A 72089-nucleotide genomic window follows, 5' to 3' on the forward strand; every position below is an offset into this window, starting at 1 on the left:
CACTAATCAAATATACATAAGAAAGTAGACAGGTATGAGGCATGACAAATAGCAACGAAACAAATAAATATGTACAAACTTCTCAATAGAAGGATAAATACAAAATCATCAAATACCAATTACTATCTTAATTGCAATATATGTGACCAAAATTAGGTGCAAAGGCCAAATCTGAGTCAAGACGCTCACATATGCACTGACTCCCTATCAAAATATTATGCACGATTCTGCCAAGGCAACCGGCCGGATCCCATAAAAGTGGTTTTACAATATCCTGCCGAGGCGGATGACACAATCCCATAAGAGTAGTTTACATAATCCTACTGAGGTGAAGGGCCTGATACCGTAAGAGTAGTGTTACATAATCCTGCAGAGGCGAACGACCCGATCCCATAAGAGAAGTGTTATATAATACTGCCAAGGCGAACAACCTGATCCCATAAAAGTAGTGTTTAAGCGATCAGCCAGAGCACATAAAGTACTGAAACTTTTGATAGGTCACAATCCCAAGTCGCGAATACACTTACGAGTTAAATAATCATGAAACTTTCAAACAAATTAGTACGACCAGTGATTAAATCTATAAGAGAAGGTATAATTTCCGCATCTAATCAAATAGCACGCAAAGTCTCTAGAATAGCAAAGCTCGATAATCCATGCAAATCTACTCACGGTCTAAAACATAAATTAAAGCATTTAAATAGGAAAAATTAATTCAAGTAGTACAATTAAAGCATGGTATAAGTCTAATTCTACCCGATCGTATAAACAATCTGCCATACGCACGGACGCTCGTCACCTCGTACGTACGTAGCTCCCATAAAACATAGCAAGTAGCAAACAGAATACCTACGGGAATAAGTTCCTCATGCAACATTAGGCAAGAAACTTACCACGCTCTGAAATCTGACGACGACTCATATGCCGCTCTAACACCTCAAACCAACGCCAAACAACCCGAAACTAGCCAAAGAACATGAACACCAATCAAAAGATACTCAAGACTCCATAATTTATCATTTAGAAATAATTCTCAACCCCGCACAAAAAGACAACAAAAGTTACCCGGGGCCCATGCCCCCGAATTCCGAAATTCTCAAAAATAAATGTTAACCATAGCACCACAAACTCAAATATATAATTTGTTCTCTAATCCATGTTCAATTTTATTGTCAAAACACAAAAATATCATTTCTAGATCATCTTCCATAAACCCATATTTTTTACTTCTAATTATAAATTTACAAGCCTAAATTCATACATATTCATGAAATATAATAAAAGGAATGGGTTATAAACACTTACCCTCAATAGGTGGGTGAAAATGCCCTTCAAAATTGCCCCAAAATTGGCTCCAAATGTTCCCAAATGAAAAGTGAGAAGAAATCCCAAAATTCCAACTTTTAGAGTAGACCCAAGTACTACTCTTTGTGATCGCAGAAGAACCAATCTAATCCTCGCCTTAAAAACGCGTAGACAGCGCGAGGTCCACGCTGTTATACCTCCTTTTTACCTACACCCCGGAAAGGGTGTATAAGGGAGTTTTTTCCAACTTGAAGTGACAATCGAAACGGAATTATTTTATTCAAAATTCAAAGTCGCCACTTGGGATAATTTACGGTGTCCCAAGTCACCGGTTTCAAATCCCGAATCGAGGAAAAGATTGACTCTGTATTATAGTCCGCGAACACAGAAATCCGGGTAAGGAGTTCTGTTAACCCGAGAGAAGGTGTTAGGCATTCCCGGATTCCGTGGTTCTAGCACGGTCGCTCAACTGTTACAATTGGCATATTATTTGATTTTAGTACATGTTTTAGCCAATGATGCAATTTTAACTTATTAGCCGCCTTTAATCATTTTTAAGGAAGATTGCAGTGTCATTTAAAATACATCTTGAACCACGTCACATAAATGCACCCGCGGCCCTCGACATATTTTATCTAACATTGTTGAGATTTGGATTTGGGTCACATAAACGCGCACCCGAGTTTAGGAAGGTAATTTTAAGTATCGCGCCTAAAGCAACTACGCACTTTAAAGTTTGCGAGGGCCATGAAAATCCCACTAGGTGGCACGCCTCGATTTCTAAGGACAAAGCAAAATTAATTAAACGAGGGCCATGCAATTGAAATTTTGTTTGGCACGACGCACCTCAATTTATTCTTTTTAAACTAATCTAACTTTTCAGAACATATTACAATACCCCACAACACTCCCCGAATTCCGAAGTTCTTTAACCAAATCACTGGAAAGATCACAATAAATTACAACACAATTCTATGCAAAGCGACCAACGATCAAATTTCCATTCTACAGCAACTTGACACATTAAAGGCATCATAAAGCCTACCAAAATAGATTAAGAGATGATGCCTACAGAGAATACCTCAAAATACAATCAATAATTGCTCAAAGCATAAGATGATTTCACAAAGATCTGCTTCTTTTATCACTTGATCATATGAAGCTTAAGACAAACTAATTGGCTTAACAATACCAATAACTGGGAGACAATTAAGGCAAACAAAAGCATGGATCGTGAATCTCAACTTAGAGCACATGAAAGTTGAACAGCCTGAAAATTCAAATACATGCTAAAATCCAAGGGAAACCGAGCAAGAACAATACCAAACAGACCATTAAACCAAAACATCAAAGTTTATGTGTCAACCCACCATTTTCACAATCAAAACCTTCAAACACAAAACAAACAGAACACATCCATATCGAGGCCCATTCATCCAAAATCCATAACATTTAAAATCCACAAAACCCGCCTTTACTAGCGCTATAACTTAATGATTTTATTCCTAAACTTTCAATACACTTTGATCAACATCTTTAGACAGAAGTATAAAAGAGAAAGAGATGTGAACCTGAATTATAGCTCTTCGATTTAACAAAATTTCAATAATTACTATCTTGAATTAAGCGAATCCTCAAGATGTGATGCCCTTCTAATTACAGCAAAAGTGAGCCGAATGAAACCGGGACCGGAAAAACTCTAGCATTGGAACGAATTCAAACAAACTCCATCGACTCCAGACCAAAATCGGACGAGAATGGACTAAATCTTTGCGTATTTTGTTAATCTTTTCCTAATCTTTATGTCCCGAAATCCCGTAATAGTGGGGGCACATATTTAGCCTGTCATCTCCACTACATCTTTTGTTATCTCTAAGGTTAGGACGCTTCTAACTAGTTTTGTAATAGAGCTATTATAGAATATGGTCGTTGTACTATCTCTCTTGTACTCTTGCTATTAAGTGTGATTTTGTAATGTTCTAAGTCATGATCACTATAATCATTTGGGTCAAATAATCGGATACTACTTAATTGATGTAACTCTCGAGCATCCTCTTCTCTCTCAGCCTTTAATAGGCTTAAGTTGTCTTCCAATCTGCGGCTAAGGTTATTACTTATTACATTAAACTTTCATGGATACTATGGAACATCCATGTTATAATCTTCTAACAATGCAAGCCTTTTTCATGACGTGGACTCAATTCTTTACATTAGATATATAGAGTCTCCTATAGCTATAAGAATGTCACCACATATGTTGCATGGATAATACTCCAAAATATTAAGTGTGTTCCAAACGTAACTAACTCTGGGTCATAGATCGAATAATTCCTTTCGTGCCTTCTCAACTGTCTTTAAATGTAAGTAATTACTTTTCCTGGTCGTTCTACCACTTGTTGCATGAACACTTGGCTTATCTTAGTGCCTGCAAATATTGGAATTTCATGCAACTCATATGATCTCTAATAATACTTTTAATTTTACTTCCCATTCATTAGTCACGATAGGTGTCACTTTCTTATGGAGTGCGTACAATGTTCTAATGAGGCCGTTGTTACAAGATCATTTCTTCTCTAATATCGAATGCAGGTTGCTATGATTAAGTCAAAGTCTTCTTCATTATTTCCTTGACTAATCTTATATTCTAGGACTTAGGGGAGACCCTTTGACTCTTGTAAAGTTGCGAGCTTATTACATTGTGTACCCGACGGAATTTTTGATGTTCTTACTAGCCTATAACTATCCTTAGTTACATAATGTCATGCTCTTGTGCTCTAGGGTTACTTATTAACTCAAAGTTATTGTCACCCTAGTGGCACTCTCTTTTATTTTTGTAACACTTACATGGTACTTTTAACTACCCTAACTCCTATCTGAATATTTTTCAAGGATTACGATCTCGTATTGGCGAGACTAAATTCCCTATGCATGGGTTCACTAAGTTTATCTTGCATGATATGTTGATTTATCTATGACTTCTTGTCTAGTCATAACTAGGCTCTTCCTGATTCAACTACTAACTACTGGTTGGTCCATTCTCATATTTATATTCCGCGTACCCTCTCTTAGGTTATGTATTTATATTAATTTACCTCTCGCATTGGCTCCTTATGTATCAAATGTCCATCCGCACTTATTTATCAATTAACATTCTTGTTGGGAAGCCTTACTGCATCTTCCTGGCATCGTGCTTGCATAATGTTCTGGAGTCATGATATATTTATAGGATCTGAATAAATCAATATCATTCCTTTTGTCTTTTTACCGTATTCGTCCTTTACCATTCTATACTTACTTGGACCACTTATGCGGTAAAAAGAATGATATCATACCATCTTCCCCTTTTTAGGGGAGTACTAATATTTAATGCTCTAAAGTTTACCTCTAGATGTTTTACCTCTTATCTTCGGCATCTTTTCACATCTTCAATGACTCTTACTTGCCTTATGGTAACCCTTATATACCGGGGATAACTGAATTTCTCACATACAAGGGTGACACCTAGTCTAACTGGCACACTTAGTCCCTTAAGCTTAACTCTACTCATGGCGCTTGCTAAAGGGAAGTATCTTCCTCAATGACCTTCAAAGGTTATGCTTCTGTTTTCCATACAATTATTTGCTGGAATGCGATTTATGAAATTCTTACAATGTCGACTATTATAAAATCCGTTGGTCCCTAATTCATGTTTAATTTATCTTGTTTACTAACCCATACTGATTTTTATTACTCCGGGGGGGGTCTAACTTATCCTTCTGGTAATCACGTCGGAGTCACCAACTCATTTCTCGAAATGAGCATATAATTTTATGGCTTATACTATTTTATAGTCTAAAGGTATGTCTCCTCTTGTCCTTTACTTCACTTTACTATAGACTCTGTCATCCTATCATATTTTGATTTACCGTTATCATCCACTTATCACATCTTACTCATAATGCTTCTTTTATCTTTTCTTATTCTCCTGCTAAAGTTTCTATAGTTACCTTATTTTGAAAACTTCAGCAAAATATTCTTTCGCCTTTAGCTCCCTTTGCTCCATCTCAATGCCTCTTCAGATCACCTAACATTCTCTTTTTACTAGGGACATTAATCATACTAAGGTAAATATTTATCCCTTCTAGGATTCCAATGCCTACCTTCTAAATTTTCTTAACATTCTAGTATTCATATCTAATTGTACTATTCTAGAGTGCGCCACCTAGGTGTCTCACAGGGAGAACCATTATAACATTTGCAATATCCTTCAGAAATATCAGCAAATTCTAACAATCCATCCACCATTTTGGGTTACTCTAATCCTAGCTGGATCTTGATGTCACATCCTTCTCTTAAACTATATCTGTTAGCTCCTATAGGATATAACTGATATGGGTGTGGCCAATTGTACATACCTCGATTACTATTGAAAGTAACTTAGAATGCTTATATTTCTATGCCTAAATTGTAAACACTGATAATTTTCAATAACTGGGTACCTCATATCCTTTTTTCCCTTTGCTCCTTTTACCTATTGAAACTTATATTTTTGCCTCCTGATACTACCATGGCCTGTTATCCGGGGGGTGTTACATACTCCCATCTTAGGGTATTAAGAAGCAAATTTTTATATCTAGTATGCATGATCTGATAGGTCCTCAAACTGGGCCACGTCGTCAATAACTCTCTCTCTCTCTCTCTCCACTAACAACTTTACCTGCTATTGTATTAGCCCTCTAACTAATTGTAATCTTTCTAATTGCAAGCATCTATGTATTATTGGCAAACATAAGTCCTGACTGAGCTTTATAGCATGATTTGGATTTGAAAGAAGGGTAACAGACTCCTTAATGCCTTGTAGCTTCCTATTTATATAATATGGTGCACAACACATCTATAAACAAGGCTCTATTAGACACGGCTTGTAGACTCCCAAGGATAGACTTGCTCTAATACCAAGTTTGCCACGCCCCAACTTGGGGAGGCGTGGCCAGCACCCGGTGCAGTACTCTTCCCCAACGTACCACTCTGTAATTGTAAACTCTGGAGGGGTAACCCTCAATTTAGGCTGCCGAAACCTACCTGCAAGCTAACAATACCAATCAAGGCCGACAAGAACATATTCTAAATAATCTGAAAATAATGTTTATCTCATCTAAGGGGTAAACATACCCAGAAGCTCATATACATAAATGTACAGGCCAACGAGGCTGCCACAAACGACTACAACTGGCAATACAAAAATGAACATGTACATAGGGTTGGCAAGGCCACAATACTAACATACAAAATATACAGTACTCGTACTAATAACATAATTGTATCATGGTCAGGACAGAGTCCCGACCTACCCATCAAGTCTGTATACCAAAATAGACTCCAAAGTCTAGACCTGGTAACTCCGAGGGAGTGGAGCTTACCAATCAAGCTGATGTCTGGATCTATCTACTGGATTGTCTATCTAGTTGTCTAGCAGAACCTACAGGTATGAAATGTAGTGTCCCTGGAAAAAGGGACGTCAATACGATATAATGTACCAAGTATGTAAGGCAATAAAATAACTGAAAGCTGAAACAGTACTGATATTATAATAACTAAAAGTAATTAGGAATCAAAGATGATCTGAAGATATGCTTACATGCTGATACTAACTCTATTCTCTCAATATAGTAAGTAAAGTCATTATCAAACCTTATAAGGCTCGGCCGTAGTAGGCTCGCTCATAGGCGCTCGGCCATACTAGGCTCGGTATCTCAATCACTACTCGTTCATTGGCTCTAGACCATAGTATCCTCGGTATATAACTTACCATCTGATCAGAGGTTGCCCAATAGAGGCTTTCTCATCGAGTATAGCTCGGTGGTGAAGAAAATACTATATATATATATATGGACCCCCTGCTCTCTTGACTGAAAAAAGACAATACTTAGCTGAATATAAAGTCCGGATAAGGGAGAATACTATAACTTATGAGATTAGGATAATGTACATAAATTCAGGATTACGAACTTCTCATTATGTCTCGCTACCAAACGTAATTAGTTACGAGATCGTGCCAAAATGAAAGAAAGGTTTAACCTTAACATACCTTGCATTCCTGCTTCAACAATTCCAATCCATACAGCCTATAATACGCCGTATTATACACAATAAAGCAAGTACACAAATGTTAGCTACGAAACTACTAATCATCACAACCAGCAGCAAGCTCGGATTGACCAATTCAAGCCTTTTCACCCCTTTCTTTGCCTCAACTTCAACTTGACAACATACCCAGCAAGTTAACAAACATATCCATACAAATTTTGCACCTTATATTCATCTCTAATAACAACAATATTCACCCTACAAAAGCTACCATATCACAAAAAACTTTTAAGCATTCTTGTAGCTATTCTTTCTTTTATTTCGTAACGTCATATACACAACCAATACATAGACAATCATAATAACAACAATATCATTATAACAAAGTTATTGCCTTAAGCTTCCATCCATATGAAGCCTCATACATAGTCTAGAAATAGTCCAACAAAAGGACAAAAACAAGAATCTCCATATCAAGTTTAATTCTAAGGCAACTAGTAACATATCAAGCAACAAGCTCCTTTTAGGAAAACATCGACAGCATCTCCCCTACTTCTCTTACTTTCCCAAGTTCATACCAACAACCAAAAACAATTATAATCGTTAACCATACATTTACAGCATCACAACCACCTTCAACAACCCAACAATACAATACAAAAGTACAACCAATTTCCGAGTATCTTCCACAATTTTCTGACCTGACGAACACTACCAAGACCAAACAAGCTTAAGCACAAGCTGAAATATAAAATCTTACCTTACACAGTGAAAATAACTTGTCCACCAAATCTTTATTCAACCAAACAAACCCTTAATGAGACAACAACACAATATAAGTGCCTTCTGCTACTTTTATAGGGTTCATGATGTTAGATTTAGGTAGTTTACCTTAGAAATCACCCATGAACCTTTGAGAGCTCTTAGAGAGCTTTTTCAGCATATGGGGTGTGTTGTGGTCAAAAAATTAAAGAGATAAGGGCTTCCCCCAATTTTATAACAAAAACGATAGGCTTCCACCGCCTAGGTGGGTCCCATAGGGGATGTCTGCGGAGTCTCATGAAAATACAAATATCTCTTTACTCTGTTGTCGTGTAAACGAATGATTTAATGAGTTAGAAACTAGAATATGGATCACCCGGTAGCTCCAAGTATATTGGAAGAAAAGCTTGGTAACATTAGACCTAAATTTCAGTAAGATTATGAACGTATCTTGCGACAACTTTTGTCGACTTTTGTTTTACAACTTGTTTGACTTCAAAACTTAACATAGGAATATTATATGATTCAAGTACCTTCAAGAACGATCTTATTAACATATTAAGCACTTCTAGTTTTACCTTAAATGTGCGAGTTATAACATCTTTGATTCGTTTAGCCTTCAACCCTCATGATACTTCTGTAACACCTGTGTTAACTCATCATTATCTTTGTAAAGGTCCTTAATCTCTCTGTCTTATACTGGTTCACTTAGGATGCATTCCAACATGAACATGCGGGGTGTAACAGGCATAGCCAACATCATGGTCTTCAAGTAACAATCAAGAATATCATGGTACGAAGATAGACAATCCATACCCGAAACCTCGGAATCAACCATGTTAAGCGGCACAAGATCGGCCCTAGTCTTATAACCCCCAATAATAACCATACAAGAACTATACACATGGTCTACCATAAAAAAATCTCTAACAGGTGTATACATATAAACATGAATATCCAAAGAATCACGAGGCATATCCAAATATGATGAAAAGTAGGATGACACGTACGAATAAGTAGAACCTGGATCAAATAATACGGAAGCATCTCTATGACAAACCGAAACAATACCTTAATACTGCATCTGAGGTGATAGCCTCAAGCATACAAGGGAAACCATAAAAACAGGCCTGGCTCCCCCTCTAGGATGACCTCTACTCGCCTGTCCGGCACCTCTAGTATGATGTCCCTCCTTATATGCCTCGAATAACCACGCTCAAAATAAGCTCTCTGCTGACATGGCTTCTAGGACTGAGCTTGTCCTAGATGACTAGAATAAGCATTGTAAGAATCACGTGCAGAAGGTGCACTAAATGATGATTGCCCTGGACGAGTGCTTTCAAATCCATGGCTAGCTGGAGCACCACGTGAAATCTAAAGTGTTGACAGAACTAATCTAATGGAATAGCCACTACCATGATGAACCTTGCACCCAGAGTAGGCACAACCAAATCCTCCAACACCACAAGGCTTGTTGTCCTCCCTATCCTCTCTTTCTTGGCTACAGATATGCTCCAGTCTTCTCTCGTGCTATCTCAAACCTAAGATTGTATCTGAGTCCCTCAACAAATCTACAAACCCTCTTCTTCTTAGTAGGAACCTGAAAAGATGTATAACTTAACAACTTTGTGAACCTCATTGCATAACGGGTCACAGTCATATCACCCTAGGGTAGATGCTCAAACTCATTATTCAGCTCATCCCTATGAGTATATGGAATAAACTCCTCCAAGAAGAGAAATGAGAACTGAGACAATATGAGTGGTGTTGCGCCAACTGGTGTAATCGACTCACAAGTCAGCCATCATTTGTATGCTAGCCCTGATAACTGGAAGGTAGTAAAGTCAACCCCATTCGAGTCCACCAAACCCAAAGTGCACAAAATTTGATGACCCTGTTTAAAAACATCATGTGCATCCTCAATAGGCTCTCCACTGAAATGGGGAGGACGAAGTTTCTAAAATCTACCCTTCATCTTCTACTACTTAGTAGTCAAAGTTGGCCTAATATCGAGCTAATTTATAATGACTGGCTGCACCAGCAGAACGCCTAGTGTCTAATAATCATGAGTAAGTTGCTCTAGTGTATGTGTGGCTTGCATTTGAGGTCCTCGCCCTTCTTGTGAAGTAGTAGGTGCAACCGAGATCATACACGCTTGAGTCAAACTCTCAAACACGCTTGAAATATGAGCCAGAGTCTCTTGGACTCCAGGTGTAGCAATGGGTCCCTCCGGTGCCTGAGCTGGTCCTACCGGCTCAACATAATCAGGAATCTGCTCCTTACTTGGAGCTATGGGTGGCTCCATAGTGGCTGCTCAAGCAGGGCTCTTAACTGCAACATGTGCACCACCTCAGCCTCCGCCTCGGTCACGACCTCTCGTGACTCTTACATAAGGTACTGGCACTTTCTCAGCTGCTCCAGAAGAATGTGTCTTCACAATCTATGAGAGAGTAGAAGAGAAATGACTCAAACTTCGGGATAAATAAATCCGCAAAATAGAGAATGAAAGGAAGAGAAGTTTTCTACACAGTCATGTAGCCTCTTGAAGATAAGTACAAATGTCTCTGAACGGGTCCTGAAGACTCCACTAGACTTGCTCATGACCCATAGAACCTTTGAATCTAGTGCTCTGATACCAAATTGTCACGACCTAAAATTTATCAAAGGTCGTGATAGCACCTAACCTCCAAGATTAGGTAAGACAACATGAAACATAGATTTAAACCAACGAAATAAGATATAATATATCTATAATAACATGGATAGTGGAAGTGGAATAAATTCTCAAAAATAATTGATACATGGATACCATAACATCAAATTTTCAAAATCAGGTAGTACGGAGATATGAGCTCTAAAACTAAATATAAGGAGATGTCTCAATAGAACAATACTGCTTGAATGTATAAGTAATAGTATGAAAGATGGTGGGAGGGGACTCCAAGGGTCTACAGGTGCTCATACAGCACTACCTTGAATCCACTATGTTAGCAACAAATCTCACTCATAAGATGTTACTACCAACGCTTGGATTTACACAAAATATGTAGAAGTATAGTATGAGTATGGGATAACATGTACTTAGTAAGTATCAAAACTAACCTCGATGAAGTAGTGACGAGGTTCAACTCATGTGATACTAACTAATCAAAGAACTTGTGCAGTTCATATTAAATTACAACAAGAATATAAAAAAAGATGAAATATCATCAAATATTAGATCAAGATATCAACTTAACATGGGTAATTCAATCTTGACTAACAAGTCATCAATAAATAATATAGGCATAGGGTAGCATGTTAGAGTTTACTAGAGAAGCATTTAGAATGCATAACAAGGCATAAAGGATTCACTTTCAGGGTCAAAGCTTCCACCCTTATACTCAAACTTACCATCATCGAATTCCATATAATAATCAACCAACATTAGTAAATTTTACCATAATCCGCGTGTAAACTATAAAGAGAGAAACATAAGAGGGCAACCTTAGGGGGATGGATCTTAATCCAGCTGCATAGCATAAAGTCATGCAAACAGTAACAATATCATCATAACAGCATGGTAAAGACCTCGTGTCACAACATGATCATTACCACAATAACCGCACGGAAGAGACCTCGTGGAAATGCCAAATCGATCCGCTCAATATGTTCATATGTTCCGTATTCATAACAATTTGAGATGCCAATTTATCATAAAAGAGACATGCATTGACAATTAACCAATAAGGTGCACAAGGAAAAAATAATAATAAAGTACGGATGTGTGCTCAAAATGATAAACATGACTACTACAAAATTAATTATAGCAACAATTCCACAATTAACCTATCTGGCCATTTCAGAGATAATAATAATCCTAAATATGATCTCTAGCATGAAACGATAAGCTCAATAGTCAGATAAATAATTAAATATGAATCATAGAAAGCACACAATCCAAACAAGGGATAATAGAAGCCTAAAGTCTAATGCAGTCATAAATCATATATAACAACTCGCATATACACTCGTCACCTCGCACATACATCGCTTCCCACACTTTCCAAGATAAATAAGGTCAAATCCTAAATGATATTTTCTCACACAATATTAGACAATATATTTACCTTAACAAGCCCAAATCAATCTTCCAAAATGGCCTTACCCTTAGAAATCAACTCCAACCGGCTCGAATCTAGTCAAATACAACTCAATAGAATCAAACAAAGCTATAGGTATTAATTCCAAATAATAAACCTTCAATCATTATTCAATTTTTAAAAAAGTCAACAAAAGTCAATCAGGGGCCCACAAATATCAAAGCCCCAGTCAAGGGGTAGATCCCGACTACTCATAACTCCATGATTTCAAATATATGTTTTGTTTTCAAATCCAAGTCCAAATCATAGTTAAAAACCTCAAAATTTACTTTCTTAAATTGTAGGCAAAAATCCCAAATTTCATCCCAAAATTTTATGTTATAGGGGTTAATAATTCATGTAGATTCTTGAAATGATACAAAAAATAAGTATAAGTCTCTTACTGTAAAGTCTTGTATGAATATCTCCAAGCAAAATTGTCTTTTTCTAAGTCTAGGGTTCAAAATACAAGAGAATGAGCTAAAATCCCGAAATTCCAAATTCCAGCGGCAGATGTGGCATTTGAAACCTGAGGCTCGTAAATGCTACGCTGGGATTGCAAATGCAAACTAACCCCTTGCACAATAGACGTTGCAAACACAATATCAACCCTCGCAAATGCGACACTCTAATCGTAAATGCGACAGCAGCTTCGCAATTGTGAAGCTGGCCTTCCCAGTCCTCTATTGCAAATGTGAGTGCAAGTTCGCAAATGTGAACCTTGCATTTGCGAGTAGATCATCGCAAATGCAATGACTACAACACCAACAAATCTCAATCTTACCAAATCAGTCTGAAATCAATCCAAAACTAATCCGAACCTTTCGGCTCTCATTTACAAATTCACACAAGTATATAAGCCTCAAAAGAACTTGCTTATAAGCTCAAAATATCAAAATAACATCAACAATCAATAATTATGCATTAAACCACAAGTTGTACATCTCTTAAATTCAAGAAGTTCTAAGCTTCCAACCAAGCGTCTGATTCATGTCTAACCAATTTCGGATCACAACCAAACTTTGCACACAAGTTCCAAATAACAGAATGAACTTGTTCCAAGTTTCAAAACAACAATCGAAGTCTAATATCATCTAAGTCAACTATGGTCAAACTTAAGAACTCTCAAATTCTACAAATTGTTAACTTTCGGCAAATAAGCTCAAAATTCTCTAGGGACCTTCAAATTCAAATTCGAACATAGGCCTAAGTCCAAAATTACCACATGAACCTGCTGGAACCATCGAATCACCAATCCATGGTCGTTACATAAAAGTCAAACCTTGGTTAATTCTTCCAGTTTAAGGCTTCACAAATGAAACTAAGCGTTCCAATTCACTTCCGAACCCCGTGAAGACCAAACCACCCAGCCCGCAAGTCACAAATCTTCAAATACACATATAGGGAGCATCAAGTAGGGGAATGGGTCTCAAATACTGCTCGGATCGTTACAACTGATTACTTTTAGTTAAGCGATTTGGAGTACGGATATTTAAGTTAATTTTTCCAAAACATATTTACTAACTCTTTAGAGTGGACCTACACTTCTGTGTTAAAAAAACTGATAAATTTTTTAGTGATCGTTTAGTTGGTGGGATAGGCGATTATAATTCCATGATAAATTGAAGGATTGCATAATTCCATGTTTGATATATTTTTAATTTCGGAATTAATTATACCACAATTGTAGTGTTATTTTTATACCATCCTCAGTGGAATTACTAATCTCGGGAGAAATAAAAAAAATTGAGAAGTATTTCCTTCTCCAAAGACCTTTAAAAATCCAAGGCTAAATTTAAAAATAAAAGATTATCCCCAATTATTTAGTGTAAAATTTCACACATATATTTTGTAATATACCTCGTATATTCAATTTCTATCTAATGGACCAAATAAATATCAATAAAAGTATATCCATTAAATAATCTCATTATTATTTTAAGCACCATATTATATTTCAGGATAATTTGGTCCCCCAACCAAACAATCCTTTAGAGCTGGATTATTTCTCTCTCAATTTTAGATCTTTATAATTTATTGGGAATGAACAAAATTATGATATGAAGTACTTCTCCCTTTAATGAATTTTACGTTAATCTAGACTAGCAAGAGCCCAAAATAAATATCGAAGTGAAAAAAAAAACTAAAAAGAAACAATACATACAATCTAGATTTAGGTGTCAATTTTTTTTTTATGGATTCAGGTGGTTATCTATCAGGTGAAATTAAAAAAAAATGAAAGAAAAATCACTTGTCATCCTTCATAAGATGTATACCACGTTTAGGTGGGTAATACATTCCATGAGTCACCCCTCACCTTGGATAAGTTTGCACAAACAGAGGCGGGAACTTCCAACCCCTTTTGACTTTTTAGTACTGTCTTGTCCTTATCTTCCCACTTTTAATTTCTTCGAGTATGCATGTAGAATAATAATTTATTGTTTGGCTGGTAGATGAAAAAATATTTTCTAAGAAATCAAATACTAGTAATACTAATAATAATAATATCAGTAAATCAGGGAGATTTTGATGTAATCTTAAAAGTACTAAAGGTTAATAATAATATTTGGGTGTAAATCGGAGAAAGTAAAAGAAAAATAACTTCCGACTATAAGTGAGGTAAGTTTTTCTCCTTTTTGATAAAAAATATTTTTGTAAAAATTTTCTGAAATTTGTCGTTTGATCTCTCATCATTTACCAGTCTTCATAAAATATGTTAGCAGCCGCCAGCCAATACCGGGTGTCAGTAAATATTTTTCGTGTATACAATTCATCACTCTAATTGTAGGCATATAATAATAAAATAAAAAGAAATTGTAAACATAGGAGTATATTTTTTTATATGAAGCTCATTAATACACTCTGCGCGCCCACTGTTTTATAATTCTGATCCATTTTTGATTCATATCAATCTCTTTGTCCCACCAAACTCAAAACACATTTTCACTCTGCGCTCTTTGCACTGAAGTTTTCTACATTGTCGGCAGTGTCACTTTCACTTCTCTGTCTTCAAATAATTTGAGGAATGGAAATAACCACCACCTGAATTACGAATTTGTACGTGTCTTTCTTGGTCTTGGAATATTAGGTTCATTTTAGAGTTCAACAACTGAAGCTGCTCACACTTTTAGGGATCTGAGTTTTGTTTTTGGTAAAAGAAAAAAAATGGGAAGTTTTGAGGAGAAAGTTGTTGCCGTGATCATGGTGGGAGGACCCACAAAAGGTATGATCTTTATTGAAGCTGAACATTCCAATCTGAATTCTAATGGTTTTGGTGTAGAAAATCAATGAGAACCCTTCAATCATTTGTTTCTTTGTAGAATTTGAAAAGTCTGAATGGAGAAAGCATTGTTCTTTTCTTACATTTTCTCTCATTTTTCAGTTGATATATTCTGTATGATGTCAACCATAATCTTGAATTAACAGGTACACGATTCCGGCCATTGTCATTGAATATCCCAAAGCCACTCTTTCCATTAGCAGGACACCCTATGGTTCATCATCCAATTTCTGCTTGCAAAAGGGTATGCTTTGTTTAGAAGTTTGAAGTAATGCCTAAAATGGCAATAAACTAGAAAGTTTTTGGTGTTACAAATAGACACACTCAAGGTTCTTGAGTCCATTGATAGATGTGGTATACAAGTTTATATGGTGTAACATGATCAGTTAAGATTCGTATAACCGATCCCTACTTGTTTGGGACTGAGGCCTAGTTGTTGTTGAACTGATAACAAGTTTTTTACCATGGCATTTCAGATTCCGAACCTAGCGCAGATCTACCTCGTTGGCTTCTATGAGGAGCGTGAATTTGCATTATATGTTTCCTCAATCTCGAATGAACTTAAAGTTCCTGTCAGGTTATATAATTTTCCTGATGTTTCTTGCATTGAATATTCAATTAAATTTTGGATTTGAAGCTTATTACAGTCTCTATTGAACTTGTTAAAACTAGATATTTGAAGGAGGACAAGCCACATGGTTCAGCTGGGGGACTCTACAACTTCAGGGATCTACTAATGGAAGACAGCCCGGTTCTAATCTTACACTACTCTTTTTTACATTTTTGTGCCTGATAGTTGGCGTGATATTGCTTAAATTGATTTGAGAGACTGATAGTAGAGGTAGTAAGTGGAAAATAACTGCAATTAATAATTAAGACTACTGCCTCATCACATTTGATAATTATTCTTAACACAGTTATATTGTTTCACATGGCAGTCGCATATTTTTTTGCTGAACTGTGATGTCTGCTGCAGTTTTCCACTGCCTGAGATGCTTGGTACTTTGATTTTCTTTTGCTCTCTGAACTTTTCTTACCTCATACGTAGCTTGATACTTTCACTTGTTAAGATTTCCATTTTCCTTACTTTCCATCTTAATCAATGTTGAACTAAGACAGACCACCGTACTGACTTTGAGTTTGATTCTCAAAATATTACCATCTTTTTTTGCTTCAAATTTGCAGAGGCTCATAGAAGATATGGTGGGATGGGTACGATTCTTGTCAGCAAGGTAGGTAGAATTACTGTCAAGCTATCTGTTGTGGCTGCTTTCTATTTCATAGCTTATTGCCATCTTCAACTCATGATTCCTCTTCCAGTTGGAATTCTTATTGGACTTATCCATGGCGCAGGTGTCCGCTGAATCAGCTTATCAATTTGGTGAACTAGTTGCTGATCCTGTTACTAATGAACTGTTGCATTACACAGAGAAACCTGAAACTTTTGTACGTCCACAATCAAATTTTAAATACCAAATGTTATAGGTTTATATATGATGGTTTCTTGTCTACTATGGCAGGTAAGTGACCTCATCAATTGTGGTGTCTATATATTTACCCCGGATATCTTCAATGCTATACAACGAGTATCCACTCAAAGGAAAGACAGAGGTTAGTCTATTAAGCATGGCTACATGTTCTTTTTCTCCTCTCTATGTTATTAGGTCAAAAGGATTAATCCGTTCATCTCATTTAGTGTTCATTTCAACCTTTATAGAATACTGGTATGGTAAACATTCCAAAACTGAACTGTCATGATTGACTAGAAGAATTGTTAACTTGATCTTGCCCTCCAAATTTCTTAGAATTCATTTCAAGTGATAGTAGCTTATGGGGTGATTTTATGAAAGCTTTTTCCTTTTTTTGCAGCTAACTTAAGGCGTTTATCCAGCTCCGAAGCTCTTCAACCACCAAATAGGTATAAGTTTCCTCCTCGTACATTCAGTAGAAGTTTTTGCTGCTATCTAGAGAGTAGAGACCATGCTTTCATTAGCCAATACCATTCAAAGGTTTCACCATAGTACCTCTACAGGGTGTCTACCCAAATATAGGGAAAATTAAGTGCAGGATTCCATTTTTCGTTCTGCTAAGCTCTATGGCATGATTGCATTTTTCGTTATGGTATCAAGTTATGAGCACTTCTTCGACTATTACCACTTATGGAAATTTGCTTGGGATAGTGAATTTGGGGGAGACCTTTATTCATTAGCTGATATTTCCGGCTAGGTTCAAATGTAAAAGGTGCCTTTATTTTAGAAGAGGCTGACGCTAAATTTAAGTAGTTGATTGAATATATAGCGAGCAAGTTTTCTATTAGTCTACAGTGATTTGAGATGCTGAAGAAGGATAATAGTTCAAGTTTGTTATTTGACATAATTACTTTTGTCAGAATGATGGACATTACCATCATTTATTCCCACTTTCCACGAGTCAGATGTTTTTTGAGTGATCTCAAACAAAGTGGAAAAAGGTTATGTTCATTTTATGCTGCACAATGAATTCAAATATGATAATAGAATTTAAGAACAGATCAAACTCTCTAAATGCCATTAAACACAGTGGGAATTCAAATGTGCAGATCTAGCTCAATATAATTTATGAATTCAAAGACACTGCTTCGCCTTCTTACTAGCTCACCATTGTGATTTTATAGAATACTGCTTCAACTTCTTACTCACCATTGTGATTTTATAGAATACTCTTAGGAGTTTTAACTTCTAAATATTACAAATCGACTTGTTTTTCTTTCTAACTTTTTTTGTTGTGGTCTTCAAATTGTCCATTTGGTTCCTTGAAGGATACTAGTACCAAAAGGGGAATAAATGTTCCAATAAAATATAAGATCAATAAAGCATAGTCAATATGCAGTCTTGGAGTCTCCGGCAAGTTTTAGATCTGATACTCATACAAGGTTTTCTCTGACAGGAGTCTCCCAACAGACTTTGTTCGGCTGGATCAAGATATTTTAACCCCTCTTGCAGGGAAGAAGCAGTTGTATACCTATGAAACCATGGATTTCTGGGAACAAATAAAAACACCTGGGTAATCAAATTACATAATGTGCAGTTGATCCCAGCTTACATCTCAAATTTCAAGATTTGAGGTAATGATCATGACGTTCATTTTTTTGTGCAGAATGTCTTTGAAATGCTCGGCTCTGTACCTTGCTCAATACAGATCCACCTCACCACACCTTTTGGCAAGTGGAGATGGCTCAAAGTGTGCATCCATCAGTGGCGATGTTTATATTCATCCATCAGCTAAAGTTCACCCCACTGCAAAGGTAGATATACTCAGATAAATTCATGTCTCAAATATTATAATCATTGTAATATGCCACAAATATTCTGGTGGATTATTTGGTTCCCCACTACAATTTCATTGATGTTAAGAAATATTTACCTCGGATGATGTGTATATCTACCGCTATATGTTTCCATTATGGGTGTCTAACGGGTGGGCCGGGCCGGGCTGGGCTGGATAGGGAAAATTAGTAACCGTACGGGTTGTGGTCCGGGCTGGTTACGGGTTAGAGGTTACTAGGCTTAATGGGTTCGGGTTCATCCGGGTAAAAAATGAACCGTAAGGGTTACGGGTCCAAGGGCCCGGGTTAGTATTTTTTTATTTTTTATTTTTTTTTGTATTTTGTATAACTATTGTAATTTATATTAATATAAAGTAAAAATATAAAGAATACAATGAAGATGGAAAAAAAATTGCACTTATAAATTGCAAGTTCTACATTTATTTCAAAATTCAAACTTACAAATTGAAAGGTTTACATTTAACAACAAGTAAATTAATGAAAAAAGAGTAAATTCAAAGGTTTTGCATTGCCTTAGACTCTAAAACCTTAAAAAATAAATAAAATAAAAATGAAATATAGCTTTTAAACTGGGCCGGTCCAGGCCGGTTAACCGGTTCAACAGTAATTTACGTTGACCGGGTTTGACCGATCCGGTTAACCAGTTAACAAAATGGGAACGGACCAAACCCTCCAACCCCTTTAACCCAGCCCCACCCGACCCCCTTGTACCGGTCCGGGCCGGTTCCGGTTTTAACCGGTCTGGGCCGGTCCGGAAACGGGCTGACCCTGCCCGTTAGACACCCATAGTTTCCATGGTAAGTGACAATGCAATAAGTTTGCAACAAATAACACCCTATATATCACACAAATATTTACACTCATTATTGCCCAAGGTCATCTGTTTTCTGATGAATCTGATTCATTGTAGAGCGCAGAATTTAACCCAAACAGAATTATAGTAGACGAGGATCCTATCATATATTGTGCATTCACTAGATTGCCAAAACTGTAACTTCTATGTGAACTAAACCAGATCAAATATGAATTTCTGTTAACCGTCTATGCAGTGGCGGATCCACCCTTTAAGGTGGGGGTGGTATGGCACCCGCTATGTTGGTAAAATTATTATATATTTATGTAGAAATTTTCTTAAATTAGGTTAAATATTTGATGCTGCCACCCCCAGTTACAGACTAAACAAAGGTGTCATGGCTAGTAGACCTTTTTGAAAGCTTTAATTTCTCGCGTGTAAAATTCAAGTTCAAATTTATCTTGGACCTTATCTCACTTTCCCTTTTCGTTGTGCTTTTTACTTCCTTTGTCCCAGTTATTTTTCTTTTTGGCTACCTCCTAATTTCCTATTTTTTGCTCATTATTTTTTATAGTTTTTCCCTGTATTCTATTATTTTATATGTGATCTTTAGCAAGAACACTCAAAAAAGAGTCTCCAAAATTTAAAATTTCATAAAATAAGCATTTCTCTTAATCTCAAATCATTTAAATTTTTCCTTTCAAAATCAAAAACATGGGTCTTGATAGGAATATTGGATTGAGATCAAATTTAATTTATATATTTTTAATTATAACATAAAAAATTGTGCTATTCTATAATTGTTAAATACAATTTAAATCTCTTTACTATTAAATTATGATGACTATGTTGCAAGGATTGCCTAGAAAAATATGCGATTTATCATTTTAATTTTTGGGATCTTGTAGTTTATCTAATTCTGCATCTATTGGAGATATATATTTTTTATTTTTCTTATTCTGATTAGTGAAATTCCCTTTTGAAGATGCTATTTTACTTGTGCAAATTTATTTTTAGCACACAAAAAGATGTATTTCCCAAGTGAAAATATTAATTGTACTTGAATTGTTAGTAGTAATGGTGTGATTCTTTTTTTAAAATGCTAACTACATTTGCTTCTTGATGTCTGAGATGTAATTTTCATATAACAACAAAATATCTAGTGAAATCTCACAAGTAGGGTAGGAGATAGAGATGTAATTTTCATATTTCCAAATAAAATATGCCTATTAAATTACCCGAATAAACCAAAAAAAATGAACCGAACAAGCTCTATATTAATTATTACAAAGTGTACATTAAAAAAAAATTATGGTGGCACCCGCCACCTTCAAATCCTAGATCCACCTCTGCGTCTATGACTCAAACGAGAGCCGTATTTAATGTTCCATGCATTCATTCATCTATCCTTCCCATCATGTCATATTTTATCCTTTCCCATTGTTTTTCTCCCACAAATAATTCCCGCGTGATACTTTTGTTCCAAGTTGTCTTGATTTTGCTTTACTATGACCTCTGTATCACCTCCAGAACTTGTCTGTTACTAATTTGAACAGATCGGTCCAAATGTGTCCATTTCTGCAAATGCTCGTATTGGAGCTGGTGCCAGGCTCATCAATTGTATTATCCTTGATGATGGTGAAATCAAGGTAACTACATCATTATATCACATCTCATAATATGCTTCAATAACATTGGCTGGAATTTAACATGGATACAATATGACTTAAAGGAAAATGCTGTTGTTATTCATGCAATTGTTGGTTGGAAGTCTTCCATTGGCAGATGGTCCCGCGTCCAGGTAAGTTAAGGGCATGCTCTTCATTTTTGTTCAATGAGATAAAAAGACCTGATGAAAAAGAGGAGGTGCTTTCTTTATGTGAGAAAGAACGGAAAAATTTATATTATTGATTTGTTAAGTGTTTTACAATAGCCCTATTTATATACAATGTTTACATATACCTAAAGCTTTCTATACCAATGTGGGACGACTATACATGAATTACTTTCAACACTCCCTCTCAAACTGGTGCATATATATGTACCGAGCTTATTACTCATAACTAATACGGGGATCAGTAAGAGACTTGGTGAAAATATCTGCAAGTTAATCATTTGACTTCACAAACTTTGTAAACAATAACTCCTGAGAGAATCTTCTCTCTGATGAAGTGACAGTCAATCTCAATGTGTTTGGTCCTCTCATGAAACATTGGATTTGATGCAATATGAAGGGCAGTTTGATTATCACACACAAGTTCCATCTAACTGATTTTTCAAAATTTTAATTCTTTGAGCAATTGTTTGACCCAAACTAGCTCACATGTTGCAGGAGCCATGACTCGATACTCTGCTTCTGCGCTAGATCGAGCGACTATATTATGTTTCTTGCTTTTCTATGAGACCAAATTATCTCGTACTAAAATACAATATCCAGATGTGGAATGTCTATCAGAAGTTGATCCTACCCTATTAGCATCTATGTATCCAAAAATATGCTCATAGCCTCGATTCTCGAACAGTAGTCTTTTGCCTGCAACTGATTTTATATACCGAAGAATGCGAACAACTGCATCCTAGTGACTATCGCGGGGAGAGTCCATAAACTGACTTACAACACTCAGGGGAAATAAAATGTCAGGTCTAGTTATTGTGAGATAATTCAATTTGCCAACTAGCAACCTATATCTTCCAGGGTTACTAAGAGGCTCCCCTTGTCCTGGCAGAAGCTTAGCATCCGGATCCTTAGGAGTGTCAAGGGGTCTACCGCCGATCATTTATGTCTCCTCAAGAATGTCTAAAGCATACTTTCTTTGTGAAATAATAATATCTTAACTAGACTGAGCGGCATCAATACTTAGAAAGTACTTCAATCTGTCGAGATCCCTAGTCTAAAAGTGCTGAAAGAGATGTTTTAGACTAGTAATTCCATCCTGATCACTGCCAGTAAGAACAATATAATCAACATAAATCACTAGATAAATATGCAAATTAGGAGCAGAATGCAAACAAAACACTAAGTGATCAGCTTCACTACGAGTCATGCCAAACTCCTGAATAACTGTGTTGTACTTACCAAACCAAGCTCGAGGGAGATTGTTTCAAATCATAGAGTGACATGCGTAATCGACATACAAAACCACTAGATTCCCCCTGAGCAACAAAACCAGGTGGTTGCTCCATATATATTTCATCCTCAAGATCACTGTGGAGAAAGGCATTCTTAATGTCCCAGTGATAAAGAGTACAATAATGAACAACAACCATGGACAGAATAAGGCGAACAAAGGCATTAACTGGAGAAAGGATTGATATGCATGAAGTTCTGTAGCATAGAAGATCAAATTGCAGACATCTTTACCAAGGCATTAAGTAGGGAACATTTTGAAAGAAACAGAGTGAAGTTGGGGCTTTTAAAGCCCAATTGAGAACCTGATTCCTCATTATTTGGCTATGAAAAAAAACATCTTCAAGAAAAATTGGCTAAAAGTGTTTTCTGGACCTGTCTAACTCACTTCAATACCGTTGCAGGTAAATACGCATGATGAGTATAGAAGCTAGATGCAGTGCATGGATGATAAACAAGGATTAATATTTTCAAATAACGGGTCAAGAACTTGGTTCTTGTACCAAAGGTTAGTAGTTCTGTGCATTCTTTAATACACGTCTTAAAAAGGTACAAAATTCTACTGCCATGTCATCCAACTTTTCAGATCCTGCTGTCACGTCTCTTCACTTCAAATCATTTCATCTCCCTCTGAAACGTTGCACTTCTCCATGCCCAATCGCCGTTTCAGAACCGGTGCCTATCTCTCTCTCTCTTCATAATTATCCATTCTTAATAAAACTCCTCTTTTTGTTCTCCGCAATCCATAAGTCTTCTATTCGAACTTCCCAAAGCACCTTCGCTTCATCTTTCCAATGGCTGATACAAACTTCGACCTCACTACCTCTGTCATACCTGTTACTGAAAGACCTATGGAGTCCTTCACTCCTACTGAGCCCTTTTTAACCACTCCTACCCTTCCCGCTAAAATCACACCTCAGCCAGATTTCCCTTCTTTCTCTATTTCAGAAACCCCTAAATTGTTGATCCGCTCTCTCCACATTCTGAGGTCCCACTAATCAACAACAAGGTCAAAACCCTGAGGTCACAGAGGGTTCAGTTATTGTTGATACCGATTCCGTGGTGGCAGTAGTACCGATTGCGGAAGAAAATGTTGTAACCATCTTTGTGGTGTCTGCTGATGGTGTACTGCATGAGATCATCTCCCAGAAAAATGAGGTACAAGGTATGGGGGACGAAGGGGCCATTGTAACTGTTGAAGGCGATGCACTAGCAGATACTACTGGGCCCTTACATGAGGAACCTGACCCCTCTCCGAAGGACCCAGGTTAGGGTTCTCATTCCCAGGACAGTTTTGCTCCTGCATTTGATGTTGTGCCCTTGGAAATACAGGCACCTGAGATGAGGTTCGGTGATGAGGAGGATTTAGACAACCTCGCTCTTAATGCATTCATAGTAAAGCGAAGGGTGGCGTCCACCCTTGAGTCTTCCACCAAGAGACCCACTACCAGGTTGCAAGCTAAAGTGGCCTACGACTCTACCCTTCAAAAGAGCAAAAAGGGTAGTAAGAAGCAAAAGAGAAAGCTGGTGAAAGATGGTGTGCCCATAAATGATAAGGTGATCCCTGTGGTAGAGGTGGAAGAGGAAACACCAGATGAACCTGGTTCACTGGTTAGACGGTCTCAAAAAAGGAAGCAGCCTGCTTCAGTAGAGAAGGCTTCAACCTCTAGCTCCAAGTTGAAAGATGTTGTGAGTGAGTTGTCGATATCTGACGAGGATGTGTTAGTCAAATCCAAGGGAAAGAAGAAATCTAGTGGTGGGAAATCTGGCAAACGAAAGTCTGATCTTATTCAGGAACCTGGTTCTGTGAAGAGGATAAGAAGTGAAGTCAGCCTTGGCTCAGAATGCCTGAGGCACCAAAAGGTCCTGCTGGGTCGTACTTTTGACCCAGTAATCTCTGAGATGGCTGTTATGCGACAAATTCTTGAAATGGTCGAGTTTCAATGATGGGTGCATCTATTCCAAATAGATGCACCTAAGGCATATGAGGATGAGGTACAAAGCTTCTTTGCTAGCCTTTTTCCCGTGAGACAGACCACATCTGTGCTTTGGTGAATGGAGTGGACATCGCGTTCGATGTAAAGTTGCTTAGAGAGATTCTTAAAGTTCCTACAGCTGGTGTGTCCAGTGTAAAGGATGTGTGTCAGTTTAACTTCAGAAATGTCGTGGTAAAAGACAATGCAAACCAGAAGGGGGACCAGATCCATAAGAAAGCGTTACTCCCTGTCTATCAGCTACTGTTCGAATTTGTAAACAAAGTTCTATTTCCTCGAGCTGAAAGGAGGTCAGTGACTTCTAAGTCTGACCTGTTCTTGATGGAGCAACTAGATAGCTTTACTCCTGTGAGTGTGTCTGCTATTATGATTGAACACATGCAAAAGGTCGCCACCTTCAAAGATGGCAATCATGGCCTTTCCTACAGGTTCTTGCTTACGCAACTGTTTAAATTCTTCGAGGTGCCATTGGGACAGGGAAGGTGGGGACTAAGAAGCAGACTTTCTCACAGACAACATTGGAAGAATGCAAGTGCATTGAAAATAATGGGGGAGTATGAAGTACATCAACCGTCTCACAACTTATTAATGCTCAGAACAGTGCAGCTGAGGAGATTCGTCGGTTGAAGGCCAGGAATGCTATCCTGGAAGGTCAGCAAGCCCAAGGGGTTCCGGCGTCAAATGATGAAGTAGCTCGTTTGACAAAAGAGAATGTTGATCTCAGGGCGCATGTAGAGAACCTGAAAGTAGAACTGCTCAATGAGCAAAAGTCGGTCAATGCCCGAATAGACCTTGTTCTCCAAACACTTGCTTCAGCTTCCAAGCCCTTTACTCCTAGTGCTCCCGAAGTACCCCTTCAGTGGTTTCTGGAAATGTTTTTTGTTAAGTTTTTTGGCAGATGTTTTGTTTTCTTTTTTTTTGATGTGTTTGGGATGAAACAGTGATGCTCCCGTCTTAACAGTCCAATGTTGCCTTCGCTTTTTAAGCGAAGATAATTTTTTTTGTTAATATCAAATCTATCCTCTTTTTATTATCTCATTGCTTAAATTCTATGTTTCTCTGCTTTATCATGTTGTGTGCACATATGTGGCATGAGTTAGCTTGGCTAGACTTCTTTATACTGTGTACCTGTTAGTGCCTTTTTACTGATGCCAAAAGGGGGAATAATAAAAGTGTAGTAGATAAAAATGAGAAATAAGGAAGGCATAAAGTTAGGGGGAACTAATTGTGAAACTTGTGTTCTCCTGTTACTTAATCTGGTTCTCACTGCTCTACATCCACTTTATCGATGCTAAGTTTGTCATCATCAGAAAGGGGGAAATTGATAGGTTTTAAATGTCCTTGCATTATGTTTTGATGATCTAACAAACTTACTGTTAAGAACCAGATATGGAACCTGACCTACTTGGACTATACTGCAAGTTTAACGAATTCCAACTAAAGGTGAACTGCTATAGCTTCAGGAGATAGGAAACAAAACAAGGACCTGATACCTTGTAGTTTCCTCGCAACAGTACAAAGTCAATTGGACACAGCTGGAAGTGACGTGACTGCCTGCATTGTTTTTGCCTACACTGCACTGCACTATTTCCAATATCCACTCATTCCTTGACCAACTAAAGTGTTCACATCATTTCAAGTGATATGATCAAGATGTACCAACAACGAGTGTATATTGAAACATTACTTGAATTTTCAGTTTCTCATTCAAGCCTTTTGCAAAAACAGAGAAATCAATTCTCACGAGCTTGAAGAACAAAGTTGAACGCTACTATGGACCAGTTCCTAAAGTCAGTATTCTGTTGTCCTTAGTTGAGTTGTAACTTTGTTATTGTACTTATCGTATCTTTTAAATTGCTTAGCTAGAAGCGTTGATTATGAATCTTCTTGTAAAATTCGTAAACTCCTTGAGTTTATGTTGTGACTAGGTTTAGTCATAAGCAAAAGCCTTTGCAACTGTAGAATGACAAAGTGGCTTGTGGTGAGAGCGTCACAAGTTAGTGAAAGTCTTTGTAACTAGGGAGTTACAAAGTGGTTTGTGGTAAGAGTACCACAAGTTAGTTGAGTTGAATTCTTTGTAATGGAGTCATTACAAAGTGGCTTGTAATAGGTTTTTACAAGTTAGTGAAGTTGAAAGCCTACAGGTGTAGGTTGTGGTTTTTGGTCCCCTTATGTGGGATTTTTCCACGTAAAAAATCTCTTGTCTCCTTTACTTACAGTTTATTAGCATTCTCAGCAGAATCTTGTAGAGGACTAGGCACTCTACTGTTTGGTGGACTCATACAACCTAACAGTCGCTTTGATTTAAAAGTTTCTATTTCAATTGTAGTGCACTCTTGAACAGTAAAAGATGAATCTGAATATCCCTCTTCTCTTTCCATTCATACCCTTGCTTCATTCCTTTCGCCTCGAGTTCAACTCCCAGTCTCAGGTCAATTGCAGAAGAGAGATCGGGAAATGGGTAAGCAACTTAAGACCAGTAGAGGTTGAGACCAGATAAGCGACAAGAAGAGCACTTGACGCTTAAACTTTACCGAAGTCTAAACTTTTGACTTGTTAAAGTAGAAGGTTATACCGAAGCAGGGAAGCTCTAGGGTTTTGCTAACCAGTGTGAAGTTGAGTTCTATTTTTCCCTAGTTCATGCAAGGCTAACCTTTGGGTTTTTGCTTTCCGAAAAAACCTCTTACCAGATGGTTGTTCGCTAGAGCCTTTAAGTCTTGCTTAGCCTCCTCAGACGTCTATATAAGTAGGAGCGATTGTGGTGCTACTGTGGATGTCGATGGGGATGTAAGAGGAGGAACACTAGATTCCTCACAAGTGGGTACGAGTAGGACCTCACATATATCAAGATTATTAGATGAAGTAAGGTAAGGTTGAGACTAAAAGAACATGACATCGGCTGACATAAGATACCTATGAAGATCAGGTAAGTAGCAATAATACCCCTTTTTGAACCCGAGAATAGACAAAGAAGACACACTTGAGAGCACGAGGAACTAATTTATCTTTTCTAGGAGCTAAGTATTGAACAAAATATGTACTCCCAAAAACACGAGGATGAAGAGAGCATACAGGTGACTAAGGGAACAATACTGAATGTGGAATATGATTCTGAATGGAAGATGAAGGCATTCGATTAATTAAGCAACACGCTATAAGAATTGCATCGCCCCAAAAACGCAGTGGAACATGGGATTGAATGAGAAGTGTGCGAGCAGTTTCAATGAGATGCCTATTCTTTCTCTCTGCTACCCCATTTTGTTGACGAGTATAAGGACAAGATATCTGATGGATAATTTCTTGAGAAGTCATAAACTGCTGAAACTAAGAGGATAAATATTCTAAGGCACTATCACTACAAAAAGTGCAAATAGAAACACCAAACTGAGTTTTAATTTCAGCACAAAAACTCTGGAATATAGAGAACAACTCAGAACGATCTTTCATTAGGAAAATCCAAGTACATCTTGAGTAATCATCAATGAAACTAACAAAATAACAAAATCCTAACATTAAACTAACTCAAGTAGGACCCATATATCATAATGAACTAAAGAAAAAACAGGCTCTGCACGGCTCCCTGCACTACGTGAAAATGTAGTTCGAATATGTTTTCCAAGTTGACACGACTCATAATCTAATGTGGACAAACTAGACAAACTAGGAACCATATTCTAAAACTTGGATAAACTCGGATGTCCTAAACGTCTGTGAATTAGGTCTGGAGAATCTGTAGCTGGACATTCCGTAGAGGGATTGATTGAGTTAAAGTAGTAAAGTTTTGTGATTCACGCCCTGTGCCAATTGTCTGTTTTGTACTGTGGTCCTGCATAATAAAAGAATCATCAATAAAATGTATACCACAATGAAAGGCACGAGTCAAACGACTAACATGTGTGAGATTAAAAGGACAACCAGGGACATAAAGAAAAGAATATAAAGTGACAGAGGATAGGGAATTAGCTTGTCCAACTCCTTTTGCTTTTGTGTGGACTCTATTGGCTAGAGTAATATTGGGAAGATATTGTGAATAAATAATATGTGACAAAAGTGACCTATTATCAAAAATATGATCAGATGTGCCTGAGTCTATGACCCATGGTCCAAGAATAGTGGTCTTGGAAACACAGGAAAAAGAGTTACCAACAGTAGTGATTGAGGCTACTTGTGGAGGTGTCTACTTTGTTGCTCGATACTGAAGGAACCATTATACTCCCCTTTAGATAAAGAAAACCCCTGGCTACCTGGAGTCTCAGTCTGAGCAACATGAGCATTTCTATGTGGTCGACCGTGCAAAGAGTAACATGAAAGTACAAGAAGGGGAGCGGGTGAATTGTTTATTTTTAAAAACTTTTATAAGTAGCTAACTAGTTTACCAATTAGTCGACTTGAAATAAGAACAGGATAATAATAAATGCAGAAATGAAATGCAGGAAATAAAGACACCAAAATTTTTATACTGGTTCAGATTCAATGTGAATCCTAGTCCAATCCCCTTGGGTTGCAAGGGTGTTCTCTTTTAGTGATCGATGTTTCTTGAGTACAGAATGAATGGCGTAGCTTTACACCAATAGCTTAGTCTCTATGTCTCTTTTCTTTTCTTGATACAATGTCTCACCAGTGTTTATCTCTTTTTCTTCTCTCACTAGTTACACAACAGATCTAAAAAAACTACAATGCTCGTCTGGAGTAGAACAAAAAGAGGGTAGATGGTTCGATCAAAGTATATGTTGTCACGTCAGAATCATCTGTATATATACTTTCCATGAGGCCTTCAAGAATCTCGAGAGATTGCAAACCCAAGGGAGTTGATCCTTGAAAGGAATCATAGATTAATTCTTTCCAAGAATAAGGTCAAGTTTCTGTTGATCTTCCTTGATTAATGGCTTTGACGAGCTTTTCATCCACTAGGCATATTCGCTGGATCCCATGATTTTCGCTTCCATTGATTTTCAGTGATCTCGATTCCCTTTGATTTGGGGCCTTCCAATAATAGCTTCCGTCAATCTCTGATTGATTTCTCTTGCCAGATTTTCGCTACTTCTTCCTTGTTAACTTGCGTCAATTTTTGATTGACTTATTCTTGCTGGATCTTCACTGCTTCTTCCCCTTTTTTATCGCTGATCATTGATTATGTTCCTTGATCTATTCCTGACCATTGCTGCTTCTTTATTTCCTTTATTCCTTGTGCTGCTACATCAAATGTAATATATTGTTTTTTCATCATTGAAACTTATAACTAACATAACACACCTCACGAATGTGCCCAAGCTTGTTACAATAAGAATAATTTGGTCGAGTTCTTCCAAAACGACCTCCTCATCGCCTATTCTCCATAGTCTAAGGTGCTTTATTTTCCACTATCTGGGATGCGAGAACAAAGGAGTCAGTTATCTGTGATGATATCACTGCATGACTGCGCACTGCAGCAAGGCAAAGTAATCAAGAGAATAATTCATCAACTGTGGGGACAGTAGCCAAAATCTGGTCGTGTACTGAATCAAGTTCTTTAGGAAGTCCAGTGAGGGTAAGAACTAGAAACTTCTTATGTCATTGCTCTTGTTGCTTTTACGTACTAGTAGAAACTGGCATCTACTTCTCATATTCCTCCATGAGTGCATGTACTTGCCCCAAGTAAGTAGACATATCTAATTCTTGTTTCTTTAAAGTTGTCATCCGTGATATCACATCATAGAAGCGAGATATGTCATTAGTGTATAAAGTGCGAGCCTTTTTCCCAAACTAAATAACATGTCTGGAATGGACGAAATAAGGGGATCAACGTGGAATCAATAGATAGCCATAGGATGCTACAAAACTGAGCATCGATATTCTCCCAAAGTGCTTTGGCCTTTTCATCTCCTTCGCTAGCCTTTTCGGTTAAATAATCTTGAATACCTTGACCTTTACACCACAACTCGACAGACGAAGCCTAAGTAGTTTGAACTTTCTATTAAAGGTTCCGAGGTAATCATAACATTGGAACTTCCAGAACCCGTATTTTTAGACCCAAAAATATCAAATCCCAAAGACATCGTTGGACTGAAGAAAGGTCTAATTATCACCAAATAACAGAAAGAATCAACTGTAAACTCGCTGAAACAGATAAAGGAAACAATGTAGTTACCAGAAAATTTACTGTAACTGCCAGAAAATCAGTGGTCACCGGAAAAATCTCAAAATGATGAAATGAAAAGAAAACAATAGGGGTAGGATCGGAATTACTAGACGAGACAACTGTCCTGAAGAGACTTTTTCAAAAAATGGTCAGAACACGTGTCCCGCACCGACACGTGGGTCTGACATGCCACCGACGTCAGAGGGTTTTCAGGTGCGTGGCTAGGAATCTGTCGGTATGGTTTTCTGGGGTTTGGTCGCTTGAGAATTCAGCACCTATTGGTGGTGTTACTTTTCGTAAAAAAATTCACCGGAGAAGAGGTGACGCAAAAAGCAGTCTGAAATTCATTGAAAAAAGGCACGATTATTGTCTCGGACTCACTGGTTACTGCACAACGGAGATTTCTCACTAATTGTTCTGGTACCATGTGAGAAAGCACGGAAAAAATTATATTATTAATGTGCAAGTATTTTACAATACCCCTATTTATACACAATGTTTACATATACCTAAAGCTTTCCATACGAGTGTGGGACAACTATACATGAACTACTTCTAACACTTTACACCCCCAAATATGCACTAGGGTATCTATTCACTCTTGAGTTGTCTATTTGTCGTAGTCATCAAAGTATTATCATTTCGTTAGTTTCTGCTTTTCCGTTTTGGATGATTAGATCAAAGGATAAGCTATCATACTATTCCATTGTATCAGAATTCTAGAGTCGCAAACTTGATAAGACAAATTAAAGTGCTTGTGCGTCAAAGTTTGAAAATATAGTTTCTACTGGTAATATATTTGGTAGGAGCATTATATTAGTATGAAGAGCGTGTTCTTGAATTCTGTTTCCTTTATTATATTCCTCTTGTATCTCTTTCATAATATGGAGAGAAATATTGTTCTTTCAGTATTTCAGTGGTTTCTCTAGTTGTATTTTTCTTGTTGAAGTCTAAACTGAATGAAAACTTGATTTCAGGCTGCAGGAGACTACAATGCCAAGCTAGGTGTCACAATTCTTGGTACTCTCTCAACGTAAATTGTGATATATATTATATCTCTGAGGTACAATGTCTTAGTCAATCTGTTTTTCGAATCAGGTGAATCTGTATCGGTTGAAGACGAGGTTGTGGTAGTGAACAGCATTGTCCTACCAAACAAAACTCTTAATGTGAGTGTCCAGGAAGAGATAATACTATAACTAATGCACTCAGGTCAGATATCTGATGCCATCCCACTTCTGCTGATGCTACTGACCTATCTTCAGCCCCAGAATTTGGCATTAGCATTTTCTGTTATTTACTATTTGTATATCCAGTTTAGAATTAGTGTTCTTGTTTCGTTATGATTTGTAACTTGGCCTTGTTATGAGTTTTAATTAATAAATAAATTATTCTGTTTTTTGTCAAAAATTGTACTGAACAAGTGATTGATGACCCGAAAAATAGTTTTATCTATAAAATTATTTTAAACTAATATCTTATATGATACCAGGCTATAAAACAGAGCTTATTTTATTGTCGATGAAGGTTCACATCTCATTGTGCGAACTGATTCATAATTTTTAGTAATTTTTATTTTTTATTTTGATATTATAAGTGTTGTACCATGATTCCAAAAAGGGGAAAATAGAGAAGTAAAAAGAAGTGTCGTACTAAAAGATACAACTGAAAAGGTCCAAATATACCCTGTACTATGAGAAAAGGTTTAAATTCACCCCTTATTATACTTTGGGTCCAAATATACTCATGTCGTTATACTATTGGTTCAAATATATCCCTCTTCCGTTAAGTTTGGCCAAAGTGGACATCCAATCCTACGTGGCACTGACATCTCAAACATTTGATGTGGGATATTTGGAATATTTTTCAAAAAAACGTTTTTCACTCACCAACTACACAAGGGAAAATAAGTGATAAAACCAATCATTTTCCTTCGACCAAACACACTCTAAACTGGTTGTTCTGCATGAATTCTAGTGAAAATTGGCGACGATAATGTCTGCTGATCAAGGATTAAGAAATGTCCTCACAACAAGTGCTATAGGCTGGTGCATTGAATTTTGGGTATATCAATATTATTATAAGGTAAAGTGATGCAAATATTGCTGACAGCTCTTCGCCGTGCATATATTTAAGTATGTAAAATGTAGATTTTAGTATCCGTCTGTTAACCCATTATATATTCATGTACTATATATTATTTTTCAAGAATTTCTAATTTTGATTCAGCAAATTAGTTCAAATGATAAATTCAGTGGCAAGTACGAGGGCACTTTAAAGTTTCAGTCATTTCTCTGTTAGACTAGCTTCCATAGTGTCATTTTCCATGAGGAGATAGATAAGTGGAAAAAAAAATAAGTTAAGACGATATCATATGTGATTTCTGAACGATTAATATCCTGTTCATGTAAATTTTGCCTCAAGTCTTGAACTGTTTGCTTGCCGTAATCCAAAGAATAAAGGCCCCGATCTCATTGCATTTTTTTCCTTTTTAAATTTGTTTATGTTTCCTTTCCTTTTTAGTTTCTTTTTTTCCAAATTTTGCTTTAGAGAAATAAAAAACAACAACAACAACAACCCAGTATAATCCTGCAAGTGGGGTCTGAGGAGGGTAGTGTGTACGCAGACCTTACCCCTACCATGGGTAGAGAGGCTGTTTCCAAATAAATCTCCGGCATCCTTCCCACCAAGAACTCCCCACCAGAAGTTTCAACAATTTCTGTTAAATAACTAAATATATTAAGGAAAGAGTTTAGAGGAAGAAAAAGAGGGGCAAATATATCAAGTTTGCACCTTCATATTTTGTAATACCTTATTCTCTCCTTTTCATTATTTTTAATTTTTTGTTTTTAGTTATTCCAGTTAAGATGCGTTGTTTTGTCTTATATTTAAGACGAAATATTTTTCATTAAAAAATCTTAAAAAAGATGTAAAATCATAGTATATACTTTGCGGGAAGTTAATGATTAAAGGCAATTCCGAGTCAAAATTGTAACGGTGAGAACATGGATAAACCTAATAGAGGGTAAAGTTTGAACCTTTTTCACAAGTACAAAGATAATTTTGGACCTTTTCTTATTTTCCTTTAAAAATTATGAAACTAATTTTTAGCCATATTCTTAATATATTTTCATGACACACTAGTTTTGCTTCATTAGAGTCAACACCTAAATCCACGTTAAAATTGAGCAATAACTAAGATGCTATTCATTAATAAAAAGAATTTCTCTCCTGAAAATAAAACATAAAAAAGTCAATAGTTAAAAAGGAACATAATATTTGAAAAAATAAATCTTTATATTTATGTGGAAACCAACTGAAATGTCGTCCTTCAGTTCTAAGAAATTCCAGCTTAATAAATGTAATTGCAAAACACTGGGACAAACCAAAAAAATTAAGGCAAAACAATAAAATTTCCCATAAATCTACGGTCGTTTGGATCAGTATCACGTGACAAAGATTGTAATGCAGCAAAGATAATACGTAAACTAATAATCATTGAAAAATTACTTTTCCTTATGTTGGTAAATTACATCTCAGACACTATGAATCCTCCCCGGGCCCACGTCTTGTGGCCCCAGTTCAGTCCGAGGACAGGGCAGCAGCTTCAGAGGATGAGCAGTGGAGGCTTGAGAGGTTCAAGAAGTACACGCCTCCTGTATTTAGTGGTCTAGCATCAGATGATGCTCTGGGGTTTCTGGAGGAGTGCTACCATATCCTCCGCACTATGGATATATCAGGATCGAGTGGGGTTTCTTTCACTGCCTTTAAGCTTCGAGGAGCAGCTTATCAGTGGTGGCGTACTTTTGAGTTGGACAGTTCAGCTGAGGTAGCTTCCCTTACTTGGACTCAATTTTCAGATATATTCCTGAAGGAGTATGTCCCTCAGAGTCTCAAGGATGCATGGCGCACAGAGTTTGAGCATTTGCGCCAGGGTACTATGACTGTTTTGGAGTATGCTGTCCATTTCACTGAGTTGGCTAGGCATGCACCAGCTTTGGTTTCTACAGTTCGTGAGAGAGTTCGCCGGTTTATTGAGGGGCTCATTCCCAGCATCAGGTCTAGCATGGCTGGGGAGTTGGAGATTGCTATCTCTTATCAACAGGTGGTGAACATTGCTAGGAGAGTAGAGGGTATGCATGCTCGAGACAGAGAGGAGAGGGAGGCCAAGAGGTCTCGAGAGTCGGGCCATTATTCTGGTGTCCGTGCTCCAGCTGCAGTTCGTCATGGTAGGGGTTATATGAGTCGTCCTGTTCATTCAGCTCTTCCAGCAGCCAGTGGTATTCCAGCCCCTCTTAGACCTCAAGAGCCTTATTATGCACCTCTAGTATCTAGTGCGCCTTCTGCACGGGGTGCTTTCAGTGGTCAGTCCAGACCTGGCCCGAGCCAGTCATAGCCGCCACGTCCTCCTAAAGCTTGTTTTGAGTGTGGTGACACACGTCATATGGTGCGGGATTTCACTAGAGTTAGGAGGGGTGCACTTCCACAGACTTCCCAGCCACAGCGTGTCCCGCAGAGTTCCCAGGCTATGGTCACAACACCAGTTGCTACCCACCTGCTTAGCCAGCTAGAGGTGGAGGTCAGGGAGTTAGAGGTCGCCATAGAGGGGGAGGCCAGGCCAGATATTATGCCCTTCCTTCTCGTACCGAGGCTGTCGCCTCCGATTCTATCATCACAGGTATTGTCCTGGTCTGTCATAGAGATGCATTAGTTTTATTCGATCCATGCTCCACTTATTCTTATGTGTCTTCTTAGTTTTCCCTTTGAGTTCCCTTGTTTATGTTTCTACTCCCGTGGGAGATTCTCTCATTGTGGACTGCGTTTATCGGTCGTGTTTGGTTGCTCTTAGTGGTTTTGAGACCAGGGCCGATTTATTATTGCTCAACATGGTAGATTTCGATGTTATCTTGGGCATGAACTAGTTGTCGCCCCATTATGCTATTCTTTATTGTCACGCCAAAATCGCGACGCTGGCTATGCCAGGTATACCGTAAGTAGAGTGGAGGGGTATTTAGATCACACTCCCAGTAGAGTTATTTCTTTCCTTAAGGCTAAGCGAATGGTTGAGAAGGGGTGTGACGCATATCTAGCCTATGTGAGAGATGTCAGTTTTGATACCCCTACAGTTGATTCAGTTCCAGTAGTACGGGACTTCCCTGATGTGTTTCCAACTGACCTTCCGGGTATGCCGCCCGACAGAGATATTAATTTTGGCATTGATTTGTTGTTGGGCACTCAGTTCATTTCTATTCCTCCGTATCGTATGGCCCCTTCTGAGTCGAAGGAGTTGAAGGATCAGTTACATGAATTGCTTGATAAGGGTTTTATTCGTCCCAGTGTATCACCTTGGGGTGCTCCTATCTTGTTTGTGAAGAAAAAGGATGGTTCTATGTGTATGTGCATTGATTATCACCAGTTGAACAAAGTTACAGTGAGGAACTGGTATCATTTGCCTCATATTGATGATTTGTTTGACCAGTTACAAGATGCACGAGTGTTTTCTAAGATTGACTTGCTTTCAGGTTATCAATGGTTGAAGATTCGGGAGCCATATATCCCGAAGACTGTTTTCAGGACTCGATATGGTCATTACGAGTTCCTTGTTATGTCATTTGGGCTGACCAATGCCCCAACAGCCTTCATGCATTTGATGCACAGTGTGTTCCGGCCATATCTTGACTCGTTCGTCATTGTCTTTATTGATGATAGTTTAGTATACTCTCGGAGTCGGGAAGATCATGAGCAGCACCTGAGGACATTGCTTCAGACTTTGAGAGAAAAGAAGTTATATGCAAAGTTCTCAAAATGTGAGTTTTGGTTGGATTCCTTGGCATTCTTGGGTCACGTGGTATTGAGTGAGGGGATAAAGGTGGATCCGAAGAAAGTGGAAGCATTACAGAGTTGGCCCAGACCATCCTCAGCTATAGAGATCCGCAGTTTTCTTGGCTTGGCGGGTTATTACCGTCGATTTGTTGAAGGGTTTTCATCTATTGCAGCGCCTATGACCAGGCTGACCCAGAAGGGTGCTCCGTTCCAGTGGACATAAGAGTGTTAGGCGATCTTTCAGAAGCTCAAGACAGCTTTGACTACAACCCCATTTTTTATATTGCCTACAAGTTCGGGGTCTTATATTGTCTATTGTGATGCCTCGAGGATTGGCCTTGGAGCGGTATTGATGTAGGACGGTAGGGTGATTGCCTACGCATCCAGACAGTTGAAGGTACATGAGAAGAATTATCTTGTCCATGATCTCGTGTTAGCTGCTATTGTTCATGCCTTGAAGATCTGGCGTCATTATTTGTACGGTGTTCCTTATGAGATCTATACAGATCACCGGAGTTTGCAGCATCTGTTCAAGCAGAAGGACCTTAATTTGCGCTAGATGAGGTGGTTAGAGCTACTGAAGACTATGATATCACTATCTTGTATCACCTGGGCAAGGCCAATATGGTGGCCGATGCTTTGAGTCGCCGGGCAGAGAGTTTGGGGAGTTTGTCTTATTTACCAGCAGCGGAGAGGCCATAGAGATGGATGTTCAGGCCTTAGCAGCCAGTTTGTGAGATTGGATCTTTCAGAGCCCAGTCAGGTTCTAGATTGTGTGATTTCTCGGTCTTCCTTGTTTGATCGTATCAGAGAGCGTCAATATGATGACCCTCATTTGCTCGTCCTCAAGGATAAGGTTCTGCATGGTGATGCTAGAGATGTAACTATTGGTGATGACAGGGTGTTGAGGATGCAGGGTCGGGTATGTGTACCCAATGTCGATGGGCTTCGGGAGTTGATTTTAGAAGAGGCCCATAGTTCACGGTATTCCATCCATCCGAGTGCCACGAAGATGTACCAGGATTTGAGACAACACTATTGGTGGAGGCGGATGAAGAAAGATATAGTTGGGTTTGTAGCTCGGTGCCTCAATTGTCAACAGGTAAAGTATGAGCACCAGAGACTGGGTGGTTTGCTTCAGCAGATAGAGATTCCAGAGTGGAAGTGGGAGCGGATCACCATGGACTTCGTAGTTGGACTCCCACGAACTTTGAGGAAGTTCGATGCCATTTGGTGATTATGGATTGGCTGACCAAGTCCGCGCACTTCATTCCTGTGTGTACCACCTATTCTTCGGAGCGGTTGGCGGAGATTTATATCCGGGAGATTGTTCGTCTGCATGGTATTCTAGTTTCTATCATTTCAGACAAAGGTACTCAGTTCACGTCACGGTTATGGAGGGCCCTACAACATGAGTTGGGTACTCTGGTGGAGTTGAGCACAACATTCCCCCCCCCCAGACGAACGGACAGTCCGAGTGCACTATTCAGATTCTTGAGGATATGCTTCGTGCGTGTGTGATGGAGTTTAGAGGTTCTTGGGATCAGATCTTGCCACTGGCGGAGTTTGCCTACAACAACAATTATCAGTCCAGCATTCAGATGGCACCATATGATGCCTTATATGGTAGGCAGTATAGATCCCCGGTGGGTTGGTTTGAGCCAGGTGAGGCTAGATTATTGGGCACAGACTTGGTTCAGGATGTCTTGGAGAAGGTTAGGGTGATTCAGGATAGACTTCGCATAACCCAGTCCAGACAGAAGAGTTACGCGAACCGGAAGGTTTGTGATGTTTCCTATTTGGTTGGAGAGTAGGTTTTGCTTCAGGTTTCGCCTATGAAGGGCGTTATGAGATTTGGGAAGAAGGGGAAATTGAGTGCAAGGTTTATTGGTCCTTTTGAGATATTGAGGCGTGTTGGGGAGGTTGCCTACGAGCTTGCCTTACCTCCCAGCTTGGCAGGAGTTCATCCGATATTTCATGTTTCTATGCTCCGGAAGTATCTCGATGACCCGTGTTGGATTTCAGTTCAGTCTAGTTGGACAAGGATCCATCTTATGTTGAGGAGCCAGTGGTGATATTGTACAAGTAGGTTCGAAAGTTGAGGTCAAAGAACATTGCATCAGTAAGGTTCAGTGGCGGGGTCAGCCGGTCGAGGAGGCGACCAGGGAGACCGAGCGGGATATGTGCAGCCGTTACCCTCATCTTTTCACTACTTCAGGTATGTCTCTATGCTTGTTCGAGGACGAACAAATACTTTAAGAGGGGGAGGATGTAACGACCCGGCCGATCATTTTAAGAATTAATGCCCCGATCCCCTATTAACTACTTTTCCCGTGTTTGTTTCTGCTATTGTGAGTTGTCGGGAGGATTCGTTTTGAGTTTCGGAGTGTTTTGACACTTAGCCCTAAATGAGATCTTAAGCTTTAAAATTTGGACCGTAGTCGGAGCAGTGTGAAGACAACCTTAGAATGGAATTTCGTCGATTATGTTAGCTCCGTTGGGTCATTTCGGGCTTAGGGGCGTGTTCGGATTGTATTTTGGAGATCCGTTGCTTATTTAGGCTTGAAGTGCCGAAAGTTGAATTTTTGAAGTTTCCGAATCGATAGTGAAATTTTGATATTGGGGTCGGAATCCGATTTTGAAAGTTGTAATAGCTTTGTAGTGTTGAATGTGACTTGTGTGCAAATTTGGGGTCAATCGGACTTGGTTTGGTTGGTTTCAGCATCGGTTGTAGGATTCTTGAAATTTCAAGTTCTTTAGGCTTAGATTGGAGGGTGATTCATGGTTTTATCGTTGTTTGATGTGATTTGAGGGTTGGAATAAGTTGGTATGATGTTTTAGGACTGGTTGGCATGTTTGGTTGAGGTCCTAGGGGCCTGGGGTGAGTTTCGGATGCTTAACGGATTGGAATTTGGACTTATGCAAAAGCTGAATTTGCTGAACCTGTCATAACTGCACCTGCGTGTGTGGGACCGCAGGTCCGGCACCGTAGAAGCGGTTTGGGAACCGCAGGTGCGGTCTAAGGCTTGAGTGGAGTTGGTCGCAGATGCTGCCCAAGGACCGCAGAAGTGGACCGCATCTGCGAGTAAATGGGCATAGGTGCGAGAATTTGGACGTTTAATGAAATATCGCAGGTGTGGGTTATTTATCGCAGAAGTGGAAATCACTGGGCAGAAAAAGAGAAAATTGAGGGTTTGAGTTCATAAGTTGGAAAATCAATTTGGAGCTTGGTAGAGGACGATTTCTGGAGGGATTTTGAAGAAAGAAGATTGGGTAATGAATCCTAACTCTAATATTTTTCTAATACATTAATCTATTGTTAGTTTTATCGTTAAATTTCGGGTTTTTGATGAAAAATTAGGGAAAATTTGAGAAAGGTTCTTAAGCTTAATTTTTGGGTTTTGGTCAAGATTTTGGTATCGGATTGGAGTGATCTTGGTATGGCTCGACTCGTGAGTGAATGGGGGTTCATAATCCGTAACTTTTACCCGATTTTGAGACGTAGGCCCGGGGAGGATTTTTTGGCGTTTTTCTATTTTATTGCCTTAGCTTCGATTTCATTAGCTAAATTAGTTGTTTGTAGTTGTATTAACATTATGATATTAATTTGATTAGATTTGGGCCACCCGGAGTTCGATGCTCGTGGCAAGAGCGTGATTTTGGATTGATTTTGAGCCGGTTCGAGGTAAGTGGCTTGCCTAACCTTATGTGGGGGAACTCCCCTTAGGATTTTGGTGTTGTTGTTATATGAGTTCCATGTACGTGAGGTGACGAGTGTGTACACGTGCTAATTGTTGGAAAACCCCGTTTTCATTAAGTAAATATCTGTATTTTCTTGTAATTGAGCAATACTTGTACTTGAAACCTCCTATTTAGCGTAGCAAAAGCATGCTTATGTGATTCAATTGTCTTACCTGCTTTAACTGCTTACTTGTACTCTGTGCAGCATGTTTAGAGTAGAATTTTCTGTCTAATTCTCGAATAGAACTGTAAATTCTTTCTTGGGATTGTTGTGTGTTTACTTGGGACTACGGGACGACTTCCCGGAAGATCCCCTTGCATGTTTATTTTGGGACTACGGATCGGTATTCTAGGAGATCCCCCTGCACTTTTATGTTTGGGACTACATGACGGCACCCGGGAGATCCCCTGTACTGAATATTTACTTTGGGACTACGGATTGGTATTCCGAGAGTTTCCCCTTGCATATTTATGATTTGGACTACGGGACGATATCCGGGGAGATCCTCTGCACTTTTACGTTTGGGACTACGGGACGATATCTTGGGAGATCCCCTGTTGCTATCTCTGTGTACTGAGTTACATTCTTTTTGTGATTTTGTTCTCTATTAACTGTTAGTGCCTTAATTATACTGTCACATTTTGTACTTTTTACCACACTTTATGTATATAACCAGTAGGGCCCGAACCTTCCTCGTCACTACTCGACCAAGGTTAGGCTTGGCACTTACTAGGTACCGTTGTGGTGTACTCATGCCCTTTTCTGCACATATTTTTCGTGTGCAGATCCAGGTTCTTCGGCTTAGCCATACTATTAGTGACGCAAGGCGATTCTCAGAGACTTCGAGGTATATCTGCAGCGTCCGCACACCGAGGAGTCCCTCTCTATTCTCTCTTTTAGCTATAGACCTTCTGTAATTATGTTGTTTAGACTTCCGGAGTTAGACATTATGTATTTCCTCTATTTTGTGATTCATGAGATTTCGGGTTTTGGGAGTGTTAATATTGATTGAAAGTGTTGTTATTTGTATATGCCGAGCGACATCTTAAATTTTCTATCATATTAACCGTAAATTGCTAATTTCGTATCTTTGTTCCTTTTTCCGTAAATTGATAAGCTTACCTAGTCGTAGAGACTAGGGTGCCTTCACGACATGTTCATGGAGGGTGAACTTGGGTCGTGACAAAGATGATCGTTGACTATAAAGTATAACATGGATAAATGACTCTCCAGATCGACTATTCAGTTCAAAAGTGTCTGTTAGGACAATCCATGCTAAAAATGGAATTGTGCTAGCTTTTACAGGAGTGCCACAATTTAAAAGATCAAGAATGTGAGTGAGCTAAAATGACAAGTCAAGTATAAATTTTTACGAGATCGGAATAAGTCATAAGGATAGAATAAGAGGTTGAGAAGTTGAAGATGAACCTAAATCAGTCACCCCTCAAGCAGTCATAAATATATGTATATCTCTATACAAGGCTCGATAGAAGGGTTAAATAACAATGTTAAAAGTACAAAGCTGATGAGTAAGTTTAATAAAAGTAAAGAGAGAACTATAAGAGCCAAGGTGCAGAATGTATTTGGTTCCACGAGCATTAGAATAAAAAGTTATACAATGGCCAAGGTTGTTGAATAAGAATTCCTAAAGCAAGAACATATGGAAAGTTATAGACGACTAGGTATTCGTAAATATGTTGCATACAAAAGGCGTCACGAGATTCAGTGTGAAGGGAAAACTTAGTCAAAGATATATGTGGACCCTTCTCAGGTTTGTCCCAATAGATGATGTGCAGATTGCAGAGGATCTATCCTACAAGGAGATTCGAGTGGCTGTCTTAGATCGACAGATCCTTAGGTTGGACCAAAAAGGCAGCCTCCGTGAAGGTTTAATGGAAAGAACGTGGAAGAGATGATGTGGGAAGCGGAGGAAGAAATGAAGTCTAAATACCCCACGTATTTCAAACTAAAGACATGACTCGAGATGAGATAGTCAAACCAGTAGGTCATCAGGTGAGCTCTTATTTTTTACTTCTAGTACTTATGATTGACAGTTGTGTGAGGCCAAGTATAGACATTGGCCTTGTATGGCATGTATCATATATTTTCTGGTTGTGTGCAGGTTGGTTTAAGTCCAGTGTATAAAGGAGGTTATGGCAGAATTTTTGCATGTCTCTAAGAGTTAACATTTGAGGATGAATGTTCCTAAGAGGGGAGGATGTTACACTCCGTGCTTTCATGTTGTAATGCATCCTAAGTGAATCAATATAAGTTGGAGAGTTTAAGGACCTTTACCAAGAGAATAATGAGTTAAAACATGTGTTAAGAAAGTATCGTGAGGGTTGGAGACTAATAAGTGCATCAGTTAATATTCGAGAACAAATGTTCCAAAGGGGGGAATGATGTTACACCCCATGTTTTTGTACGTAATGGTACGTCGTAAGTAAACTGATGCAAGATTATAAATGAGATAATATTTGAAAGTATATAAAGTAAGTTAATCATATTACCTTTGAGGTTAAAAATATTAATACCATTAACAATAAGTACCAAGAGGGTTGGAAAGTTTATAAGCTAAAAGAATTGAAGAAAATACGTTTCATCGAAATCAACAAGTTGGAAATATTATAACATATACTTTTCGGGTGAGACTAGGGTGATTAACATGATAAGGAGGTTATGTTATGAGTTATTTTAGTATTATCATAGTCGTGTGTTATGCTTTGAATTCAAGGGAGTTGTGGAACAAAAGTTGGCAAATGTCATCACAAGTTACATTTGTTATTGTGCTGAAAATTAGGTCAAATATAGTTGAGCATTTTTCCCAATATACTTGGAACTACGAGATGATCCACCTACAAAATTGAAGATATATGAGTCTAGTTTTCATAGTATTAAACTATTTGTCAATATGACACTGGGATAAAGAAATATTTATATTTTTGCGAGACTGCATAGGTGAAGTAGTTGTATCACCTACTTGCTTTAATGAAAGGACCAAATAAGTCCACCAAATGGGGCTATTTGGGGTTGGCCAAAGGGCCCTTTTAATGGCTGATTTCCTTCATATATTTTACGCATTATAGAGCCAAAAATTAGAGATACACCCTAGCAAACATCTCCCAAAAATTCAACACAAAACCCTAAATAATTTTCTCTTATTTTCAAGTTCTAGTTGGAGAAAAACCTAAGAGTTGAAGAACCAAGTTAGGAGCTGAGATCTTCACCAAATAAGGTAAGTATACTTCCCTCTTTCATCTCTTTTTTCTTCTAAAAAGGTAGATAAATTTGTTCCGTAATAGTAAGAACTCGCGGGATGGTGATCAGAAGCTGTGAGTTTGAGTTGTTCAACTTGTAATGGACTGTTTTGTGGGATGTTGTTTGTTGTTGTTGGGTTGTCTGCTTTGCTACTGTTTTTTTGAAGTTTGGTAGGAGAAATGGTGTGTAGAAAAATCACATAGTGGTGGGATGGTGGGCTGGTTGTTCTTTATTACATATTCGGGTTGTTTGACACTACTATGGTTGTCATTTTGTGCATGAAGTGATTGTGGTGTGTTGGGCTATTTTATGGCATTTTGTGACGGATATAAGGTTGAAAAATAATGTATATATGTTGTTATTGTTCTGTTCTTTTTGTTCTTGTTGTTGTTGTTGTTGTTGTTGGTTTTATCTTGAACAGGGAGGAAGTAAAGATTATAGGGGAGATGCTGCCTGTTTTAATATAAAATAAGCTTGTCGTTCGATGTACGGTAGTTGCATCTTTCATAGCTTAATGATAGACTTAATATCATTGCTATAAGTTAAAGTGCAACGAGACGAGTTCAACATGGTTATTGGACAGATTGTTGTGAGCACGTAATTTTTACCCTACGAAAATATTCCTACAAAATTCACAAAAAAATAAATTTTCTAATTATTTTTAATTTTTACAAAATTTTTAGGAATTTCTTGTTAATTGTTTGCTTGCATTTAGTTGCATTTTGTGCATTTTTAATATCTTAAAATCATATAAAATACCATAAAAATGTTCAATTCTTCGTCCCATAGTATTTTAGATCTTTATTGCATTTAGGATTTAATTACGTAAATTAAGTGCATTATCTAATGAATATCACAAAAAATACAATAGTCATGTTTACATTTTAGCTTTTAGTTTCAAAATTAATAATTTTATTTCATTAGTGTTAAGTTAATTAATTATTTAAATAGTAATTTGGAATAGTAAGTAGGTCAATTTTGCAAAATAGGATTAATTTGAAATATTGAGTGAAGTGACTACAATTTAAACTTGAATAATTGTGGAAAAAAGAAGGAAATTTTACTTCCTATAGAATAGGTTAACCCCATATTTATTTAAAATAAATACCATTTAAATAAATTATCTCCTATAGATATGTTATATGATTTATAGCAAAATTTCTAATTTTGGGTATCTCCTACACTTAAGCCATTTTACACGCTATATTTTATTTTTCTCTCTCCATTCTCATATTTTCTCTCTCATAGATACCCGTTTTCCATACAACTTTTCAATACAAGTTCACCCCCTCTCTCTAAATTGATACAATATATTTTTCATTCCAAATCCCCCTGTAATCGCGCTAAAAATCAGAATCCTCCTCACCCACAACGCTGCTTCCTCCTTCCCCAATCTCGGGTAAACCCTAATTCGATCTTCATTGTACTGATTTGTTTCTATAAGTAGTACGGTAAGCAATTGTATTTTTTTTATTTTCGCCATTTTTGCTTATTCTCAACATCTCTACTTACAAAATTGTATCTAATCAACAGTACACAAGTCGTATTCTCACAATGTCTGAGAGTACAACCCGCAAGTTGATTACTAGAGGTGTACCCACTAAAATTCTCAATTTCGATGGTCCCTCTTTCTCATTGCAAATCACTCAAGGGGAATTGGATGCAAGTTTAGCCAAAAATATGGCTTTGGAGAAGAGAACAAAAGCTCGACATGAAAATATCAAAGAAACCCAAGTCGAGAAATCAATGAAGGAGACAAGAATGGCGAAAACGTAAAAGAGGAAAATCCATATCTCTGAAGCTTCATTTGTCAAGGGGAAGGAGGCTGAAGCAAGTAAAAGCTCAGATAAAATTGAAGAAAAGGTAATTTTCTGATGTATTCTTCTTTATTATTAATGTATTCAGTTGTATTTATACGTACGTATATGTATTCTGATGTATTTTTATAGTTGTATTTTTAAGGATTTTCAAGGTTCCCATCACTGTTTTTATTCTACTTTCAATGTATTTATTTGTTGTTTGCAAATGTTTAATTTTCCAATATGTATTTAGTTGTATTCATATATATTCATATGTATTCATGTTAGTTATATTTTATGTCATGTGTGTTGTATGTAGTTGTTTTTATATGTATTTAGACTTTTCAGTGTATTTAGTTATATTCGTATGTATTCATGTCAGATTTACTGTTAAATATGTTGTGTATTCAGTTATATTTATACTTCTAAGTGTTTGAAGTTGTATTCATATGTATTCATGTCAAATTTACTATGAAATATGCGTTGTATTCAGTTGTATTTATATGTATTTATTCTTGTTAAATGCAGGGAATTAAGTTTTTTTGTGAAACACCAGCCAATATTTGCACCGCATATCAGTGTATATACTAACACTGACATAGTCTCTGAGCTAAAAGAGAACCTTACTCCAGAGCAGTACAAACAGCTGGGTAATACTTGCTTTGGAAATTTTCTTCAAATGAAGCGTTGTGAAGTCCAACATCAACTCTTTAGATGCTTCATGGCTCTCCAATTAGAAGTAACTCCTAACAATGTATTTGTAATACACGTCAATGGTACTTCATTACATTTCACATTAAGGGAGTTTGCACTTGTGACTGGCCTCAAATGTGTTGGTAATGATGCTGATTTTGAGTTCAGTGAAAAGGTTCCTAACCGACTTATTGAGACTTACTTTGGAGGTGCTAATCTTGTCAAGAAGAAACATTTGATGAAATGCTTTGCTGACAAGAAATGAAGTCCCGGCAATGATGGTGATGCCTTGAAGATATCTTTGTTGTATTTCATACACACCTTCATTTTTTCATCCGAGAAGAACAATACAACCATACCAAGGCTACATTTTGACTTGGTAGAGAGTGGGTGTTATTTTATATATCATTGGGGTTTAAAAGCATTTGAAGCGCTGACAAAATCGATTAGCAAGAAGATGGATGCTCAGAAGAAGTATTACAGGATAGTTGGGATGCCCCTAGCTATGCAAGTGTGGTTTTATGAGTGCTGTTCAGATGTTGATCCCAAAATTTCACTCCGAGTTGATGACGTGGTCCCCAGAATACTCAATTGGAGAACCACCGAAAATCAGCCAAACTTTGCTTATCTGATGAACGACATGTTCAATGACAACGGAAACATGGTAATATACAATTTGCATCATGGCTAGTTTAGATTTTATTAATAATTAATTCTGCATACATTTGCATACAGAAGTATACAGTTGCATACAGATACATTTTTTATGCTTTAATACCTGCTGTAATACCTGTTGTAGTTTTTGATGTAGTTTCTGATATAATATTTGCTGTCATATTCTTACATGTATGTTGCATACAATTGCATACAGATTTTGCATACATTTGCAGGGGATGCATACAACAACATACAGTTGCATTCAGTTGCATAAATATGCTGCATACACTTGTATACAAATGCATACAGAAACTGCATACATTTAAATACAGCTACTGCATACATTTGCATTCATATGCATACAACAATATACAGCTGATGTAGCCTTCATTATTAATTCTTCATACAATTGCATATTATTTCCCAATCATTAGTGCTGCATTAATTTCAATACAAATTTCAGTTTGATTCCAGATCTGCATGTGTATGTTTGTAGTAAGACTTTGATTGTATTTCGTTTTTCAGATTGTTTACAAGGACATCCATCCAAGCGATATAGAGCTTGCCATTACTCAGATTCCTCCTGTAGGCACTGATGTTGAGAACAGACCTACTCCTGCTCATTCAGACAAGTCAGGAGAGGATTCGGATGACTTTTCTCCTACACCTGATCTTCAATGTAAGAAGAAACATGTTGAAAGTGTTGGTCCATCTTCATCACCGCCCTATAAAAAGCGCAAGGAACACGAAAGGCATCATAATGAAACAGAGTATCAATCCAAGATTCCTCCTGTTTGTGTATCCGAATTTGGACAGAATGTTTTGCATGACAATCATCTGTCATATTCCAAAAATGATGAAGTATCTTCTTTGAGGAAAGACCTAAATTCATTCAAAGAATACGTGAGTATTTAACCACATATTAAACATTACAATTTAGTGCTTAACATTCATATATTTTTGGCGCAATCTTCTAATTATTTCTGTCTTGTTAAGGTTGTGGGAGAGTTCAAGTCTCTGAGAACATTGATCAATGATAAATTCAAGATGCTTTCTGACCATCTTCAACAAAATCAGTAAAATGAAAGTTTACACCAGAGAAAGGAACTCATATGTAGACGTGATGATGGTATTGACACAGATGTCGGAGATAATGTTGAGGTTTAACATTTTTAACATCTTTAGCATTTGTTTATATCTCATGTTTGCTGTTATAATTAAATAATTGTATTTTAAAAGTTGTATGTATTCGACAAGCATTTAACTGCCTCACTAAAATGATAAATGTATTTGACCAACACATGTATTTAAATGTATTCATATGTATGTTAACCTTAATATGTAATTGGAATTAACTGTTGTATTTAAATATATTCAGCCGTATTTTAATATATTCTAATTTGTTATTCTTGAATATGTGTGCTGTATTTCACTAAGATTTCCATTACCAAAATCTGTTTTCTTACTGTAATTATATGTATTTAACTGTATTCTTAGACTAAGTTACTACACTAACAATGATACATACAACTAACAGAAACCAGTGCTTAATGCTCAATGTGTGGAGTCAAGAGGTGAGGGGAATACTACATCAGAGGTGACGTGCAACATACCATCTATAGGTCAAGAGGGTGTATCTATAGAATTCTATGTATCTCAATTTAAGCTGGACGACAAGTTTCTTCCTAATCAAATTCCAGAAACTAGAATTGTGATACACAACAGTGCAAAAAAAGCTGAATCAACCCCAGTACCTCTCATAGGAATCAACGACTAAGTAGATGGTATTCTTTGCCTTATGAGTCTAACTTCGACTCCGCATGTTAGTTTTTTTATAAACTAAAAATCTATTTCCTCATGATTTTTCAATTTAAAAGTCTCTACTCACGAATTCAATGAACAACATGTACCTTAGTAAAGTTGACCCCCATTTTTGAAAAAAGACACCCCTTTGAGGATGATTCAATAACGGTGCCACATCCTACATTAATCATTCAGGAATATGACAAATGGGTTCGTGATGGTCTTCTCACTAGACATGATCAGAGGTGTGTTTTCCCCCAGTATGTGTATTAAGTTTTTATATTTTAAAATATGTATATAATGTTTTTTTATATCATACTTGTAGAAGTAATTTGGAAGACCATTACAAGAAGAACAAGTCAACACTTCATATACCATTGGATTTTGGAGTTGATCAAGTTAATTCAAAAAATTGGTTTTACCTTCTATCGTTTGACGGGAAGCTATGTGATGACAACATAAGTTTTTCCCCTAACTGACTAATTTTCTTTGAATAACAACATGCATTTGATTGTATTTTGTTGTAGTATTTTTACTGTTTTCAAACACTTTATATGATGAAATGTATGATGGATGCAATGGCATCATTATTCAGTTGTAGTCAGTTCTATTAAACTGTTTTAATCAACTGTAGTCAGTTGTATTTTTCTTGCTTTCAGCTGTATTCAGTTGTTCTCAACTGTATTATTCATATGTATTTCTCTGTATTCAACTGTATTATTCAGCTATATTCAGTTGTATTTTTCTTGCTTTCAGTTGTATTCAGTTGTTCTCAACTATATTATTCATATGTATTTCTCTGTATTCAGTTGTATTCAGTTGCAGTCAGTTGTATTCAACTGTTTTAATCAACTGTAGTCAGTTGTATTCAACTATTTTATTCAGCTGTATTCAATTGTATTATTCAGCTGAATTCAGTTGTACTCAACTGTATTATTCATATGTATTTCTCTATATTCAACTATATTATTTAATAGTTTGATTAATTGGACTCACACCATGTAATTAAATTTGTGTATAGCATATTGACGTCATATTCTACTATCTGAGAAAGAAGGGAAAGTATAATCAAACAAGCAACTTCAAGTATACAACTGTTGATTGTATATTCAAGACAAGAATCGCTGAAATCTTCGACAGGTATGCTGATACAGATAGTAATGCTAATGTAGCCAAAGAAGAGGATGTGGTATATGAGTACATAAGGGGCTACAGATTGCTAGCTAATGTACCTTGGCATACTGTGGATAATATCTTGATACCAGTCAACTTGAGGGACAAACTACACTGGGTATTGGCTGTTGTCTCATTCAAGGAGAGATGTATCAAAGTGTATGACTCGTATAGATCTGCATGTCATGATGTATATGTAGCTTCTGAGATTGATAAGCTAGCTAAGCTTGTACTTCTGTATCTATCAATCAGTGGCTTTTACAGAGATAGTCAAGGCATAGATTGGTTTACGTACTCAGCATACACTAACAAGTCACATAATGATCCCTTTGAAGTTTTTTTCATATCAGATCTGCCTTAACAGAAAGCTGAGAGCATGTAAGTATTCAATCATCATTCTTGTATGTTATATACAAATCTAATTGTATGAATTATTTTTAATTGTTTCAATCAATTATTTTTTAGAGATTGTGGGGTGCATGTTGCGGCATACACAGAGTTTCTGAGCACTATTGGTGAGATTCCACAAACAACATTTGATTCCAATCTACTCCGTCAAAGATATGGTACTCTCTTCTGGGACTATGCTATGCGGAAGATAGACGCTGATGCCATAAGCGAGAATGAAGCACCCTCAAAGATTGCTAGGCAAATCACGAAGTCAGATTCAAAGATGCAGATAGTGTTAGAGTAGCTTTAGGTTAATGTAGTTTTGGAATGTAGTTTGAAGAAGAATACTGTTTTGAATAGTTTTTTGGTGAAGATGGTATTTAGTTAGAAAAACTTATCACTTTATCAACAGTGTTCGTGTATGACAATTGCAACTTTTCAATCGCTGTTTCACTGGTTTGTTCATAAGTATTCATGCTTATTCTTCAGTTTGAATTCATATGTATCTTACATGATTCAAGTATGTATTATTCAGTAACTTTGCTTGAACAGGTTTTAGGTATTGAACATGTTAATATCAAAGTGAGAAACTTTATGTATTATGATGGTAGGTTATATTAAAGAATTCAGATGTATTTTTCTGGATTCAGGTGTATTCAATTGTATTCAACTGTATTATTAAGCTGTATTCAGATGTATTCAGCAACATTCATTTATATGTATCTTTCAAGTTCAGTTAATACATATTAAAGAATACAAATTCAGATGTATTAAACAGGTTATACGTATTCAGTTGTATTCAGCTGTAGTCAGTTGTATTCAACTGTTTTATTCAGCAGTAGTTAGTTGTATTCAATTGTATTTTTTTGTATTCAACTATATTCAGTTGTACTCAACTGTATTATTCATATGTATTTCTCTATATTCAGCTATATTTCTCTGTATTCAGCTATATTCTTTAATATGTATCTTTCAAATTCAGTTAATATTTGTTAAAGAATATAAATTCAAATGTATTAAACAGGTTATTGTCTAGTTAGAGAATATAAATTCAGACTTATTGAAATTGTTATATTACAGCTGAGTATATAGATGTATTCCGATGAATTCTGACTAGTTATGTATATAACTTAGGCACTGTCTATAATAAAATGTCAAAGTATATGTGGACAAGGTTATATTTGATTGTATCCAACACATTAAGGCAACTATATGTATTCAGAATCTATTCACGAAAGTCATTTCTGAAATTATTACTTGACAATGAGAATTTATTACTTGACAATGTCATCATAAGTATTGACAAATTGTTGAAGCACCAATACATGTCAGAGTGTTAACTATTTATTACGTGGAGCATTTCTACACGTTCACTTGTTATGTCCTCCCTGCCCACATATGCTACATGAATGTTGATTTTTCGGCTGCATCAATTCACTTAAAGGTTTATCGCGCTTCTTCTTTGGCCTTCCAGGAGGTCTTTTCCATTTGGGTGGTAGTACAACCTCTTCTGCAACATGTGCTGGTATATTCCAGTCATTTCTGTCCGGTAGCGGGTACACAGGCACATCGTATGTCATTACAACAGTATTTGGTTTGTAATAGTTAGAGCAATATTCTTCTGGCATTAGAAACTTGCTCTTCAATACAGCCCAAGCATGTGGGCATGTCAATTCATCAACTTGGAACCTCCCACAAACACATTTTTTCTCTAACAGGCAGACTGTGTAATTCCTCCCTCCATCGTTAACCGTATGTAAGTATTCAGTTGATGGTACCACCTACATTTAAAAATAGAAATATAAATTTTGAGCACATATAACTGAATTACCATATATATAATGCTGGATTACTCAGTTACATACAACTGAAATATTTGCATACAGATGAATACATCTTATATTTAGACCAGCAGACTATCAATTGTAATTAGTGCAGAACTTATCAAAAGTCTAATGTACTTTAGGCAACAAGAGGCTAAAAAAACATTAGAAGGATACATCATGACAATACATATTAAAATTATATATAATACATAATTGTTAGTTGTATTCTGATGTATTCGAATAGTTTTTGCAACATTTTTTTAGTTATATTCAGTTGTATTCATATCAGATCTTCGGAAAAATATGTCTTGTATGTGTTTGAATTTAGTTGTATTCATGGTAGTTGTATTTTAAAAAATGATTGTATTCAGTTGTATTCATGCCATTAATTCAGAAAACAATTAAGCTATATACTACAATGACATTAAAATATAACTTACAGTCATACGTGTAGACATTGCCTCATTCAAAGTCAGCATCTCCTGGTATATTTTTCCAAGCGTCGTGTATGTCTGTATAGCTTCTTTGCGTTTACTACAATTCCAACGTCCAAACATCTTCCTAACTTCTTCGAGGAAGTCGTATATTGGTAATTCCCTTGCTGAAACTAGTGTGGCATTGATTGACTCAGAAATATTTGACATTATTATCCATCCTCTATTAACAGGTGCATACAACCTAGCCCACTTTTCGTATCCAGCTAACTCTAAGTATTCTTTCACCCTAATATCTACCTTCTCCACCTTCTCCATCAGACTGTCAAATTCAGCTTGTGTGTATGCTTTTGCCATCGAGAAGTATATCTCGCTCAACTTGGCATGGCTCTTTTTGAATTTCTTATATACGTTGTTCCATAGATGCCATATACAAGCAAAATGTGGTACATCTGGATACACTCTCGATACAGATTTAATGATACTCTCATTTCTATCTGAAACGATGCACATGTTTTCCCTGTCACCGTATGCTATCTTGAATTTCTCAAAGAACCACGTTCAAGCAACATCGTTCTCTGAATCAATAACACCATATGCTAGTGGCAATATATGACCTGGAAATACAATTGAATACATATTTTTAAAACATGTATTTCAATATTTAAAATATTAACAGATTGTATTATAATTCAGATACTCACTTGCACCATCCAACGTGCTTGCCGAAACAAATGTCCCGGTGTAGTAAGATTTTAGGTGACTTCCATCCACAACAACAATGGGTCTACAATGATCAAACCCCTTTATACAAAGATATATACACGTACATGAATTCATTTTTTGGCGATTTTACCATTCTGATGTGGGAACCTGGATATGTCATATTCATTGTATATAAGTATCCTGGTAATTTTTTGTATGAATCAGCCGATTCACCTCTCAAAAAATTCATTTCCTTTTCTTTAGCCCTCCATGCCAACATGTAGCTAACATCTACACCTAAATCTGATTTCACATCATCAATAATATCCTTTGGGTGTATTTCCTCTTATGATTAGTAAGCTTAGGCCTTATCATACAACCTATAAGGCTGCTACTTGCCTGCCGCTGCTCATACACCTTGTCCTTCAGCGGACATGTATGGTTATCAATGAATTCTCTCACTTTGAATAGTTCTGATTTGTTAGTGCTTGAAGCCTTAAACCTCCATTCACAATCTTCTGAAATACATAATAATGCATAGCTGCAAAGAATTAATCATTGTACATATGATTAGCATAAGTGTTTACAAAAAAATTCACTCATATACACACAAATACAATCTGATTATTTTACATACTGACATCTATATATATAAATTTTTATACTACTGAATTTAATTATAGTTATATGCATTTAAATACAATGAATACAACTGAATACAATTTTAAGTATATGCATACACTTAAAACCAAAGTAGACAAAATAAGAAAATAATTAGAGCCACTGTAATGTAAGAATACCAGTAAAATACATATGAATACATGTATTTAAGGACCATAAACAAACATATGTTAACTACTTATGTGATAATCAAGAGGAAATCCACAAATACGCATAAATACAACAACGTTAAACTTATAGCTCGAATCAATAATAGAAAATACAAAAAAACTTAAATACATGCAAACCTGACAGCATTAGACCTATCAACCCGGAATTGAAAATTTGAGCTATAGCATAATTCTCCATCACCTCTTTCAATGTAGCCTTATCCTTATACACTTGTCCAGCCATAATTTTCCTTTGATTAGTTTTTGAAATTATCAAATCCTTTTGGAGTTCGAACACTCCAATCGCTTCTCCTGAATTGACAAAATCTAGAGCCAGTGTATCATCTGTATCGGAATCGTATCTTTGAACTACTTCGTCTATTTGCACAATGTCACCTTGATTTAAACTACCTCCGGATACAAGTTCTTTTTCAATAGTTGTTATGCACAAAGGATACATACCAAATTCTCTGTTCTCTTTTTTCAATTCTACATACACTCTGTAACCCATATCATTGTGTATATCCATTGGCGTGCAATTTTATTCTACTTTGTATTAAATTTCAATGGACTTGGAGCTCAAATATATACCCAATTGATTAGAAATTGAAGCAACCAGATCATTAAAGGAGGCATACTCCTTTATCAGTATTCCCTCAATTGAAAAATTGATGTAATTGCCCTCATCGTTCCACTTGCCAGAATGACGCAATAACACTGTTAAACTTGCCATATGCATAAAAGGAACTCTATCGTATTTTATATATAATTTGTATCAATCTAATTTTCTGTGGTTGAATTGATATCTGCGAACAGAGAAAAAGGAGAAGTGAATGGAAGAACTTCGAACAGATGTTGCTCTGGTTTTCGCTGCTTTTTTTTTTTAGCTTGAATCGTGTATGGCAGAATACAGATTAATGGGTACTAGTTTTTGTTCGTTGAGTTAAATTAGGAGAATATCATGTGATTTGATTTCCTTCCGTTATTAACTAGTTTAACCTTCCAAATTTTGCATAGATACGTTACTGTATTCACGTTAATGCCGCATGAATACAGTTAAATACATATCAACCTTAGCTGGAATTCCCTTTTTAACGCCTATTTTTTCTATTGTATTAATGAATACAATAGCTTAAATACATACAATACATTGTATAAAAACATAAAAAGTATCTATAACACGTAATATAGCAAAAGGTATTTATAAATGGCTAATTAGACCTAAAAGATGGTACTTTATGAAAAGGGATTTTTACCTACTTATACCATATATGAAACCTTATTACCCTCAATGTTTAAGGTTTGTGTTTATTATATTTAAGCATACCAAATTACCATTTCTATACCATAATTCAAATTAGGAATATAATTAAGGGTTCATTTATATTAGGCATAATTATAGGACTATATCTTCCCACTTTCTCTTTCCTTTCCATTTTCTGTTTTAAGAAAATACGTGAAATTATTTATTTTTCTTTACAAATTTTTAATGATTTAACCATTTTTTTTATCTTCATCCAGTATTGTCCTGTTCCTCGGAGATGTTGGGTACTTTCATACATCAAAGCTGGAGCTATAACATGTCACTTCTCTTGTCCTCTACCAAAATTTTCCTAAATATATTATCTTCCTGCGCAATGCGACAAAACTAGGCCAGTACATCAAGATTGTTTCTTTGTTTGGTTCATTATTTGTCCAAACAAAGAAATGACAGTGGTTGAAGGTTACTGGTTAACACAGTCGATTGAAACTCGAAGAAGAAGACATATTTTCAAAATTTGTAGATATTTTGTAGTCAAATTGTAGTCAAATTAGAAAAATTGTAGATAAATTGTAGACTGTTTTTGGCAGAAGATTTTGTAGAAGCTTTAGTCGTTTTGGATTTGTGAAAAAAGAAAATAATGCATCTACAATCAGAATACAAATAATCTACAATTTATCTATAAGATATCTATAAAATAGATACATTGAATTTTAATATCCAAATTCTCATTTCAATTGTAGCATAATTGGCATTTTCGATTGTAGAAGATTTGTAGAAGTTTTAGTCTTCCCAATCTACAATTCATCTACAATTTATCTACAATATATCTACAATTCTATAATTTAACTACAATTTATCTACAATTTCTGGAAATACGTCTTCTTCTTCTTCTTCTTCTTCTTCTTCTTCTTCTTCTTCTTCTTCTTCTTCTTCTTCTTCTTCTTCTTCTTCTTCTTCTTTCTAAAATTTAGTCAAAACCAAGTCTAATCTTCACTAAAACCCCTAAAAATTAAGATATAAACTCCTAAACATATTCTGAATTATTTACAACAACACCCAATCCAAACAAATAATAATTTTTGAAAATCCAAATTTGAATTCAAAGCTTTCAAGCTTTTTAATGGCTATCAATGGTGGAAAATATATGGAAGAACAGATTTTTTCAACTTTGAGTTGTTGAAACTCGAATATTTGAATTGTTCGTTCTTTTTTTCGAGAATTTGAATTGTAGTTCTAGAGAAAAATACGCAGATGAGAAATCTCCTTTCCCTTTTTAAAAATTGAATTTAATGTAGAATCAATTAACACCAAGATTCTCTCCTTAATTTTAGCCCGTTTTTTAGGAAATATTCTGCCCTTTTAATGCCTAATAGTCGAATGGTACAAAATTTGTAGGTAAAACATGGACTGGGCGGGTAATTAACAAACTATGCACATTTAGGGGAATAAAGTTTCATATATGGTATAGGTAGGTAAAAATCCCTTATGAAAAATTCTCAAAAAAGAAAGGAATATGGGGCTATTTTGAGTTTTAAACCGGACTGGGCTAATTTTAAACGGCCCAATCGCCTTAATTCCACCCCAACCCAGCCCATAAACCCGATCTAGTTCGCCCATAACACCAAACGCTACCGTTTCACCCCTAATTAATCCCAGCTGTTGATCTCCCATCATCTAACGGTTGGGAACTAACCCCCCTTTCCCTTAAGACTGTCCGAATCCCCCCTCCCCAAAACCCTAGAGATCAGTTCATTCTTCACTCTCCTCATTCTTTCTCTATTGAACCCTAGCCGCCCTCCCTCCCTCCCCAAGCACACCTGTGACCGGTGGCAACCACCCCAAGCACCATAAAATCTTCACCCCATAAATTCCATCTCCTCCTTATCCTATATCACCCTTTTGTTTCTTCAAAAAACCATTAGATTTCCACGAATTTCAGATCTAAAACCCCCTAGAAACCCTAGTCCTCGTTGTTTGATTTTTCAAGGTTTCCAAGACTTGATTCGGTCCGAAATTTGCATTGTTTGATTGTTCTGAACAGTTGAATGATGTTAATTTCGGCTCGTTTCGAAGACACCGGAGTCTGGCGGAATCTCGTTGAAATCGCTTCAATTGAACCGTCTTTATTTGCATTAGGTACATCCTCACCCTATTCTATCTTATTTTTGTTTTATTTGTTTTAAGAAGAATTAAAAAAAGAAAAAAAGAAAAGAGGAACAGTCTGTTTAGGCGTTTAATTGAATTTGTTTGTTGAGTGCAAATTAGCCTAATTAGATTAGCTTTAGCTCATAAATTAGTTAATTAATAGTGGATTAACATAGCTTAGTACATTTGTTTTGAGTATTCACATGTTTGGATTTGTTTTCATTGGTTGCATGATTTAGCAATTTAATTGCATGTTAATTAGTCTTAATTGTTGAGTTAATTAGATGTTGAAACAAGTTTGATTGTGTATTATTGTTTCTTGTGATTGATCCATATAATCTCTTTGGTATGGCTATTTTGTAATTACCAGAAACTTAAGGGGGTTAATTGGGAAAGCAAAATTAGGGAATCTTTTGTTATTTGATAGGAAGCCTCTAGAAGGGGCCAAAATGTAATAAAAAAATTGATATTAGGTCAGATTTTGAGGTGAAAGGGGTAAAAATACAAAGTTTAAAGGGTTGAAACAAAGGGGGATTTATTAAAAAAGGGGGACAGCTGTCCAATCTTGTTGGAAAAAGATACTGGAAAATGGGAAAATATTTGAGAATAAGAGGACACCTGTCTAATTCAGTTGAAAAAGATGTCATTTCCCTAAAATTTAGGAGCTGATATGTTCCCTCTTAGACTCTCCCTCATTCCCTATCCTTTTGCACACTCACACTCTATATAAGGCTCACTCACACACTCATTTGAGCAGCTTTGAATCTCTGCATCTGTCCTTCAAAAACACACGTTAATCTGAATTGAAGTCGAGGTTCATTCTGGGGTTTGTTCTTGCCGTTTTCTGCTTATTTGATGTTGCCTCCTGAGTTTTACCGAGTTTCTTCTCTAGTTTTAGCTTTTATTTGGCCACTCTAAGTTCTATTACTGCATTTTAAGGTACCTATTCTGACTTCAAGCCATGTAATTGACGCTGGAATTTTGTTTTGTTATAAAATATTCATGGTTTATTGGTTTACGTATCTGCTGGATGTTCCTTCATGTGACTGTAAATTTGAGTTTAGGTTGAAGTAACTGGTGTGATAAATTCATATACATGCTAGAAACCTAAGTAGTAAAAATAGTCATGGAAAATCAATTCTGTTTTTGTTTGATCTTTGTTTGTTAAGGTTTGAGTTGCTATTGATGGATTTGAATAATTTGGAAAGTTTATTTGGTGTTTTTCTTTATGAGTCTATGATGGTGGTTCGAATTTCATCTACATCTGCTTGTGTTGAAGGTCTTGAATGACAGATTTTAAACATCACTGAAGCCATTTGAGGCAATCAGCTCTCCCCTACGTTATTGTAGAAGCTGCTGGGTTGTGGAAATCGTTTGTAATGACATGCGGATTAATTAATTACAATGCTATAGCCTGGTTTCTGATTTCAGTAGTTTTTTCTTGTATCAATTAATTTGTAACTAAGTGAAACTTCTTCCATTGAGTAGTATTTTTGATTTATGAGTGCACTATTCAGTTAATTTAGTTCAAGATAATGTTATTGCTTCAAGTATGGAATTAAATGCAACCTTTTGGTCCATTAATATGGTTTTTATATCTCAATATTTAGAACTGTGTATAAATCGCCATTAACTGTTGCTACTTAATTGCTAGTTTCCAAACTTGTTCTTGGTTATGTCTATGGTAAGAATTGGCAAATATTTATCATGTTCAGTCATTTATTTGTGAACAAAGTACTGAATATATCTGTATATTACACCTAATTTCCTATGGGTTACGACAAGCCTTGGATTATTTGAATCATGAAAGCTGAGCCTTGGTTCAATCTCTTGCAAATATAGTTGCTGCATCTTTCTTCTTTTTAATGAAGCTCCCAAAAATATTCACTTTCAGTAGGTCTTAGGTAATGGAAGTCCACACTTTTCAGTATTATGCAAAAAACGTCCGCTACAAATTTGAGAAGTTTATTTTTCGACTAACTTCTTTAATTCCTCCCTGTTAAAACGTTTAAACTTCACAACCTTTGATCCTTTACAAACAAACCTCAGATCTTAGGAAACTCAATCCACTTATAAACATTCGGCGGATGCTTCAGGCACGTTCTGTTTATTATCGTGATTGTGTATATGTTCGCATGACATAATTATAATTTTTTTTAAAATAAATCAAAGTACGCGTTCGTGTGACTTTGGCCAAACAATACTCATATAATAAAGCGTGATCAATTGTGTACACGTACGTGTGATATGATTCTTAGTGCACCCAAATAAAATGGGTTTACACACATATGATTCGTTTCAAAGATTAATCCATAAAACGCCATAATTACAAGCGGTAAAAAGTAAATGTAAATAGGTTCTAAAAACGAGTAATTAAACAGTTAACTAAGCCAGGTATGATTAAAAGCGACCGTGCTAAAACTACGAAATTTGGGAGTGCCTCATACCTTCGTCTAGGTTAACAGAATTCCTTACCCGGTCTTTTGTGTTTTGCGGACCGTAAAACTGAGTCAATATCCTCGACTTGGGATTTAAAATAAACCGATGACTTGGGACACCATAATAATTATTTCAAGTGGCAACTCTCTATCTAAATTAAATAAATAATCCAATTTCAATTAATGTCACTTTAATTGAAAAAAATCTCTATCCCTCGAAAAAAGGAGGTGTGACAATTTTGGCGACTCTGCTCGGGATTGAACCAAAATCTCTGGTTCATGGTTCAGAATTCAAGCTTATAATGTGATCTATACTTGACTTTCTGATTGTTGATATTATTGTGTTTGTGGGCTTAATGTGCTAATTGCCGCTCATTTACCGCTTTGATATTATTTGAATTGTATTAAACTGTCTTCTTACGCCTCCTCTTTGAGTCTTCTAAAAATATGGTGCATACGTACGCGTGACCCACTTTTCTGTTAGAGGTCGTACCAAATAAAACGAGGTTGGATCAACAACTAGACTAGGTAGATTTTTGTGCTCCCGGTATATTACCCCCCACCTCAGCTCGAGCTGTCCTCTTGGGTAAGTCATGTTTAGAACGTACACCCAGATTTTTAAAAGTAGGAACGTTTGTTTGCATCACATGGATTTGACTTCGGGGATTCAACACATGGGTTTGGTCCGTCTAGGACAGATGCACCCAAAATAAAAGACCATCCTGATACATCATACGTGATATTTATGCATTTATTTATTTCAGCTTGCATGTTGATCGTCTAGAGAAAGAAAATCAAGAGAAAAACTAAGAATGAGGTAGGAGAGAGAAATTGACCGGGTTCTGAAAAACCCCGGTATTTGAAAAAGTCTCGAAACTTTGCCGAAATTTTGAAAAGAAATTCTAAAAACAAAAATGAAAAAGACATTCATTTCAAAATGAGTCAATATCTTCAAAAAACATGTTTTCTTGGTAGTGTCAAAACTGACCGAACTACGCATGTCTGATTCTCACCGGATGTTAGATACGTAGGCAACCTCCATAGAGTTCGACTTCATTTTTGCAAAAATAACCAAAAGTAATAAATGTGTCCGGTTTTTTTGTCAAAAGAGTAAGCCGACCCAGCTTCGGTTACGTCTCGAGCCATATTTGCCAAAATAGCCTTAGAACACCTCCAATATTGTAGAAGGGCTATTCTCGCAAGAACAGACATGTCTGTCAATAGGGCGTCACTTTTTCCCATAAAGTGCCCTTCCCCGGCCTCAAACTTACTTGAAAGTGTGAAGGGGCAATTGCTACAAAAATAGCCACCTTTGCTTTAGGGCTAATATTGCATAAATGGTCACTCTCCCGATGATTTTTCCTTAGAAAACTGAAAGCTTGATTTGTAAAAAGAGTCCATTAGTTTGTCTTTCGAACTATAGTTAACCCTAACCCTAACCATCCATAGGTAAAAAAATGCACATTGTCTGGAACCCGCCATTAACAGTTGTAGAGCAGGCTCCACTACAGCTTCAGATGTGGTGGTACGACTTAGATGAAGATGGTCAGGATTGGGTAACAAAGCATTTGGGCGCTCTTACAAATATTAGAAAATTCAAACCGCGGGATGATCTGATTATCGCTTTAGTAACTTTTTGGGATCCCGTTCACAATGTCTTCCGCTTCTCGGATTTTGATCTTACTCCCACTTTGGAAGAAATAACTGGATATTTTGGGTTCGGCAGGGACCTGAAAAACTAGGAACTTATATTCCCAAGGACTCTCTCTATGCATCGATTCTTAGATCTTTTGAATATCAGTAAGCAAGTCAGGAAATACAACGTAAACGGAGGGTGATGTTCTTTCTACTTTATGTACTCCAGGTTCGGGCACTCAAATGGGTTTGAAATACATAAAAAGGGCCTAAACAACAAGCAGAATAATGACATATGACAAATTCATCGGGGCTTTGCTTTCATAGTGGCATTTCTGGGAATTATGGTCTTCCAAAATGAAGTGCGGACAATTGATATCCGCATGGCCAGAATCGTGCAAGGCCTCGCTACCAAAGAGAATCACACACTTGCTCCAGTTATACTTTCAGACATTTATCGAGCATTGACGTTGTGTGAATCCGGGGCAAAGTTCTTTGAAGGGTGAAATATTCTGTTGCAAATGTGGTTGATTGAGCATCTCCACCATCACCCGAAATTCATGAGTTACGACCTGAACAAGAACAATTTAATTGAGAGTTACGAGGAAAGGGTAAAAGATTACAATTCTTTAGAAGGGTTTGAAGCATGTATATCCCATCTAAGATCTTTAAAGGCGAGTCAAATTGAATGAACTTTGGGATGGCTCCCGGTAAGGGAAGTGATACACATGACGACTTCAATAAGCTATTTGTCACTGATGGGTTTGAGAAGTGTCCAACCATATGCACCGCAGAGAGTTCTAAGACAGCTGGGAAGGTACCAAGTGGTGCCCGAAGATGAAGATTTGAGTGTCCAAGTCATTGAGCTATACCCAAAAGCTCCACTCCCGGAGACTTTAATCCAACAAATTTGGAATGGATGTCGGTACTTGAAAGATGATACCCAGGTGCCATATCCTGCGAGAGGTGAAGTGGACCCAGGTTATGCTATATGTTTCAAGAAAAGGTCCCGTGTTGATTATGAGCCTGAGCCCGAAAGGCATGCCAAAAGTCCTCATATTCAGGCTTTTGATGATAAAATCCGAGAACGGTTAGTCTGGGGAGAAAAGGAGAAGGGATATCAAAAAACCATTCACGCCTTAGAAGAAAAGTTGAGAAGCCTCACATTTGAGAATGACTTACAGACACAAGAAGCTGAAGGTGAAAAGAAAAGGTTGACTTGTGAGAACATGACACTCCGAGCCCAACTCCGGGAAATGATGATATCCGCTGAAACGCCTGTGAGGAGTGAGTGGGATGAAAATATTATAAGCAACTTGAGGCTAAAGGTGCATGACTATGCAACTGACCTGACTAAGGTCGAGAAAGATTTGGCGAAAGCTCACGCAAGGATAACTGTCGCACCTCCTTTTTCCGCCCCCGCGAGGGTGCAAGGAGTTTTTTCCAATTAAAGGACAATCGAAATGAGATTTGTTTATTTATTTCAGAGTCGCCACTTGGGAGATTTAGGGTGTCCCAAGTCACCAATTTAATCCCGGATCGAGGAAAAGAATGACTCTGTATTACAGTCCACGAACCAGAAATCCAGATAAGGAATTCTGTTAACCCGGGAGAAGGTGTTAGGCATTCCCGAGTTCCGTGGTTCTAGCACGGTCGCTCAACTGTTATATTCGGCTTGATTATCTGATTTTATACAAATATGAACTTATGTGCAAATTTTAACTTTTTACCGCTTTCATAATTATTATTATTATTTTTTACAAGGAATTGCAACGTTGTGAAAATGTATCTCGAGCCGCGTTACAATCAATGTACCCGTGGTCGTCGACACACTTTGACTCCGTTGAGATTTGGATTTGGGTCACATCAATGTGCACCCGAGTTTAAGAAAATTAAATTATTAAAGGCGCACCTAAAGCGACTAGCGTATCATCTACTTTGGGTAGGGCCGTGGAATTTTGCTAAACGGTCCATCCCGAAGTCTAAGCAATTTAAAGCAAATATTTACTGAGGGCCCCGCAATTTTGTATTTTTATTTGGCGAGGCTCATCTCATTCTTATTTTTAAAGATAAACCTATAGTGACTATATTTCTTCTATTAAGTTTGTCTCTAAAAATAAAAGAAAATTTCTCAATTAATTACATGCTAAAAAAAAATAACTTATTAGTTATTAGTTTACGGCTAATGTGAATGGAAAATTGCGATCGAGTTTGTACAAAGAAAAATTGCTTTCATTCTATATTCTATTATTCAATAATACTGGAACATGAGATTGACACACCATAATATCAAAAACAAATTAACTAGTATTTGATTAATTTAAACTAAAATTATTAGATGAAGAAGTTATACATATGCAAGCCCATTACTCATTAATTAATCGACTATATTTTTATACAAAGAAAGGAAAATTATATTCAAACACAAATCTAAACAGGAGGGATTCAACAGGAACAAAGCCTGATTAATATTTCATTTCGCTTCAAGCCGAGAGTGTACAAATGTGTACCTGGAAATGACAGTACAAGAAGAAGAAGATCAGCTAAGTAGTATGTAACACAGCAACATACAGCAGCAGAAAGCCTAACACAGTAGCTTCAACACCTCAGTCCAGAAATCCCAGCAACACGGAGAAAACTAGTAAAAATGGAGAAGACAAATAGTGCAGAAATCTCTCTTTATTTTTTCTTTCTAGATTTGAACTCTCTATGGTGTTCTTCCGCTCTCAATATTTCAGAAAATTTATTTCTATCTTTTTTACTCTCTCCAAAATGAATTCTGTCCCTGTATATTCTGTGTATCCAGAATGTATATCGAGTGTATACTGCTTTCTCCGCCCCCTCTTTTCTTCTTCTCTCTATCTAGTGTTTCCTCTTTTTTCAACTCACTTCTTCCTAAATTTTCTCTTCTATTTATAGCAAAATTTTCGAAATTTTCAGATTTATTTTTTTATTTTGTTTTATTTTTTTAATTAAAAGAAATCCCACTTACAAATTGCTTTTATTTTTTTAGAAAAAGAAATCCCACCTTTATTTACTTTTATTTTTAAAATTCCAACTTTAATTACTTTATCTTATTTAAAATCCCACTTTTTATTTTTTTAAAAGAGAATCTCACTTTATTTAACTTTTCTTTAAAAAAACAAACCACTATCTTTTCTTTTTCTTTCAAAAATGCTACTTTCAATTACTTTAAATTTTTAAAATTTTCAGATACCTTTATATTTATTTTTTAATTCCAACTTTCTTTTACTTTTTAATTTTTTAAAAATTTTCACAAAACTTTTTATTTTTTAAAATTTTCTACATTCTTTTACTTTTTTTCTTAAAAAAAGAAGAGAATTTCACATATTTTTACTTTTATATATTTTTTTTATTCAATACTTCCCTTTTTCTTATTTTTTTTAAATCATTCCCGAAATTATTATTTTTGTTTTAAAAAAAATATTTTCGGATTTATTTTTATATAAAAAAACAAATAATAATAATAAAAATATTAATAGTGATAATTCAGCTTTTAATTTTTTTGGTATTTTTATCCTATAATAAAAAGTGTAATAAAGCTAAAATAATAGTAGGTTAAAACCCCCTAAAATATTTACATAAAAGAAGTGATAAAAAAAATTAAATCTTGTCAAAAATTAGGTGTTCAGAGCTGCCCCTCTTTGCTCGAAAAAATAAAGAGCTTTCGGGCAAAGATAAAGTGAACAATGCGACTAATTTTTGATCATATCGTTATTCAAAATAGGAAGAAAATAAAAAAGGAAAGGCGCAACCGGGTCCTGGTTTTGGACAGCCTACATATCCCTGGTTATAAGTGAATCAGGTCAATGTAGTTCGGGAAGTTTTGGTAGCTGGGACTACCGTGGGACTGTAATTTACTGTTGTTGCATGCTATTACCACTGATTACCGATCTCCTTGTTACACCATGCTTAAAAGAAAACAAGAAACTAGGCTAGACTGCAATTTGTTCCTGTTGCCTTGCTTTCTTGTCTGCTTGCGTTTCTTCCAGTGCTTTTCTTCTGATGCTTTTCTTTTGAGACTTCTGGCCCTTTGCTTTTCTGAATACCAATTTTCATCATTTTGTTCGGTCCGATGGCTTTCTTTATTAAGCTTTTCGGCGGTTCCTCTGGGGATACGACTTTCTTCATCAGATTTGTTATGCTGGGCATAATTTAACGTTCTCCAGCCGCTTCTTTCAAGACCCGTCCTTTCTTCCTTCTGACTCAGGCGCTTGAATTTGTGCTGGGACCTCTTGTTGCAACCTTCTGCTTGCCGGTGCTGGGGATTTTTATTGTTTCCTGCTGGGGATTCCTGTTGTAACCTCTGTTTTATTGTCTTCTGACTTGATCTTGAAATGTATTCCTCTGTTGTATGGGAGGGCTCCCAACTTCAATACTTGAAAAGTAAAGACTAAAATGTATTCCTCTGTTTTATGGGCGGGCTCCCAACTTCAACGCTTGATATGTAAAGACTGAAATGTATTCCTCTGTTCTTATGGGCGGGCTCCCAACTTCAACGCTTGAAATGTAATACTGAAATGTATTCCTCTGTTTTATGGGCGGGCTCCCAACTTCAACGCTTGAAATGTAAAGACTGAAACGTATTCCTCTATTATATGGGCGGGCTCCCAACTTCAACGCTTGACATGTAAAGACTGAAATGTATTCCTCTGTTCTATGGGCGGGCTCCCAACTTCAACACTTGAAATTTAAAGACTGAAATGTATGCCTCTGTTATCTGGGCGGGCTCCCAACTTCAATGCTTGAAATGTAAAGACTGAAATGTATTCTTCTGTTATATGGGCGGGCTCCCAACTTCAACACTTGAAATGAAAAGACTGAATGTATGCCTCTGTTCTATGGGCGGGCTCCCAACTTCAACGCTTGGAATGAAAAGGCTGAAATGTATGCCTCTGTTCTATGGGCGGGCTCCCAACTTCAACACTTGAAATGAAAAGACTGAATGTATGCCTCTGTTCTATGGGCGGGCTCCCAACTTCAACAACAACTTTAAAAATGCCACTCCTTTCTTTAGGTTGACGAGATTTCAACCAATAAATCGACATTCTATTCTTCAGGGGGGCTCCTGACTACTTAGAATTTGAATTGTATTCCCTTATTCTCCAAGTGGGCTCCTGATTGTTAAATTTGAAATTGAATGTCTCTATTCTCCAGGCGGACTCCTGACTTTTAAAATTTAAACTGTATGTCTCCGTTCTTCAGGCGGACTCCTGACATCAAACTTGAAAAGTATGTCTCTGTTCTTCAGACGGACTCCTGATTGCTAAATTTGAAATTTGAATGTCTCTATTCTCCAGGCGGACTCCTGACATCAAATTTGAAAAGTATATCTCTGTTCTCCAGGCGGACTCCTGACAACTTGCATTTATCCTAAACATGTGAACTTTGCAACCAAATTATATTCCCCTATGCTATTCATGATTATCTTGTATTTAATCAAACCGTACTTTCCGGTCAAACCTGATTAGTGCTTGTTTTTCCCTCCTGGAGAATTCCTCTTCAACAACTAACTTTTCTCTCCCTGCTCAATCAAAGAAAATTTCGTCAGTTTAAAACGGTGGTTAGTTGATGGCATTCTTGCTGAAAAATCCTTCCACTGCCTTGCTTTGTGTTGACTAATTTCCACGCACTGACCCTGAACCGCTTGACTTTCTGACCAACTTTTAAATTTCCCAACCTCTGGCGACCTAAATGTTTTACACCCCCACTGTTATTTCACTTTTCTGACCTTTTTTTTGAGCTTTCGCCTTTCCCACGACATTCCCCAATCATTTCACCGATGAAACTTCCGTTAATTCCCTGTATTCCACTTGACATCAAGTTGTTTTTGACATGCTCTGACCACGTTGTGCTTTACAATTCTAGAAGCTGGTAGTGAACTTTGAAGTCCTTTCTGCTTGCATTGAACAAAACTGGCACTGAAACATCTCAGCTAGATAAAACCCTCAAAAGAAAATGAAATGCAATGATTCTTGAGTTAAGGATAAGAAGAATCCAAAATCAGATGACTGTTTGAAAAGAGAAGGAAAAGAAACTTATCTAAGCGAGACAACTAGTACCAATAGTCATGACATGCATTTTGGATTAATCAGCCCAATCTGTCCAACCAAACAACTCTCAATTGCCATACCTCATTGCTCAGAACTTCCATCACTTGTTTGATTTATCCAGACCTTAACCTTGTTTCCCTGCGGTACCGCGAAACGGTTTCTATCAACAGACCTTTTTCAGTTTTCCATTTCTTATCTCACCTTCGCCTTGAGGTGCCCGTAAAGGTTTTCACCAACAAGACTCTCTCATTTATTTTTCTCTCAGCTCCCGCCGCCTTATGGTGCCCGTGAGGGTTTTCACCCATAAGACTCTCTCATTTATTTTTGTTCTTCTTGCTCGAACCAGATTGTTGCCCCTGTCGTGGGTTATTCCTACCTGTTCATCTTGGCATTTCTCAAAACTGATCATAAAGTCTTTCTTTGGACCGTAATGTAGGCTTTTGGATTGAGTTAGAAAGAAAGGTATAAAAGGCTCAAAACAATTCAAGTGGGTTCAAATTACAACTTTCGGAATCCAACTTTCATAACAATCACCACTTCTGCCCCAATTTCTTGCTTGGGGATTTTTGGATTTCTATTTGGTATGACTGAACCTCGGAGTAAGGCTGCCTACGTACCCTTTCAGGATCAAGTCAAACGCAGTTCACTTCATAGAGACTACGTTGTTATGTTTCTCTTCTTCCCTTTTTTTTCTTCACTTTTCTTTCTTTTCTTTTTCTTCTTTTCTTTTTCTTTTTCTTTTCTTCTTCTTTTTTTTTCTTTTCTTTTCTTTCCTTCTTTTCTTTATGTTCGGCACCTGTGTTCTCTGATAGTGCCGCTGATTCCGAAAGAGGTGTATGAAAAATAAGCAAGGCTCGAAGGGGATAACAAGGGATAGGAGTGTTTGGATAGCAGAACAAAATGCCTTCATCATTTCAATCTTTAAGATATGCCAAATACGAACAGATACATTCAGAAAATAAAGAAATCATACATAATATCTCTTGACCGCATCGGAATTGATGGTCATTTCTACACATTTTCCTTCCACATCTGTCAAATACAATGCTCCATTAGACAACACTCTGGTTACTACAAATGGTCCCTGCCAGTTTGGGGCAAATTTTCCTTTTGCCTCAGCCCAATGAGGCAAGATCCGCCTCAGTACTAATTGCCCGACTTCAAATTTCCTTGGACATACTTTTTTGTTGTATGCTCTTGCCATTCTTCGTTGGTACAGTTGGCCATGACACACTGATGCCAATCTTTTCTCATCGATCAAACTCAACTGCTCAAAACGGCTTTTCACCCATTCATCATCATCGATCTCAGCCTCTGCAATGATTCGCAGAGATGGGATTTCCACTTCTGCGGGTATTACTGCCTCGGTACCGTATACCAATGAGTAAAGAGTCGCCCCTACCGAGGTACGCACGGTGGTGCGATATCCTAACAATGCAAAAGGAAATTTCTCGTGCCATTGTCTAGATCCTTAAACCATCTTCCGGATTATTTTCTTTATGTTCTTATTGGCCGCTTCAACCGCACCATTTGCCTTGGGACGGTATGGAGTAGAGTGCCTGTGAGCAATCTTAAACTGCTCACATGTCTCCTTCATCAAATGACTATTAAGATTAGCCCCATTATCTGTGATGATTACCTTTGGGATCCCAAACCGACAGATGATATTTGCATGCACGAAGTCAACTACAGCCTTCTTGATCACAGACTTGAATGTCTTCGCTTCCACCCATTTGGTAAAATAATCTATAGCTACCAAGATAAACCTGTGCCCATTTGATGCTGCTGGTTCAATTGGCCCAATAACATCCATGCCCCATGCAACAAAAGGCCATGGAACGAACATCGTATGTAATTCTGATGGTGGAGCATGAATCAAATCTCCATGTATTTGGCATTGATGACACTTACGCACAAAACTGATACAATCCCGCTCCATCGTGAGCCAATAATAACCTGCTCGGAGAATCTTCTTTGCTAGAACATACCCACTCATATGCGGTCCGCAAACTCCGGAATGCACCTCAGTCATGATAGTTGTGGCCTGCCGTGCATCTATACATCTCAACAAACCGAGCTCTGGCGTTCTTTTGTACAGTACTCCTCCACTTAGGAAAAACCCACTTGCCAACCGTCGAATTGTTCTTTTCTGATCACCGGTGGCCTGCGTTGGATATACTCTCGCTTTGATGTACTCTTTGATATCATGGAACCACGGCTCTCCATCGATTTCCTCTTCTATCACATTATAGTAAGCATGTTGATCACAGACTTGAATCTGCAATGGATGAACATAGGCCTTATCTGGATGGTGCAACATTGACGCCAAAGTAGCCAAAGCGTCAGCAACCTCTTTATGAATCCTTGGAATGTGTCTGAATTCTATGGCCTGAAAATGCTGGCAAAGCTCATGCAGACACTGCCGATACGGTATAAGCTTCAAGTCCCGTGTTTCCCATTCCCCTTGAATCTGGTGTACCAGTAAGTCCGAGTCACCCATGACCAAGACTTCCCGTACACCCATATCCACAGCTAATCTCAATCCCAATATACACGCCTCATATTCTGCCATGTTGTTTGTACAGTAGAAACGAAGCCAAGCTGTAACGGGGTAATGCTGACCTGTTTCCGAAATAAGTACTGCACCTATTCCTACGCCTTTCATATTGGCGACCCCATCAAAGAAAAGTTTCCATCCCGACTTCTCAGCTTGTTTTAATTCATCAATGTGCATTACCTCTTCATCAGGGAAATAAGTTTTCAAAGGCTCATAATCTTCATCAATGGGGTTCTCAGCCAAGTGATCGGCTAATGCCTGTGCTTTCATGGCAGTCCGTGTCACATAGACAATGTCGAACTCTGTAAGTAAGATCTGCCACTTTGCAAGCCTTCCTGTGGGCATGGGTTTCTGAAAAATATACTTCAACGGGTCCAAGCGAGATATAAGGTAAGTGGTGTAAGATGACAAGTAATGTTTCAATTTCTGTGCCACCCAAGTTAGGGCACAACATGTCCTTTCCAGATGAGTATACTTGACCTCGTAAGATGTGAACTTCTTACTGAGATAGTAGATAGCCTGCTCCTTTCTGCCCGTAACATCATGCTGCCCCAGTACACAGCCGAATGAACTGTCCACAACTGTCAGATATAGAATCAAAGGCCTCTCTGGTTCTGGTGGGACCAACACGGGTGGGTTTGACAAATACCCCTTTATCTTATCAAAATCCTCCTGGCATTCATTAGTCCATTTGACCGCGACATCTTTTTTTAACAATTTGAAAATTTGTTCACACGTTGCCGTGAGTTGAGCAATGAACCTGCTGATATAGTTCAGTCTTTCCAACAAACTCATCACCTCGGTTTTGTTTCTTGGAGGTGGCAACTCCTGAATAGCTTTGATCTTTGACGGGTCTAATTCAATACCCCTCCGGCTAACTATAAATCCCAACAACTTCCCAGATGGCACCCCGAAAGCACATTTCGCAGGATTGAGCTTAAGATTGTACCTGCGAAGCCTTTGAAAGAATTTTCTCAAATCTCTGACATGGTCGGATTGTTGTCTAGACTTCACGATCACATCATCCACGTATACCTCGATTTCTTTATGTATCATATCATGGAAGATAGTTGTCATGGCCCTCATATAAGTTGCCCCAGCATTTTTCAAACCAAACGGCATGACCCGATAACAATACGTTCCCCACGGCGTGATGAATGCCGTCTTTTCTGCATCTTCCTTGTCCATTAGAATCTGATGATAACCCGCATAACAATCCACAAAAGAGCCAATATCATGTTTGGCACAATTGTCGATCAGTATATGGATGTTGGGCAGTGGGAAATTATCTTTTGGGCTTGCCTTGTTAAGGTCTCGATAATCGACGCACACCCTGGTCTTGCCATCTTTCTTTGGCACAGGCACGACATTGGCTAACCAAGTGGGGTACCGTGTAACCTGAATGACCCTTGCCTCAAACTGCTTGGTGATCTCTTCTTTGATCTTCACACTTATGTCTGTTTTGAACTTTCTCAATTTCTGCTTGACAGGGAGGAGTGTTGGATCAGTGGGCAATTTATGAACCACCAAATCGGTGCTTAGGCCCGACATATCATCATATGACCATGCAAAAACGTCTTTGTACTCATGCAATACTTTAATTATCTCCTCCTTGAGTTGTGGCTCCAAATGAACACTTATTTTAGTTTCCCGTACATTCTCTTGGTCCCCTAGATTAACTGCTTCTGGGTCATTTAGGTTAGGTTTGGGTTTTCCTTCAAAGTGACTTAATTCTTTACTAATTTCCTCATAAGCTTCATCATTGTTACAATCCACCCCATCATCACACTCGATCTCTTGTATTATTACTTCTGAACTAGATTGGATTTTAAAACTGGGACGAAGATTCCTCATGCATGTCATGTCATTGATATCAGCATAAAAAGAACTGTATAGAGAAAAGAAAATAAAATGGAAAGAAAATTAGGGACGAAGAAAATTGTATTTCATTA

The 72089-nt window shown here is 37.1% G+C and overlaps 2 protein-coding genes and 1 long non-coding RNA gene across 4 annotated transcripts; 2 read left to right on the forward strand and 1 right to left on the reverse strand.

The window, feature by feature from the left end:
- Positions 1–15160: 15160 nt before the first annotated feature.
- LOC107796939 (uncharacterized) lies at positions 15161–32363 on the forward strand. Of its 2 annotated transcripts, none has more exons than XR_001650552.2 (16): positions 15161–15477; positions 15681–15778; positions 16011–16111; positions 16207–16285; positions 16473–16533; positions 16720–16766; positions 16888–16980; positions 17055–17145; positions 17404–17452; positions 18460–18576; positions 18670–18817; positions 21209–21301; positions 21385–21453; positions 23184–23287; positions 31869–31911; positions 31990–32112. XR_001650552.2 is itself a non-coding variant. In XM_016619760.2 (16 exons), exons 2-16 carry the CDS (start codon positions 15420–15422, stop codon positions 32088–32090), a joined length of 1248 nt encoding a protein of 415 aa, XP_016475246.1. In that variant the 5' UTR covers positions 15177–15311; positions 15386–15419; the 3' UTR covers positions 32091–32363. The 2 variants fall into 2 exon arrangements, 1 of the variants encoding a protein (XP_016475246.1); XM_016619760.2 differs by lacking the exon at positions 23184–23287 and having other exon boundaries at positions 15177–15311; positions 15386–15477; positions 31990–32363.
- A 19236-nt stretch (positions 32364–51599) lies between these two features.
- Positions 51600–53002, reverse strand: LOC107796938 (uncharacterized). The gene is made up of 2 exons (XM_016619759.1): positions 52496–53002; positions 51600–52010 (listed from the first exon to the last, which is right to left on the reverse strand). The coding sequence occupies exons 1-2, from the start codon at positions 53000–53002 to the stop codon at positions 51600–51602; spliced, it is 918 nt and encodes a 305-aa protein (XP_016475245.1).
- A 5048-nt stretch (positions 53003–58050) lies between these two features.
- On the forward strand, positions 58051–59013 carry LOC107796937 (uncharacterized). The gene is made up of 2 exons (XR_001650551.2): positions 58051–58372; positions 58713–59013. It is a non-coding gene; the product is annotated as an uncharacterized LOC107796937 (long non-coding RNA).
- Positions 59014–72089: the final 13076 nt, after the last annotated feature.

The sequence above is a fragment of the Nicotiana tabacum genome, chromosome 20 (assembly GCF_000715075.1).
Source record: "Nicotiana tabacum cultivar K326 chromosome 20, ASM71507v2, whole genome shotgun sequence".
NCBI classification, from domain to species: domain Eukaryota; kingdom Viridiplantae; phylum Streptophyta; class Magnoliopsida; order Solanales; family Solanaceae; genus Nicotiana; species Nicotiana tabacum.

What these genes read in the sequence shown, in the direction of transcription:
- LOC107796938 (XM_016619759.1), bottom strand. Translation starts at nt 53,002, where the DNA reads ATGTGCATCGTTTCAGATAGAAATGAGAGTATCATTAAATCTGTATCG. An exon ending in CAATGTCTACACGTATGACT is followed by an intron (nt 52,011 to 52,495) that starts GTAAGTTATATT and finishes TTTTAAATGTAG; the next exon opens with GTGGTACCATCAACTGAATA.
- LOC107796939 (XM_016619760.2), top strand. Translation starts at nt 15,420, where the DNA reads ATGGGAAGTTTTGAGGAGAAAGTTGTTGCCGTGATCATGGTGGGAGGA. An exon ending in TACTAATGGAAGACAGCCCG is followed by an intron (nt 16,286 to 16,472) that starts GTTCTAATCTTA and finishes TTCACATGGCAG; the next exon opens with TCGCATATTTTTTTGCTGAA. An exon ending in CAGAGAAACCTGAAACTTTT is followed by an intron (nt 16,981 to 17,054) that starts GTACGTCCACAA and finishes CTACTATGGCAG; the next exon opens with GTAAGTGACCTCATCAATTG.